Here is a 65,716-nt window from a genome sequence, read left to right on the forward strand (position 1 = left end):
GATGTTTGGAAACCTGGCTCCATTGAAACAATGGAATCTCCATCGATGATTTAAACGCCAATGTTATAGTCCTTGCAGCCTCAATGTTTGTGAACCTGAAATAAAATAATAGTAATATTAATTAGTTGTTCATAAATTATGTTATAAGTATATATATAAAAAAACTAAAACCTAAACAAACTTACATTGAGAGGTCATCCTTCCATTGTGCCTGGTACTTGCGGGTGAATTGACCCCGCTGTGAAGGCACAACGCTTCTGCGCTGTGAAACCGCGCTAGAAGAGGCAGCATCACAAGTTGGCGTAGATTCCTTGCCGTGATCAGCACCTAAGGATACGTCCTCCTCGCTGCTAGAAGAACTAGCTGCAACCGTCTTCTGACGACGTGCTGTAGATTTCATTCTACGCATCTACACAAATGTATACGAATAATTACATAATTAACTTCGATTATTTTAAAAAAAATTCGACAGAGTCTCCCCTGTACTGGGGGGTCCCAAGTTGTCGACAAAATCATATTACACTTCCAATTTTATTTCACATCCCGATCCAATCATCCTGGATCTCAACCCAACTCATCATCATCAACACAACATTTTATTCAATAACATCATATAGAATTACAACTATGAACATTCATTGTTAAATTGGTACTTAGAGTTACAAACATTAGATTAAAGTCATACATTCAAATTTACAGATTAATATTACATTTTTAACATAAATTCAACAATAACAATTATAGCAATACAAAAAATAATATCCTAAATTAAGATAAACTAATTAAATGCAATTCTATATATATAAATTAACATTTTTAAAATAAATCAACAATAACAATTATATATATAAATTAACATTTTTAACATAAATTCAACAATAACAATTATAGCAATACAAAAAATAATATCCTAAATTAAGATAAACTAATTAAATGCAATTCTATATATATAAATTAACATTTTTAAAATAAATCAACAATAACAATTATATATATAAATTAACATTTTTAACATAAATTCAACAATAACAATTATAGCAATACAAAAAATAATATCCTAAATTAAGATAAACTAATTAAATGCAATTCTATATATATAAATTAACATTTTTAAAATAAATCAACAATAACAATTATATATATAAATTAACATTTTTAACATAAATTCAACAATAACAATTATAGCAATACAAACAATAATATCCTAAATTCAGATAAACTAATTAAATGCAATTCTATATATATAAATTAACATTTTTAAAATAAATCAACAATAACAATTATATATATAAATTAACATTTTTAACATAAATTCAACAATAATAATTATAGCAATACAAAAAAACATTATACAACTAAAAAACAAACAATACACAAAACTAAAAAACATTATATCAATTCAAAATAAATTTGGGAATAAAAAATGCTTACCTTAATAATGTGTTGAATTTAAGATTTTATCTACAAACAATACACAAAACAAAGAACACCAAAAAAAATAATCATAATTAAAATAAAAAAAATACAAAGATAAAGAAAAAAAAATACATACCTTTTAAAACTACCACCAAAACAATAAAATCCTTCTAAAAGCTAAATATAAACGAGAGAAGAAGAGAAAGGGAGAAGAGAAAGGGAGAAGAGGAGAAGAGGAGAAGAGAAAGGGAGAAGAGGAGAAAATGAACAAAGTGGGGGGGATGGGCGGTATATAAAGCAATATTTCCGACGGAATTTCCGACGGAAATTAATTGCTGTCGGTGGAATTAAATTCCGTCGGTAATTCCGTCGGAAATTAATTGAAATGCGCACCAAAAAAGTTCGAAAATCCCGCCAAACTTTTCGATCCGTCGGAAAATGCAGTCGGTACGGGTGCAGACGGACACGTGTCAGACATGTGTTATCCATCGGTAATGCCGTCGGTAATAGACGTCGGTAACGGTGCAGACGGACACGTGTCAGACATGCGTGATCCGTCGGTAATGCCGTCGGTAATAGACGTCGGCAATACCGTCGGTATTCGCGCAGACGGACACGTGTCAGACATGCGTGCGACAATCCGTCGGTATTTGACGTCGGAAAAGTCGTCGGAAATCCGTCGGTGAATGTGGCAAAATCCCGTAAATTTTTTGCAACTCTCTGTGAAATACCGACGGGTTATAGGCCGTCGGTATATCCGTCGGTGAAATGGTAAATTTTTCATGTTTTTTGTATGTAACCCTGTGAAAAAATCTTGAATTGCAACCTTACAGCACACACAACACAATAACAAAGGCTGACCCTTAAAGAAGAATAAATATTTCATGTTTCAAATTATTACATTATAAAAATAAGGCTTTATAACATGTTTAGTTAGTCGGAATTTTCATCTTCGTCCTCTATTGAATTGTTATCATCAGCTTCATCGCACTCTTCAATTTTGTTATCATCTTCTTCAACAACATTCCTTTTTCCACTAGTAGAGCTCAGAACAACATTCAACTCCTCTGCGTCAACATCAACAAGACTATCGTTGAAAACACGAAAATTCAAATTTTCTTCTAAGTCAATCGACGGAGCAACTCGGTATGGTTCAACCAACTCACTAGCTTGAAAGACTTCATCTATCACACTTGTGTCTTCGTTCTCATCCTGAACAACCTCGACACGACCCTTGGGTTTTGTTTTTAAAACGGATAACCAATCAACTCTTGATCGGTCCTTTCTAAAGGAAGGGGTGTATGTGTAATAAACTTGTTGGCATTGCTTTGCGAAAACAAAGACGTCGTTTACGTTGCGGTGTCTAGCTTTTGAGTTGATTTCAACGAGACCATAATGAGGATCTACTCTGATTCCTCTGTCAGTTGTGTCATACCAATAGTATTTGAATAAAAACACTCTATTTTGCTTGCTATGATATTGCAGTTCGATGACCTCTTTCAATCTACCGTAGTCGTCAACTTCAAACTCACTAGAAGTCGATCCCTTAATACAAACACCGCTGTTGTATGTCTTTCTTCCATGCCCGTATTCTTCAGTATGAAAGACATATCCATTGACAAAATATCCATTATAGCACTTGACTTTTCTTTCAGGGCCCAGACATAGTAAAGACAGTGAAATAGCAGCACTACCTCCCATTTGATAAACCTAGCTTGTAAATTAAATACAACAATAATCAATAAACGGATATTATGTAACATTGACTACAATTAATTACATTGCAAGAGATAATGAGTTTGTGATAGGAATTACATGTGTTTTAAACCATATGGCAAATTGTTCATCTTGTAATTGAAAGATCTGGGATTCGGTCAGCTGTGAGTTATTGGACAGTAAGTATCGTCGATGTTGCCTGCAAGGTTGTTCCAAATTATATGAGTGTATGCTATCACAAAACATAAATAGTACACTCTTGACAAAGTTTAAGTCGAACATCTACTTACTTAATAAAAAGTCTCAGCTCATCACAGTTAAATAGGACATAATTGTGTGCTTGTCTGAACTCTATTTCAGACAAATATCTTCCCCTCACAGCATTTTTAGGTGTGGGTCGTCCAGGATTGGAGAATATTGACAAGTTCCCACTTAAATGCACTTCACCACCATCATCATGTCGTGGAACACGGTTTATCCTCGTTCTCAAATGAGGTTCGAAATAGTATGAGATAAATGTTAAGATCTCCTCAACAATATACGCCTCACATATTGACGCCTCAACATGCGCCTTGTTCTTAACCTTTTTTTTAAGATTGAACAAGTACCTACATATATATATATATATATTAATAACAAATTATCAATTAAAAACATTAAAATAAAAATAAAAACATTTAATTATAAATGTCATAGCAACTGTAATATCTAACCTCTCGAATGGATACATCCATTTGTACTGGACCGGTCCTCCAACTTTTACCTCAAACGGTAAATGTACGGGTAGATGCTCCATTGAGTCAAAAAATGATGGAGGGAATATCCTCTCAAGTTTGCATATTGTCTCGACGATATTCTTTTCAAGCCTTTCAATGTGATCAACATTCAACTTGCTGGAGCATATGTTTCTGAAGAAATGACTAATCTCCGTTAGTGCATCCCATATCCCCTTTGGCAACAAATCACGAAAAGCTAATGGGATGAGTGTTTGCATAAACACATGGCAGTCATGACTCTTCATTCCATATAATCTGCATTCCTCCGTATTAACCAGCCTTGATATGTTCGAGGCATGTCCATCGGGGAAACGCAGACTCTTAAGCCATTTGTAGACTAGTAGTTGTGCGTTTTTCTCTAACACGAAGCTTGCTCTTGGTTTTGCGACCCGTGACCCATCACAAACCAACTCCATATTTTTACGGTTACAGAACAGCGCTACATCCAATCTAGCCTTGATGTTGTCCTTTGTCTTCCCCTTCACATCCATGACGGTGTTGAAAATGTTCTCAAACACGTTCTTTTCAATGTGCATGACGTCAAGGTTATGGTGGAGAAGATTGGTCTTCCAATAAGGAAGCTCCCAAAATATACTTCGCTTCACCCAATTATGGGTCAAACCAAAACCAGGAAACTTCTGCGTACCTGATTGGAGACCAAACACAATTTCACCGTACTCTGACACAACAACAAACAATTCTTCACCGGAAAGACGCGGGGGTGCAACATCATTTTCAACTCTGCCAACAAAGAAATCCTTTTTGTTCTTTCTGTACCTGTGGTTATGTGGCAAGAAACGACGGTGACAGTCAAAAAAAGAAGCTTTACCCCCGTTTGTTAGCGTGAATGCCTTGTTGTTCTCCATACAGTATAGACATGCTAGCTTTCCATGCGTGCTCCAACCAGAAACCATTCCATAAGCTGGGAAATCATTGATAGTCCACATCAAAGCCGCTCTCATAACAAAAAAAATTTTCCTCGAGATGTCATAAGTCAAAGCTCTAGAGGACCATAACTGCGTTAACTCATCAATCAACGGACGAAGACAAACATCTATATTCCGCCCCGGACTGCTCGAACCTGGTATGACCATAGATAAAAACATGAACTCCGGCCTCATACACATCCCCGGTGGCAAGTTATAAATCGTCAGTATGACCGGCCAACAAGAATAAGGAGCAGCAAATGACCCGAATGGGTTGAATCCGTCTGTACACAACCCAAGACGCACGTTCCTTGATTCAGCTGAAAAGTGAGGATGCATACTGTTAAAGTGTTTCCAGGCTTCACCGTCAGAAGGATGAACCATCACTCCATCAACCGCATGGTGTGATTGGTGCCATGTCATGTGCTCAGCAGTCCTTGGTGACATGAATAACCTCTGCAGTCTAGGTGTGATTGGGAAGTATCTAAGTTTTTTATATGCCACGAGAGTCTTCCCTCTACCAGTTCTGGGTTTGTAACGGGAATGCCCGCATGTCATGCACTCGGTCATCTCAGCATTTTCAAGGTAGTATAACATGCAGAAGTTAGGGCATATATCAATTTTCTGGTATCCTAAACCGAGGGGTTTCATCATGGACTTCGTATCATAGAAGTTCTCTTTCAGTCGGTTCCCTTCAGGTAAAATGCTTCTTGCCCATTCAATAATCTTGTCATATCCGGCCCCACTCAACCCGTGATCTGACTTGATGGTGAACACCTATGCTACGACCGATAATTTACTGTGGTTCATGCAGCCATCCCATAATGGTTCGTTAGAATCTCTCAACAGATCAAAAAACCTTGCTGCATCTGCATTAGGTTCTTCTTCTACGATTGGACATTCCCTGACATTACCTTCACTCATTCTCATTGCATCCATAACCATATTCCTGTAAGGATTACTGTTCTCATTTCCAACTTCATGCATGTTGCTAGCACTAGAAGTTGACCCAACCACCTGTTCTTCCATGCTCTCATCAGGAACAAATAGTTCTCCGTGAGCATACCAACACAGGTAATCTTCCATGAACCCTTTGGTTAGAAGATGCATCGTTACAACATCTTGATGCAGAAACTTTAAATTGTTACACTTCCTGCATGAACACCTAATACCGCCATCAGTAAAATTCCTCGGAATAGATGTTGCGAAATTAATAAAACCCTGGACACCGTTACAATAATCCATCCTCCGCAATCCTTGGGGTGAGTCCCGATACATCCATGAACGATCATCCATGACTTCTATTGAACCTCTATAAAACATAACAAAAATATTGGTTTTCCCCGACATTATCCAACAAACTAAAACAACACTTATGTTAAATATTCATTATCAATTATCAACTATCAACGTTCATACATACAAATTTATACATATATAAATTTACAAAAATCACAACTTCAAAATATAATTGATAACAATTAAACAAGACACTTAAACAAGCTATTAATTATTTATTTCATCACAACGACACATTTAATTCGGTGTAATTCAAACAAAATTTCAACAATTTACAAACAAATATAATTTGACAAAATCTAAAACAAACTATAACAACTACAAAATTATACATTCATACTACAAGTTTCTTTGACAAATAACAATTAAACAAGTACAAACGCTAACAAAATACATATACTAAAACAATAAAATTCACAATTAAATATTAAAACTAAAAAGGATAGATTTACTTACAAAAAAATGATAAAATCTACAAGAAACGGATATTGTGACCACGTACAAAATATAAGAAACTTGAGTGCTCGTGTTGAGAATAGTGGAGAGTTTGGGATGGGTGTTTGGCTACAGTTTGGGAGGGGAGCTGCAGTTTGGGAGGGGAGAGGTGGGATGGGAAAGAAGAAGAAGGAGAAACAGAGGAAGAGAGTGTCGGCAGATGGGCGCATATAATGGTTTTTTCCGACGGAATCACCAACGGATGTATTCCGTCGGTGCTAGTGCCACGTCACTGTACGGCTATCTCAGTTTGAATCCCTCGGTAATTTCCGTCGGTAAAATCGCCTGACGTCACCACGTCGTTGCATATTTCCAGACGAGCTGTATAACCCGTCGGCGAAACTGTCAGTATACCGACGGTTTCGCCGACGGAGTTATTCCGTCAGTATATACCGACAGATTTTGAGATGGAATTATTTCCGTCGGTATATATTACCGACGGAAGAATTCCGTCGGTAATACCGTTGCTTTTATCCGGTTTTCTGGTAGTGATTATACATGTTGTGAAAATAATAAAAATTTTATATAGAAGTTTTTAAAATCCCGTTAGATAAATTTAAAGTTATTTAGGGATTTATTAACTGAAAATTTGATTTTTTTTAGTTTTAAATAATTTTTTAAAAACTTAGTTGCCACAAACCACAAGCCGTCCAATTATATAGTCAGATCCTAGGTAGTTTTAGCAAGTTTCCATAAGTCCATTGGAAGCATATCGATTGTACCTTCATCGCCATTTCTTTTTCCCTCTTGGATTATATAATAATTTCCTATCCAAATTTTTACATTTCTAAATTACATAACATTTATATAATTAATTAAAAAACCTCGAGTTATATTCGAGGGGAATTAGAGCATCTCCAACCGGAGAGCTAAATTCCAAAAAGCGTCATTTTAACTTTTGTTTCTTCTTTTAACAATTCCAACGGCGCAGGTAAAAGAATAGCTAAAATAGCCATTCAACTTGTGCAAAGTCATTTCTACATGTTTATGTAGAAATGGCCAAATAAAATTACCGTTGCCAACGACTATTTTTATAGCCGTTGGCCAACAGTTTTTTTTTCCTTTAAAAGCAAATGGAAAGAAACTTGTAAATTTTAAAATCTTGTATTGTGCCTCACCCTTCTCTCAAATTTAGAAAAACAAGAATCAATTATTCTTCGGTTAATTAATAACATTGGTTGTGTTAATTAGCTGGAATTAAAAGGTATGTTTATTTAAAAGTTTTTTTCTATTTTCTCTTTTATATTTGTTGATTTTTTAGATCTTTTGTTGTTAATTTGATATTTGTGATGATTTTTATTTCTTTGTTATTTTATGTTTTTGATATGGGTTAAGGAAGACAATTGTTTATTTATGTTGTTATCTTTGTCAAAATTGAGAGGAAGTAATAATGATAGCTGATATTGATAAAAATATAGAGTGACATATTTAAAATTTATTTTTTATTATCTGTTTTAATTTGAGGTTAATTATATTTTGTCTTGTTGAAAATGCAATTAAACCAGTATATTAATCCTCTTTTAGTTCCAAAAAATAGTCAAATTGTAATGTCAGAACAAGTTGGAGGCAATGCTTATTATTAATTCACATGTATGGAAACTATAAAATTGCTAGACATTGAATGTGAGCTTCTTTTACACTCTCTTATAAGGTTTTAACTTGAATTTTTTTTTTAATGTAGATGGATTCAAATTTTTCAAGCTCTTTTACCAACTTTCTTATGAGTGAGTCAGAAGATATTCTCTCTCAACCAAGTGATTCTAATCAATTAATTGACTTAACATACTCGAATTTAAATGTCCATATAATAAAAAAAATCACAAAGAAGTAAAAACTTCTCACTAGAGGAAGATTGTTTACTTGTCCTTGCATGGCTAAATACAAGCAAAGATCCAATTACAGGAGTTGAACAATAAACAAAACAGTTCTAGACTCGAGTACATACTTTGTAGAGAATGGAGGAAACTTGAATAATCATTTCAAAATAAGCATCTCAAGTAGATGGCAAGAAATAAATAGAGAAGTTGGTAAATTTGTTGGATTTGTTACTCAAATTGAAAATTGTCAGCAAAGTGGAATGACCGAAGAATCAAGGGTAATTTTAATATTCATTTTCATGTTAAATTGTTTAGCACATATTTTAACATTATTAAATTTCTCTAATTTTTTACCAGATTAATGATGCTCGACAAATATATGCTTCTTGCGTTAGCAAATGATTTCAACTAGAACATTATTGCGTTATCTTAAGAAAAGAACCCAAATGGCAATTTGAGCGTGCAAATCAACATCAAAGGTCAAACAAGAAATAAAAAAGTCATGTCAATGCAAGTTCGGCTTCATCAGCTCCATCTATCCCTGATTCTGTTAGTTTAGGAGAAGACAGTGAACCGTTGATTTATCAAGATAGACCAATTGGTCAGAAGGCTACAAAGGAACGACTTAAATGTAAACAAGGAAAAGCTAAAGTTGGGGAGGCAACTGTAACAAATCTCTTACAACAATTCAGGGATACTCTAGTTGAAATTGAAGATCAGAAGAAACAAGACAGAAAAATTATATTAGAGCAACAAGCTATGATGATTCAACAAAGTCAAGATACACAAGAATTGGACAGGATTGAGAAAGAAGAACAAATTATGAAAATGGATATTTCTAATTTGGATCCAAGTTTTGCAGCGTATTTTCAAAATATAAAGTTAGAAATTATGCAAAAGAGGGGTTTTAATTTTTAATTAATTAGATTTATTTATTGTTTAATGTAATGTATTTTTAATTAAATATATAGAAATTTCTTGGTTATTTTAAATATATTGTTATAAAAGTGGTATCAATTCATAATACTTTTTTGAAGTTCTTCTAACACTTAACAATAATAAGTAGGATTAATTAACTTAAAAGATAACAACTATAATGAAAAAAAAAAAACATAAAAAAATTGAAACTTATGATGACATAAGAAGTTCAAAGCTAATGATTCTACTCGTTACCATATTGTTCCCATAAATGTTCAACCAAATCTTCTTGTAGTTGAGAGCTAGTTGCTCTATCCCTTATTCGATTATGAGTTTGAAGAAAATCATGTAGTTCTGGTATTTCACCATGTGACACTAATATAAAGGAATTGACTTCACGTTCATGGTCAAATCCAAGGTTCATTGCTCCTTCATCCTTAATAATCATATTATGCATTATTATGCAAGCTTTCATAATATATGCAAGCGTTTCTTCATCCCAGTATCGAACAGGTCCACGTACAATTGCAAAACGAGATTGGAGCACCTCAAATGCCCGCTCTACATCCTTTCTTGCAGACTCTTGCTTACTTGCAAAATATTTTCTCTTTGCTCCTAATGGCCTTGGGATTGTCTTAACAAAGGTTGACCAATTAGGATAAATCATATCTGTTAAATAGTATCTCATTGTATATTCATGCCCATTAATTGTATAATTGACAGGAGCAGTACGACCTTCAGCAAGTACAACGAAGATAGATGACGGATCAAGAACATTAATATCATTTAATGATCTAGGCATTCCAAAAAAAGCATGCCATATCCAAAGATCTTGTGAAGCCACCACCTCTAGAATTATAGTTGGTTCACGACAATGACCAGTATACATCACATGCCATGCAATTGGGCATTTCTCCCATTTCCAATGCATACAGTCAATGCTCTCTAACATCCCTGGAAATCCACGCTGCTCTCCAATTGATAATAATCGACAAATATTGGCCTCGTTTGGTGCCCTTAGATACCAATCACCAAAAACTTTTACGATTGCTTTGACGAAAGCTCTAAGACTTTCTATTGCAGTGCTTTCTTCAATTTGAAGATATTCATCAGTAAGATCTGTATGAATACCATATGCAAGTATTCTGTGAGCTGTAGTTACCTTTTAAAGGCAAGATAAACCAAGAACACCAAGAGCATTTGTTCTTTGTTTGAAATATGGATTATGAGCTTCCACTGCATTTGCGATCCGTAGAAAAAGACGACGACTCATCCTAAATCTTCTTTGAAATTAACTTTCAGTGAATTTAGGATTTTCAGCAAAATAATCATTATATAACCTTAATTCACCTTTCTTTCTATTACGATTGACAATATTATGACCAAGAATAGAGTCATGATACCCTGTTCTCCGCCCTTGATTATTCGATTCTTCTTCAGCAACCACAGCGATAGCAACTTGAAAAGCGAACACAGGAATGTCATCATCAAAATCAAAAGCATCATAAAAATTAAAATTAGAATGATTCATGATGAATTTTAATGAAATATAATAAAGATTGGAGAGAGAAAAAAAGATGAGAAAAAATGTTAAGGTATATGAGAATATTTATAGATGGATTATTTTTTCAAACTTTGAAATCTTAGAATGCTGACAGTTATTTTTTTAAAATTTGAAATTTTAAAATTTAAAATGTTGGCAGTCATTTTTTCAAAGCTTGAATTTTTTTTAAAAAAAAATTGAAAATCAAAATTTAAAATATTGGCGGTTTTTTTCAAAGTTTGAATTTGAATTTACTTTTAAAAAATTAAATTTTTAACAGTAACATATAAAACTGAAAATTAAAAATATTCATATAAATAAATTTTAAATTTAATTTTAAAATATATCTTTTAACTTTCATATTACTTCATTAATTTTATATTACTTTTATAAATTACTCATATTAATTATATAATTAATAACATCATAATTATATTATATATAAAATATCTAAATTATTTATATAATTATATTAAAATTAATTTAACATGAAATATATTAAAATATAATTGGCTTTTCTAAATAGTTTTTTACCATTGGAATGCACATAATCAAAAAAGCTATATTTATACTATTTAAAAAGTCATTTTATCAATTTGGCTCTTTAATTTAGTATTTTGCATTGGAGATGCTCTTAGATAGAAAAAGAATTACAACTTATAAAAAACATAGAGATAAGACAAGACACGCAAGCCCGATTTAATATTACAATCATTCAACCATAAAAACACAATCGTATTGGTCTTTAATGTCCATAATTATCCATCATGCATAAGAACATATTAATATACATAATAAAATTATTGCATGCTTCAATTATAATTATTGGCTCTATGTGCAATTTAAAAAAAAATCTAACACTTAGAAATATTAAATTCAAATCCAATTTGATAATTTCCCAATTTAATATAGATTCTTTTATTGAAAAAATATTTTTTAAAATTTAATAAGAAAATTAATCATATTAAAATTCTTATTAATATCCTAAACTATTTTAGGATCAATTAAATAAAACAATTTGGGTTTAAAAACTCTCTAATCCTAATCCTATATGACAAAACTCAAAAAAATTGATTTAAACATTTCAATTCAATTATAATCTAATTAGGAAATTTAATTCTATAATTAATTTAATTTAGGATTTCAATTTTAATATAAAATCATTATTCCATATATGAAGGGTTAAATTATAAATTCAGCCCCTAAATATACCTAAAAGTAATTAGATATAAGTTGCAGGGGTAGAATCATAATTCTCACACTCAAACAACCATAAACAAAGCTGAAGGGCATAATTGTAATTTTTCCCATATCTCCTTTATGCTGCAGCAGCCTTGTTGTTGCCGACGTGGTCTGCCCACGTCGGTGGCAGCCATCGTGGGCGGTGGCAGCCATCAGCAACTGCAACAATACTGTCATTGCACTTGGTGGCAGCACAGGGCAACAGCCCTCGCGTTGCTCTAGTCTGGTGTTGTTGTGGCTTTTTTGCCATCGGCATCTGGTTGTGGATGTAGCACAGTCAGGTGCACCAGCAACGTTGGTGTAGCCGCTAGCTGTTGTTGCAACCACCTAAAACAATTTGAAAAAAAAACATATCAGTGGTGAATTTCTGTCAAATCTGGCCAGACTGGTAACCATAAAGAATAATCAGAGAAAAAAAAATACTTTTTTGGAAAATTAAATTTGCACACAAATTTAATTCATAATTAATGTCAATAATAATTAAAACATGCAATTAACAAACCTAATTGTCTAACGAAGGCTCTGATACCCCTATTGAGTTCCCGAATATTATACACGCAATGGAAACAATAAAACAAAATTATTTCTGAAGTCCCTAAGATCCCGTTAGAAAGATCAAACATTGTTTAAGGGTTTATTACCTGAAGATTTGATTTTCTTCCAATTATCCAGCCTCCAACGATAATCCACACGAACCACCAATTAGAAATCTCATAAATCTCTATTTAGAATAGAGGGATTTCTATGCGTAGAGTGTTAACTCTCTATTCTGTGACTTACGTAATTTTTTTGTCTAATAGAAAACCACACTAAAATAAAAGTCATGGTGTACTATTTATAAGGAAATCTGAAAAACCCTATAAATTGGAAAAATATCAATTTTTCCTTTAAATAATATTCATATATTAATTCAGGATAATCCATGTATTAATTATATTTTAATCCTTAATTTCTAAAATATATTTTAATCAAGTCATACTTAATTAAACCATTCCAATTTATTTTCTGATTAATGGCTCTTAATGTGTGTGACCCATTAGGTTTCTAATATGTTGATCCAAATATAAATTCTAATTCTAATTAAATATAATTTAATAAATTAAATAATTTAATTTATTATCAATTCAACAATTGATTAAGTTATATTTGAAGATCAGATGCATCGTCTAGCAACATGTCATGATCCTTCAAATATTAGAAAGGTCATTAGTGGTTTGACTTAACCTTTCAGTGACCGGTTTATCAGTGTAATTAATATCCTTTTATCGATAATGTTCTGATTTAACATTAAAGCATGAAGTATGTCTATCATGTTAAATCATGTTTGTTCTCTATATAATAGTCACTGATTGTTTGAATAAGATTTGAAACTCTTTTCAAATATCATTCCACCTTGAATAAGGATTTCTCAATCAATATTATTTTGAGAGCAGATGAAACATTTTTCTTAATTCACCTAGGGTGATGAATACTCTCTTGATCACTCAAGTACCTTCATATAATTCATGTTATACTCAATGTCCACTCCTTCGTTACCTCGATTAAGATAACATGTAACAAGATTAAAATATAACGTTCTTTATATAAAATAACTTAGTGATTTCAAGTCTATGAATCACTTACACAACCATCACGTAAGTCTTTCCATAGATATAGAGGATCTCTATATATGGAATTCTCATGCGGTTCAGTTCAACATACATTTCTTATGACAAGCACCTACATGTTAGTTCTAGATATTTCTTATATATTAGTTTATGAGAACAACTACTTCCTTTCATAAAGAAAAGAACATAATATATATTAGTCTATGACTCTAATAAATGTCCAGTATTCAAGAGAGCATCAACCAAGAATATTTATTATATTATATAAATATTAAAAATAAATAAAACCTTTATTAATAAAAATATATATTTAAATGAATATAATAATATCACATATAACAGACTGATTGGCAACATATTAAACTAATGTAAATTATTTATTAATGAAACCTTGGGATTATCAGGCTGGGGGGTGTAACTAAGCTCATCTTGAAAAATACTGACTACAGGAGTATGGACTGACCATGCAGGAGATAACCCACCAGGGTAAAAGAATAAATATGTAAGTTGCATATGTAAATAATGTCACAAGAAAAGGGAGTAAAATTTACAAATGAAACTCTGATAAAATCTTGTGTCTGTGATGGAAGAAATTTGAATCCAAAATTTGGTTCTCAAAATGCATACATCACCTCATACCATCGGTGCTTGCTTTGAAGCATTCATCACCTCCTTAACAACATTTAACCTTTTTTTTTTCAATTTCTTTTCTTTTCGATAATACGACGACGACGAAAACAGAGCCTTAATCCTTCAGCATAATTTTATTATCATTAATGAATCCATCTTATACTAGAAATTTAAAAATAAAAAACCATAGTTGATGGCATATTTAAGTTTAAATTTAAAGTGAATTCCATTCATTAATTTTTACTATTAATATTTTATTGGGAGTTATTCTCCAACAAAAGTTATCTAACATGTAACTTTAATATAATTAAAATAAATTAAAAATTAAAAATACTAAAAGATCTCAAACAAATAACTTTGATCATGGTGTTTGTGATTTTATATTACTTGTGAGTTATTACCTTTCATGTCAAGGGTAAGATTTATCCTTTGTACCAAGAGGCTCATGCTGAAAAAAAAAAGGTTGATATAGTCATTGACTTAATCAAAAATCTTAATTGTTACTTTTTTTTATTTTTTTTCAAAATAATATAATTTTAATTTTTTTTGTTTTAATCGATTATCTCGACCCGACCCATGATCTAATAAGTATAAAAAAAAATTCTAACTTTCCAATCTATTACAAAATTAAGTAATATGTTTTTTTTCAAGAAAAAAATAACAAATCTTAAGTCTTAATCCAAGATGCTTGTAGTAAGATTATTTTCTTCTTCTTCTTTATGTATCTGCCTACAAAGCAACATGAGCTTATTTCTTCAATCTTAAATTAGAACAGAAAAAACAAAAATATTTTATTTATTTATTTATTTAAGAATGTTTGTCAAAAGAAACCATTTAGAATTAAATCTTTTTCATTCATTGATATTAATGTGACTTGAGAATGCAATTTTTTTTATTAATAGAATAGAACAATTTTATAATGATCATATATTAACAATAAAGCATAAAAATCAAAGCATGATATAAAATAATTATTAGTTCATATAATATTTTAAATTTCATTTTCCACAATAATAAAAACATAACTACTAAGATTTAAATAATCGTAATCTCATTATAATAAAACAATATTAACTATTTTAAATTATAATTAGAGTTAGAGCTCCATGCAGCAGCAAAACGATAACCGTGCTTTATGGTGAAAGCTGGTTACTTTCGAATCTCTCCCATCCCCTGAGACCTGAAATAAATCCATGCAGCAGACTTGGTTTAAAGTATACACCAAACATGAATTGAAACTAACACACCAGCAGCCACAGAACAGGGACATTCGCTAGAGCTGCTCTAGGCAGACATGGCAACAAGTGCACTTTGTGCTCCTACTCGATAGTCCAGACATGGAAAATGGGAGTAAAGAGTGCAGAAAGGAAAGGAATTTCAAGTAATCAAGGCTGTTTCTCTCTATTTGAGAAACACAGAATTTGTTCGCATGTTAAAAGGGAAAGGGAAAATTTCACAAGCCATGTTCCATACATACTCAGAACATGAGTAAACAACACAGCTTATGGTTATCAACATGACAGCTTACAATACATACCCGCAATCTACCACCAGTTCAAACTGAAAAACATGGCAGGCCCTCCTATGTTACACAACGTTTTTTTGCTTTCTATTCTGCATTTTTTTCCGTCTTCACCCTCATTTACAAAGATCAGCTGGATGTCCAGATACTAGGTTCTTTGTCTGACTCTTCGGCCATTGGTGTCACAACCATCTGAAAGTTGGGCCCATACACTCCGTGACTTTCCACCTTCACTGCTGCAATCCTCCTCACAACCTGCCACCGTCTTCAGTAACTCTGATTGCAGTGATGGGCAGTTCTCCTTGAGGTAGGTAAAGCCATCTGACCGCATTACAGCTGCAGTAATGATGCCCAAAGGAGATGAGAAAACCGTATCAAGCACCAACAATTCATCATATATTGAACAATGAGGCATATCTATAAATCTCAAATTTCCAACTGTGCAGTTCATGAATAAAAGGAGATACAGACATATAATGTACACCTGTGGTTAATAGCAATAGTTTGCATTATGTGATGCTTTTAAGTTTCAAGTGAAAACCTTGACACATTACTCCAGTGGGAACATTTGGTTCCCTCATAAATACCACTTCATTTACTTCTGTCCTCATTCCTCATTATCTTCCCGTACAAGTTGGGCACACTATGAAGAGCTACATTTTAGATGTGCGAATTGAAGACAATTTTGCCTGGCTACACAGATGTATGACGTGGAACATGATTGCCAAGCAGTTAATCTATGCCCTCCAAAGCTACATCAAAACAAGGTTGATGTGATTGATGTGAGGCCCTTCTCCTACCACCACCAAGTGATAACTTGGCAACATATTTATGCAGAGGACTTATTTTTTTACAGTTCTTCACAGCTGGATTTCACAAAGGCCCTTAGCCTATCCCCTCAATTGACACTGTTTATTTTGACAGTCATACAATTCTCTAAATAATGAATGGTAAGGGAAATTCAAAAGGGGAGACTAGAAATTACCTGCAAGGTTTTCAGCAGCGAATTTTAGGCAAACAGCTTTTAACTCTGTTGCGTGATGACCATCAGCCAAGGCAAGGATGCTGGAAACAGAATTCACAGATATATCCTTGCAGAGATGAGACTCGCACATCAGTCTGAGTCTGTCCATACCATACCTGTCTGCTGCAGCTAGCAGCTTTGTTGTTAATGTTTCAGACACGGAGCAGACAGGAGAAGAGCTAGAAGTTGCCATGTCCACATCTTCAGTGAGAGTATCTCGGTATATGAAGTGCAGCATAGCCTGTAGGGAATCACATAAGGAAATAAATAAACACAGAAAACCAACAAGAACACAAATCCTGACCCAATATGCCTTTAAAAGATTCGATCTTATGGGAATAAAAATCACCTTGAAAACCACAGGTTCTAGATCAGAAATGACAATCTCTTGTTCATCTTCCTCTACGCCATCATCAAAAAATTTAGATCGAAAAAAAGGAGATCGGGCAGACAACACCAATTTGTGAGCATGGAATTTTTCCCCTGCCACGTTAAAAATAACATCTGAACCTTCCATATTGTCGAGCAGCATGCCAAAATGAGCTCCTATATCAGACTCTGGAACCTGAATTGAGTTTAACTGGGAACAATTTGTTGCGGAAACTACTACTCCAACAGTACAATTAATTTTCAAGCAATCATCCTTAAGGTAATCCGATGATTCAAGCATTGCTCGTCTGAAAAATCGCTTGTAACCCCTACATTAAAGAAAACAAGACAGTATAAACATCTAAGTCCAAAAGTTGCCATTGAATCATTTCAAAATAAGGACCTAGCCTGTCTCAAATATATATCTCAAAAGTCAGGAAAACTGGGAGGTTGAAATTCAAATATATTGAACATTTTACATATCCACACCAAGCAGAAGGAGGCAAACGTACAAAGGAAATAATAGAGATAAAGCAGGGAAGAGGGTAAAAAAAGGGGCCACTTAAATAAAATGAATCAAAATTCTAGTCTTAACTCACAAGTCAATGCAAGGAAGATGACATAAATGCAGAAGAAACAAATATAAAAGATTAGCCATGACTATTGCTGAAGCTATGCAAAATCATACTAGAAAGCTGGGATAGAGCCCTGGTACCATAAAGGTGCACGATCAGTGCTTTCTGTATCTGACAGTTAATTAAACTTCAACACCTGTTCACAGAAAGTATACATAGAGAAAGTGGAACACTCTGAAGAAAAATAAATTATCAAAGGAATGAAAGCCATTAAAGAGAAAGAAAACAAGAAAGTTAAATAGAGGAAAAGCAGGATGCAAAAGAAACCAGATCCAAAGACTTCAAAAGTGTTTTAGAGTAAAACATATAACAGGAGTGCTCAGATTATCTAGCAAACTCGAAGTAAGATGCTCAACCACAAACTCTACATCACACAGTGGAATAACATCCCAAGTTCAAGGTGCTCTTCTTTACCTAATCGTCAATGCCAAACGTCCATCAATCAGAGAGCTGATTTACATTTTCAATTGTATAAGTTCTCGAAAATCTTTTCAAGGTAAATATTAACATTGATGAGCCTAACCCTTATAAGCTAGAATGGAATGTAAAGAGAGAGAATATTCAGCACCCTAAAATGTTCCTAAATTTTCAGAAGAGTCAAGCAGCATTTAACGGTCTATGTTATCTGGTGTGTACTTTCTATACTTAAAGAGTGATTTCTACAGAAGGCATGCTAATCACAGAGTTGTTACAGAAGTAAAAGTTGTCATTTCCATCTTAATATGGGTCGACCATGACTACTATGACCTCTATGATTTGAGAATTGGAGACAGAATCACAGAGATTAGTTGTACCTTAAAAATTAATGGAGTGAAGAACAGGTTCTGAATTACAAACAATATCCCTTCAAATTCAGTAGAGGTGTAGAACCTGGACTACACTGATTAACGATCTCCTTACTGGTAACTTTTTTCAATTCAAAGAACACCATCAAGCTCTAGCATTAAACAGCAAACTTATAGGAACACCATCACTTTGATCTTGCTAATTCACATCAATTTAACTTTATTTCGAAATAATTACTGAGCTAGTGGCGTTTGATTTATATAAATCACTGAATTGATACAAGAATTCTAATTTGACTAAAGCCACCTTCACAACCTGGAAAATGATTGAATACATTTTAGTGTAACCTAACCCTATCCCCTTGTAGCTTTTCAAACCGAAGCCGGCAAGGTCATTTAATGTCAAGACAAGGATGTGGATAACCACATCTTGATTTCCCTGGATTTTTTTTTGCATCTTTTTACTTCTCTTTGTTCAGAACTCTACTTTTCAGAAAAATCTATCCAATTTGTTCATGGGTCTGTGCCTGGTCCTTGATTCATGATGATTTTGATCTCAAGTTTTTAACTTCAGATCATCCTGCCTCGTCCAAAACTTTGAAGATACTCTAACAATAATAAAAATATATAATATTTGAAAAATAATTATAGAATCAATTTTTTCTTATGATAAAAAAAAAAAAAAACAATTTCTTATTGTTAACCTAGGAACCAATTTATCCCAATCGTATGTAAATTCCATGGGAAACTCCAGCTGGGTAGAATTCACACAATCGACTTGGCTTGTTAATTCCAATCTTTTCCATTTTTATCTTGGTTTGTCCCTCGGATGCTGATGCTAAGAGGGTGTTTGAAATCATAGTAATGATTATGGTTTAAAACGTGTTTTGCTTGAAAATACATCAAAAAAAATTTTATTTTTAAAAAACATTTTTTATATTAACATATCAAAACGATTTGAAAATATAAAAAAATATATTTTTTTTGAAAAACCGTGTTTCCAATACTGCCTAAAGGAGTGTTTGGGAATACGGTGCAAACCGCATTCCCAAAAATTTTGAATTTTTTTTGCTTTTTTACTTAAAATGAATTTTTTTATATGTTTTCAGATATGTGCTAATGTCAAAATTAATTTTTAAAAATAAAAAAAAAATTATTTTGATATATTTCTAAACAAAAAACACTTTGAACCGTCACCGCTACCACAATCTCAAAAGGCTTTAATATAGGAATTCAAACCAGCTATCTCTCTGGGACTTGCATGTGGAGTTTTTATCTATGTTGCCATCAACCATATATCTCATAGCTAAAGGATTCCGTCCACAAGCTAAGTTGTACTTCGACACTCCATTCTTCAAGTTTGTTGCTGTGTTCCTTGGGGTGGGAGTTATTGCAGTTGTTATGATTTGGGATTAATTAAAATAATTCTGCTTAATGTCCATGCAGATATATGAAAAAAATGCGCGTGGCTGCAGACTGGGAGTTCGTTTTTCCTTTGTTTGCAGTCACAACGTTAATTAAACCCAACATTATAATTACTTCAGGCAATTCATGCATGCTTAAGCCATAAAGAATATATATATATAAGCACGAACTTAAAATAAAATCCTTCCTGTATATGATCATTCTTCCACTGCTGAACTTAAGGTTTACTAAGATCTTAAGCATGCATTAATGTTTTTGGTTGCTACATTATAACAGTCAGGGCTATACCATGTGATTCGCATAAAATGGACGCCTCAACGGTTAACTCCCACATGATATTTGTTACTTCTAATTAATTCGTTATAATTGTAGCTTCATGTTTAAGAATATCAAGAGATTAATTGCTTTGCTATTTACAGAAAGAAGTGACTATATATGTCAAACAAACTCAATATTCTCTATATATCGATGATCATTCTTTTGTTGCTTGGAAGTAAGGTGGATCAGATGTCCTTCTCTTCCCTGGCTTTGTGATTTTTCAAGTGTGGTTGGCACATGGATTATCACCAACCACTGTACATGTCCCACAGTCCCAGTGAGGACGTAAGTCTTGTATGAGAATGATCATTAGCATGGAACGTTAAACTTACTAAAAAACAACATGTTCAAGGGCAAATGGGATCTCTTTGATTGCCCTGGCCATCCACAACAACGGTTTGATCTTCGAATTCTGTAGCTGAATAAGATAGAGGTTTCCATTTTTATTTACAGAATATATATATCCTTGGAACATAGGTTTTGGTATGACTATGATAATCTTTCCCATCCCTCATATTCTCCTGCTTTTTGGGTGGAAGATACATTTCATCGCTTGATGTGGTAATAATAAGTCAAATTTCATTTACAAGCTAGCATGCGACTTTGTTTATAGGTTTCTGAGGAAAATTTTCTACGAGAAGAGTTTTCAATAAAAAGGTTACTTACGAAGAAGGAAAATAACTGCCATGCTGACATTTCTTTCGATTAACCAGTAATGGTAAATATTTATGTAATTAACAAGTTGAGGCAATCGTCCACCATATTATTCAAACTAAAGCTAAAGCACATGTAAAATTAACTAATTAATTGACTTTGATTACACTCCAACTCAAACATGAACCGACAGTAGGTAACTCTCTCTCTCTCTCTCTTTTGTCATATCTGAGACATCTGATTGCCTAATCAACCAGACACTGCTGCTCTAACTATAAGCTATTTGCCTATATAAACACCCTCCACTGGGTCTAATGATCATATAATTCCAGTAAGAGAAGCAAAGTTTTGAGTTTCACCAATATTACCTGGCTCCTATCTCCATCCATCTTTCTACCAAGTAGCAAATTTAACTTCACTTTTGGTACGTAAAGCATGGGTGCTTCAGTCCCTGCATCGCCAGAAATTCTTCTGACAATTCTACTATTTGCTATGAGCTGCCTCTGGGCCTTTCCTGAGGTTGCCGGTGCAAAGCATGCAGGCATTACGAGGCACTACAAGTTCAACGTACGTACGTGTGTGTGTGTGTGTGTGTGTGTACTTTGCGTATGCTAACACTCAGCTAAGCATTTAATTTTATGCTTTCGTCTGGCTAGCTAGCTCATCATCATGTTCATATGCAAGTAACATTTGTTAATTGTAATTTTCTTTCAGATAAAACTGAAAAATGTCACCCGCTTGTGCCACACTAAGAGCATGGTGACTGTTAATGGGAAGTTCCCGGGGCCTCGCGTAGTTGCCAGAGAAGGTGACCGTTTAGTGGTGAAGGTGGTCAATCATGTTCCAAATAATATCAGCATCCATTGGTATGAAAGTAGTGATCGAGTTTTCTGTTGTATGGCACTGTTATTCATGGATTGATTAACAGTGACATGTAGTTAAATTATATCTATATTTGGTGGTAATTAATATTAACGTCTACTTTTGGTGATGAATTGAATTGAATTGAACAGGCATGGAATTCGACAACTTCAAAGTGGATGGGCAGATGGACCAGCATACATCACGCAATGCCCTATTCAAACAAACCAGACTTATGTTTACAACTTCACTGTTACAGGACAAAGAGGAACTCTCTTCTGGCATGCTCACCTCTCATGGCTTAGAGCTTCTGTCTATGGACCCCTTATCATCTTACCTAAGCGCAACGTTTCTTACCCATTTGCCAAACCCCACAAGGAAGTGACTATCATGTTGGGTAATTATTTACCTTTTTTTTTTTAACCTTTTCTTCGTATCTTCTAAGGATTAAATATCCAGTCTAAAAAATCCAATCAAAACCGATTTTATTTTCAAATACTGAACCAAAGGACCAAATCTATCAGGTGCATTCTAGTTCTATTTTTTAAAAACAGAATAAATATCTAAATGGGTTTTCTTTATTTGATTTCTCGGTTCGATCTTTTTTATCTCTAAAATCTAAAACTAAAATCAAACTAAACCAATTTTTTTAAAAAAATTTCTAACCAAATCTTCTGATTTAATTTCTCAAGTTGACTTTTATAAATATTCTAAATAATTCAATTATTTTACTCACTGGTTGTTATCTTCTGCAAAGTCAAACAAGCTAATTAAAAAAGCATTTGATTGAATAAACCACAGGAGAGTGGTTCAATGCTGATACTGAGGCAGTGATTAGCCAGGCTTTACAGACAGGAGGGGGGCCAAATGTCTCTGAAGCCTACACCTTTAATGGACTTCCAGGTCCACTGTACAATTGCTCAGAAAATAGTAAGTGATCATAACTCTTTTGGTCACCCAATTGATACTTAAATGCTTATTTTACACACACTTAGACATTTATTTTTGTATCATATGTTTATAACTTGCAGATACATACAAGCTAAAGGTGAAACCAGGAAAGACATATCTTCTCCGATTGATCAATGCTGCACTCAATGATGACCTCTTTTTTAGCATTGCAAACCACACCTTCACCGTTGTTGAAGTGGATGCTACTTACGCGAAGCCTTTTGAGACCAACCTCTTGGTTATAACAGCAGGACAGACCACAAATGTTCTTCTGAAGACCAAATCCATTGCCCCCAATGCATCATTCTACATGTTAGCAAGACCATACTTTACTGGCCAAGGCACATTTGACAACACAACTGTTGCAGGGATACTCGAGTATGAAACTTCTTCAAATTCGACAGCTTTTAAATCAACCCTTCCTCCGATTAATGCTACAAATGTCGTCGCGAATTTCACAAGAAAACTTCGCAGTTTAGCTAATTCTCGATTCCCAGTTAATGTCCCTCAAACAGTAGACAAGAAATTTTTCTTCACAGTTGGTCTAGGAAACAGCCCGTGCCCAAAAAACCAGACATGTCAAGGACCTAATGGCACGAAATTTGCAGCTTCTGTTAACAACATCTCCATGGCTCTCCCTTCATCAGCACTCCTTCAATCCTATTTTTTCAAAAAATCAAATGGGGTTTACACCTCTGATTTCCCAAGCTTTCCTCTCCATCCATTCAACTACACAGGGACCCCACCAAATAATACTCTTGTGACCAATGGTAACAAGCTTGTAGTGGTACCATTTAACACAAGTGTGGAGGTAGTGATGCAGGGCACTCGAATTTTCGGTGCTGAGAGCCACCCTCTCCATCTTCATGGCTTCAATTTCTATGTTGTTGGAGAAGGGTTTGGAAATTTTGATCCAAATAATGACCCCAAGAACTTTAACCTTGTTGATCCTGTTGAAAGGAACACTGTTGGTGTGCCTACTGCTGGTTGGGTGGCAATTCGTTTTTATGCAGACAATCCAGGTTCGTAGCACTATTTCTTAACAGTAATGATAATAATAATAATAACAACAATAATAATTAATAAGTTAAAGCACACCCTTTTCTCTTTTTTTCTGTTATTTTTAGGATTTTCATTTATTCTACTAACATTTTCTTAATCATATCGACATAATTAATGTGTTGTGACGCAGGAGTATGGTTTATGCACTGCCACTTTGATGTCCATTTGAGCTGGGGGTTAAGGATGGCATGGATTGTCTTGGATGGAACACTTCCTAGTCAGAAGCTCCCTCCTCCACCATCTGATCTTCCCAAGTGTTGACCAATGCTAGCTATGATCATGATTTTTTTCTTCTGGGTTGCAAATTCTAACTTAAAATTTTGTGTTGTTGTTGCTTTCCTAATGTTTTCGTTGAAAAATTGTTAGTTGCCCACCAGCATTCTTATTGGATTTCTCTGTATTTCTGGCTTGCCATTCTCACAAGCTGACTATCGAGTTCACTAGAAAAGAAAACGTGGAGGAGGTTTTGTAATATATTACAGAGTTCATTGCGCTCTTTTTTGGAGCATAAATAAAAATTGTTCATTGATGAAATTACAACCCTCTCTCTCACTCATCTCATTTTTTCACGTATATATCATTTATTCACCAACAAGCGTTTGCTGGAGCATGAAAAACTGTACTTTTGACACGTCATATGTGCCCTTGTCTATGAATGACCAGCAAACTAAGACTCCTTTTTTTTTACGAGTTTGAATTAATTTTTTTTTATGAGATGTAGATCAGAAAGCTTTAAGTTTTTTATCCGTGAAAAAAAAAGATATGGATTTGATATTTAATAATCACTATGTTTTAAAAAAACTATACTAATAACTAGTACATTGCAACAAAATACTTATGTTCGTAATATTTACAATAAGTTTAATGAAATAAAAAAAACTAGTGTTATAATTTGCATATGTGTTTTTAGAATGTATTAACAATCAAATGCATATAAATATATTTGTAAATTAAAAAATTAATATTTTTTTTTATCGTTTTATTATCAACATCAATTTCAACTATAATTTAAAAAAACCACCCTGGATATATTTTTTTGTTAAACAACAACTTCAATTATAATTTTAACAAAATATATATTTTAATCAAATCAATCACAATTAAAAATGATTTTTTAAAATTATTTTCAGTGTTTTTGCCGTAGAAAATGCAAATGTAAAAGGAGTGTACCGCATTGTCGAAAAAGCCTAAGCCTCTCATGTGTCATTCTACCCTAACATTGTGAGTGTATACAGAAAAGGCCATTGAATCAAAGAATATAATGTAAACCTTGATGGATTCTGCAAAATAATATGTTGAACAATGTAATGCATCGATCAAGTTACTGTATAAATGCATACCCTTTATATGTTTTTGATCTTGTTATGGAAGAAGAGAAAGGCATAGCGTGAGAAAGAGGAGACTATAGGAAAGCCAAGGTTGACTTCCTGCAAAACTAATAAAAAGCTTTCATATAGAAACCTTCCTAAAATTCTCAGGCAAGTCATCCTTGGCTTCCACGCAAGGCTCTGATCCTCATGTTAGACCTCTCTTCTCTCAATTCATATATATATATATATATATATATATATATATATATATATATATATATATATATATGCTACAAATTCAATGCCAATTAATTCTACATGTCGAAGTCTTTATTTATAGGCCATGAAAGAATAGAAAATATCACTTTCATAATGCTCTATGTTCTTGAGGATTTCTCCGATCGATTTCATTGCATTTTACGCAACTCAACATTACATTATTTGAATGCCCATGATGGGAAATATTCCTCCAGATTATATCCCTCTTAAGGGTTCTGCAAGAATTTATGCAGATAAGGGGATTATCAACTTGAATGAATTGATTTCGTTGACCCCTCACATCCTTCAAGGGGTATTGATAAAATATATACATATTCATGCATATAGTTTATCTGAACAAATTAATTGTCTTGCTTAGTCTTTATAGGGCCATAACTGATCATCATAACACCATGATGGTTAGGTTTTGATCATTTTGGAGATATATATATTGAACTGATGAGGTGAAGTTTATGTTGCATTATCAGCATTATCAGCTCAAATGTTATATACGTACAATGTTGAGCAAGATGAGGTGAAGTTTATGTTGCAATTGGAACATGAATGATTAAGAAGAATTAAAAGTAATTTTTTAATTCAGTCAGCTCAAAAGTAATTTTTTAAAATTTTTTTATTGTATTAGCATATTAAAATTATTAAAAAACAAAACAAAATTAATATTTTTTTCAAATAAAAATCAATTAAATTTTTTTTTTGAAAAGTAGTTTGAACTACAAAAACAACAAAATATACGTTTAATATTGTTGCATAACTCTATACCTAACAAAGGATTTAGAATTATATAGCTAGATTGGCATTGTGACTAGCTTTAGCTGATAAATGACAACCCTTTTTAGATATCGTAACTTTTTGGGCATATATGGAAAGATGAACCAATCTTAAATTAAGGTCAATGCATGCATGTGCCACTATACAAGAATGTTCTGTTCTAGTTGACTGTCTTTAATTACAAGCCCACATCCATCGTATTCGATTATTCCATCTGTTTTTCTTCTTTTTTTTTCTTCAATTTTGTTTTTTTTATGGGAAAATACTTTCAAGTTTTTGGGATGCAGTTCATAAGCTTTTCATTAAGAAGCAACGGGAATTGGTCCATCTTCTCCCTTGTTAAAAAGGGCTGAAAAAGCATCGAGGCTTGTGGCCCCGCGGCTTTGCCTTTGTCACATGGGTTTGAGTCTCAGCGTGCACGTCTGTCATCCCCGCGGTGTTTTACCTGCCTACTGGGTTTGCAGGGTGTTCAGTGGATCCGGGAATTAGTTGTGATGCGCGTAAGCTGGCCCGGACACCCTGGGTTACCCAAAAACAAAGGGCTGAAAAATGAGAAGGTAATTCATAATTTTATTTTTTTTGTGTTTAAAAGTATAATGGTTCATCTCGATCTAACTTGACAGAAAGGTTAATTCCAAAAATTTATTATTTAAAATTTAATTTATGATGAATTTCACTAGAAAAAAAATTGGTTCAGTAAAATTCAACTAATCTACTATATTAACTTATAAATCTATTGATATAGTCAAATTAATAATAAATTCTAAAAAATTAAAAATAAAAACAATATTATTTTAATAAAAATATTATCCTGAGTTGATAATTAGCTGCTCATAATAAAAACTAAGAAGCAACAAACAAACAAATTAATGATAACCCACAATTTAATTGATCAAGCCGGCCGTACTCTTTAAACAAATCAAAATTCTTCTGAAAACCAGTAAAAGAATCAAGAATTAGGTCCCAAATTATGCTCATAATTAACATCTCCTCCTTTCCCACCTCTAATCTGCTCCACCATCCTTCACCTTAACGACTGGCTTTTCAGCAGTACTCGATAAAGCTTCATGATCAATATTTACAGAGGCTTCTTGATTAGTAACTCATGATTCATCATCGTTTATTTGTATCTTCTTTCTTCTACCTCTGCAGGTTCTCTTAAATCTTGGATTTCTTGTATCGAGTCTTCTATGCCAACTCAACATGCTAAGAACCTTACCACACATGGAACATGACCTGTGCAGTCCATTAAATAAAATCATAGAAATAATTAGAAATTAATTTCCTTTAGCCTTGTCAATAAGAGTAGAACAATAATTATAAGAACCTGTGTAATTACACTTACACGGAATCTTCTTGGCAAAAAGTTGGGCAACGCCTAGTGCACGAACCGCACCAAAGCAGCATAAATTTGATATATCAAAAAACTGTGGATGTGGATGTACGGGGAGACAAATTTAAAGAAAACTCGGTCTAATTAAAGATTAATTTTGGTATGTTATATGATTAGTTGGGGGTATTAGGATATATATATATATATATATAGACACACACACACAAACACTACAAGATTTCACAGTTTTACCGACGGAAATATTCTATCGGTATATGATTAAGAGTTCGTCAGTAATTTATTTACCGACATCTTAACCGACGGAATACGTTCGTCGATAATACCACCGTTTGTCGCTAAACATTTGCCGATGGTTTTACAAACAGAAATTGTGCGACAAAAAAAAAGTTTCCCGCTTGAAATATACCGACGTCGGTGATAGTGTGACATACCAACGGATACATACCGTCGGTAAAGTTGTCGGTGAGTGTTTGAAATGCCGACTAAAGATATCCGTCTGTACATTCGTCGGTCATTGTGGCAAGTACTGTCAAAAACCGACAGATTAAGTCCGTCAGTAAAGTTGTCGGTGAGTGTGAAATACCGACCAAATATATCCGTCTGTAAATTCGTTGGTGACTGTGGCAGCTACTGTCAAATGCCGACGGATATATTCCGCCAGTAAAACCTTCTATGATTATTTTTAAATATGTTTTTAAAAAATTATTTAGAATACATAATATAAAATTATATAAATTAATGGTAATAAAAACCAATTATGCAAGTAAAATTTTTATTAAACATCAAAAACAAAAAAAATAAAGTTAAATAATATTCATTACAAATTGAACGTGTTTTAAAAAAAATATTAAATGAACTATTAAAGGTAAATAATATTTATTACAAATTAATATAAAGGTGGAGCTGGAGGAGAAAGAGGCTGGTGGTTATACAGCCAAAAAGGATGAGACGCACATGTATCACCACTCTATGATGCCATGTTCATGATCATTTCGCGAAGCTATTCATGATCCGCTTTTTGTTGTGCATGCTTCGCTTTTTGTTGTGCATGCTCTGCTTTGAGTTGTGCATACTCCGCTGATAGGTGGTCGTATTTTTCAATGAGCTGAGCTATGTGTTGCTGCAAGGCCACGAACTCCTTAGATTGGGTGCTCGATACTGATTGGGAGCTCCCAACGGTTGAAACACTACGGGCCGCCCGCAAGTTCTCGGTCGTAGTGTTGGAGAGCCCGTAAACTCGATTTTTATCGGGTTCACCAAACGATCCAACCTCCATCCACAAATCCGGATCGAATTCCAGATGGGTCAAAGGATCGTCCCCATATCTCTCCCTCAACTGGCTATTATAGGTCTCCTGAAAATAAAAAAAGTAATCATCATATTTGTAAACCCTCAGTTATAATTTTTCTAGGTATTTAAAAGATGAGAAATTTAACCAATAGTAAAATGGGTTAAATTAAATTAAAGAAACCTAATCAAGATAAAAATAGTGAAATTAATGAAATGAATAGTGAATATAGTACTAAATCATTGAAAAGAAAAACATTTGTGAGGACAAAATGAATACGCAAGATCAAGAGAGGTCAATATTCAAATAACCGAAGGTTGGGAGTTTATGTATAAATGATAAAAAGGGGTGGGGATAAATGTGCAATTAACAAGATGTTAGAACTATAAATATCATTATATTATCTCTCTTGGAGTGACTGGCAAGAGTAAGAGAGAGTTTAGAGAGAGGCTGGAGAGAAGATATATTGATGGTAAATCAACCGACAGCTATAACTCCACCTTCCACCGTTGGATCAGCATGATATTCGGGTATGTTGTTCTCATCCATGTCATGTACATTGTCACCGTAGGGATTTTCTATATCAGTCCTTGTTTGAGAGATATCGAGGGAGGAAAATATTTGGGAAAATACACTTCTGGACAGTCTTCTTTGCTGTCTGTTTTCTCCTTCGGCCACCGTTGGATTAGGCTATAACTTAGATATGTTGTTCTTCCTGATTTTGTCTAGATTCTGAACGGTGGAGATTTGAAACAATCATTTTCTATAGAAGTTGTATATCTCGCACAGTAGGTCTGCAAGTTTGAGGTCAGTTCGGTTAAACCCATATTTCTGGAAATTTCACCATTTGATGAAGTTAATATTTGGATATGTTATACTCATAATAATTCATTATAACTTGACAGTATAGATTATTTGGAAAATTATTCGTTTGTTATTTATGATTTATAGGAACTGTGTCAAGGATTGTGTTTAGAAGAATATTGTTCGGAAAGTTTGTAAAATCGACAAGAATGTTTTATTTTAACGTTAAGAGGGAAGATTGAAATAAAAAAGATAAATTGGCTCTTATAAAGATATTCTTTTTTTTTTACAGTCTTAAATGATATGTGATATGACTAGGGGTTGAGATGATAGAGAAAGAGTTAAATTGTGGATGTTGTGTGTAAATGGAAAGGTTGATGAATCTGGACAGATTCATCTCCTAACTTTTGGAGAGAATTCGAGTAGAAGGATGAGAGAATTAAGATCAAGTTTCTCATAGTAATTGTAGTTTTGGATGTTAGATAACTAAGAAATTGGTCTTGCTTAATATGGAGCTGTAGAACCCCAACTATGGGTCATCAACCGAGATTGGGTCTTGACAGACCCTGTAAGGTAGTGTTTGTTGATGAGCAATTTTGACTATCTCAAAGGCAGAACTGGGTTCTCCTTCCTTCAAAGAACTTGTAGCCTCGTGTATTAGCTTTCCAACGAGACTAATCTCGCTTGAAACAGAGTTCTATAAGTTTAGATATAGTTAAAAATCTGATGAGTGTTCAGACAGTAACAGTTCAATGTCTAGATAGTAACAGTTGGACAGTAACAGTTCAATGTGTAGACAGTAACAATTCAAATGTCTAGACAGTAACAGTTCAAAGAGTAGACAGTGACAGTTCAAATGTCTAGACAGTAACAGTTCAAAGTCAAACAGTAATAGTTGAAAAAGTCAAACAATAACAATTCAAAGTCAAACAGTAACGGTTGGAAAAGTCAAACAGTAACAGTTCAAAGTCAAACAGTAACGGTTGGAAAAGTCAAACAGTAACAGTTCAAAGTCAAACAGTAACAGTTGGAAAAGTCAAACAGTAACAGCTCAAAGTTAGACAGTAACAATTGGAAATTGGACAGTAATAGTTCAAAGTTAGACAGTAACAGTAGACTTTCACGTGAATACTATATAAAGAAATTGAGTCATACGAACACTTGCACATTGAGATACTAACTCTGAAAATATACATGATATATGTATGTATGTTATTATGAGGAAATGAACATGCATAAGAAAGTAACATATGAGTAATGGATGAATATGGATTCTCTATAATATTGGCCTGAAGGAATGATAACTATGGTTGGATAAAGGATGACAACATTAATGGGTGTAATGAGAAAAACGTAAGATATAAAGAAAAAAATGATTGAAAGAAAGATTTATTAGCTATTGATATGATTATTATAAAACATATCCATGAATAAGGAAAATTTATGAGATGAGTCTGTGACTGCAGGAGGGACCACCGGTGTGGTGCAACAGCAGCAACAGGGGAGCACGAGTAGAGCTTCTACTGCAGGTAGGTGACTCTCACCTTCCTTTTAAATAATGTTGAATAATGAAAATACTTTATCATGAATGTTACTGTATTGTGTTAATTCAGATACCAGACTGTCAAATGCTTAAATGTTAACAAATGAACGATTAGCTTCGGTTAAAGGCATCTGAAGAGATGACTTTGAACATTGAAATACCATATCATGAACGTTGCCGTATTGTGTTAATTCAGATATCAGATTGTCAGATGCTTAAATGTTGACAAATGATTGATTAGCTTCAGCTAATGGCATCCGAAGGGATGACCGGGACAAACGGTTGATTAGCTTCGGCTAATGGCATCCGAATGGATGACCGGGACAAATGAATGATTAGCTTCGGCTAATGGCATCCGAAGGGATTACCGGGACAAACGATTGATTAGCTTCGGCTAATGGCATCTGAATGGATGACCGGGACAAACGATTGATTAGCTTCGGCTAATGGGGGACAAATGAATGATTAGCTTCGGCTAATGGCATCCGAAGGGATGACCGGGACAAACGATTGATTAGCTTCGGCTAATGGCATCTGAAGGGATGACAGGGACAAACGATTGATTAGCTTTGGCTAATAGCATCCGAATGGATGACCGGAATAAATGAACGATTAGCTTCGGCTAATGGCATCCAAAGGGATGACCGGGACAAACGGTTGATTAGTTTTGGCTGATGGAATTCGAAGGGGATGGCCAGGGTGAGTGAATAGTTAACCTCGACAAATGATGTCTTAAAAGAATGGCCGGATTTAAGATTATAGTTGATTGCAAGAATTGATGTATATATATATACTGCAAGTTGTGTATACCAAGAACATGAAGGAACTACAAATGTCACGCTTTAAACATGAGATAATGTTAATGCTTCGTTAAACTGCCAGACCATTTTCTTATTGTTATTATTATTATTATTATTATTATTATTAAGTAATTGCATTCTTGTAAATGTTTTGTAGTGCAGTAAGGATGTCATACCAACAAGGTGCCTAGGAAACCCGATACAAGGGAACCTACCTTTGCAAGGAATCATGTAGTTGCATTCTAAATTATGATGTATTTTATATGAATCAATGTACTGAATGTATAACTATTATTAGATCCTTTTAGATTAAATTCGTGATGACTATTTGTAGGATAGAATACAAACTCATGACTATGCATGTATATTTTAAATGCGAACTTCTAATCATGCAAACTTAATATTATAAGTTTATGTAAGATTCACTTTTAAATGAAACGTTGATTGTTGTTGATGTATGGATTATATATTGATGATGTGAAGAGAACATGTTCGTCGATTACCGACACGATGTGTGTCAAGTACAAAAAAAAAATTACTATTGTTTTGGGCTTGTAAAAGCCGGGCTGTTACAATATTCAGTTCAATAAAAATAATAACTTACAAAATAAAATGGTTGAACAAACATACCATGAAGTGTTAAGTACGGTTGTCAACGAACTGTTGCGCCCCCTTTTGGCAGTCTTGACTCCGTATGTGCGTCTCCACAAACAGCTCCATCGGGCTCGACTCACGTCCAAGAGACGTAGCCTATAATGAAAAAAGATTAATTAACAACAAATTAATTTAAAGATATATTTCATTTAAATTAATCTTACCATCCGTTTCGCATGTGCAGCAAACAGAACGGAGCCGCTAGTGTGCGTTGTCACCGAGCCATGAATTGGCCGATTTCGGTTGCCAGCACCGGATTGTGAGCGTCGTGTGAATCGCTCAAACGTCACGTGCTCAAGTTAGCGTGAATGCCTTGTTGTTTTCCATACAGTATAGACATGCTAGTTCCCCATGCTTGCTCCAACCAGAAAGCATTCCATAAGCTGGAAAATCATTGATAGTCCACATCAAAGTCGCCCTCATAAGAAAAAAAATTTTCCTCGATATATCATAAGTCAAAGCTCCAGAGGACCACAACTGCGCCAACTCATCAATCAACGGTCGAAGACGAACATCTATATTCCGGACCGGGCTGCTCGGACCTGGTATGATCATAGATAAAAACATGAACTCCGGCCTCATACACATCCCCGGTGGCAAGTTATAAACCGTCAGTATGACCGGCCAACAAGAATAAGGAGCAGCAAATGACCCGAATAGGTTGAATCCATTTGTACACAACCCAAGACGCACATTCCTTGATTCAGCTGAAAAGTGAGGATGCACACTGTTAAAGTGTTTCCACGCTTTGCCGTCAGAAGGATGCACCATCACTCCATCAACCGCATCATGTGATTGTTGCCATGTCATGTGTTCAGCAGTCCTTGGTGACATAAATAACCTCTGCAGTCTAGATGTGATTGGGAAGTATCTAAGTTTTTTATATGCCACTAGAGTCTTTCCCCTACCAGTTCTGGGTTTGTAACGAGAATGCCTGCATGTCATGCATTCGGTCATCTCAGCATTTTCAAGGTAGTATAACATGCAGAAGTTAGGGCACACATCAATTTTCTGGTATCCTAAACCGAGGGGTTTCATCATGGATTTCGCAGCATAGAAGTTCTCTTTCAATCTGTTCCCTCCAAGTAAAATGCTTCTCGCCCATTCAATAATCTTTTCATACCCGGCCTCACTCAACCCGTGATCTGACTTGATGGTGAACACCTGTGCTACAGCTGATAATTTACTGTGGTTCGTGCAGCCATCCCATAATGGTTCGTCAGAATATTTCAACAAATCAAAAAACCTAGCTGCATCTGCATTATATTCTTCTTCTACAATTGGACATTGACTGACATTACCTTGATTCATTCTCATTGCATCCATAACCATATTTCTGTAAGGAATAGTGTTGTCATTTGTCGCTTTATGCACGTTGCTAGCACTAGAAGTTGACCTAACCACCATTTCTCTCATTCTCCTCTTACTAACAAATACTTCTCCATGTGCATACCAACACTGGTAATTCTCCATAAACCCTTTATGTAGAAGATGTATCATTACAACATCTGGATGCAGATACTTTTTATTTTGACACTTCCTGCATGGACACCTAATACCGCCTCCAGTAAAATTTCTGGGAATAAATGTTGTGAAATTAATAAAACCCTGAACCCCGTTACAATAATTCATCCTCCGCAATCCTTAGGGTGAATCTCGATACATCCATGAACGATCATCCATGACTTCTATTAAACCTTTATAAAATTATGATGACAACATGTATTAATTAACTATGTTAGGTAAATAAATTTGCAAAAATATTGGTTTACCTCGAGATTATCCAACAAACCAATTACAACTTCTCATAAATATTAAATATTCATTATCAATTATCAACGTCCATACAAATTAATACATATATATCAATTTACGGAAATTACAACTCCGCAATACCATTGATGATAAAAATTAAAACGAACCCGTTAAACAAGCTATTAATTTTTTCAAAACAACACATATAATTCGGTAATTCAATAAATTTTCAACAATTTACAAACAAATACAATTTTACAAAATCTAAAACAAACCATAACAAGTATAAAATTATACATTCATATACTACAAGTTTGTTTGAGAAATAACAATAAAACATGTACATCTACTAACAAAATACATATACTAAAAAAAATTCACATTTAAATGTTAAAATTTAAAAAGATAGAATTACTTACAAAAACTGATAAAAATCCGTTGGTAAATCAGAACACGGATGCTGTGACGAGAAGACTTCAAGAAATATGACTTGTTGTGCTGAGAAGAGGGAGATTTTTTTTGGGGGGGCTGGTTGTTTGCGGTTAGGGAGAGTTGAGATATGGAAGAAGAAGGAGAAATAGAGGAGGAGAGGGTTGCTAGAGAGAGGATATATTAACTTTTGCCGACGGCTTCACCGATGGAACTATTCCGTCTGTGATTTTGTCGGATAGTCTGATGGTAAACAGGGCACGTCACCGTACGGAGCTGCCGTTTTGAATCCCTCGGTGATTTCGTCGATAAAAATTATCCGCAATAACCTCCACGTCAGCGAACCACCCTTTTTTTATATTCTCAACATTCCGTCCGTAATTTCGTTGGTAGATACCGATGGAATTTAGTCGTCAGTATCTACCGATGAAATTACCAACGGAGTAAATTCAATCGGTAATGGCAACCTCAAATTACCTACAGAATTATTCCATCAACAATTTCGTTGGTATTAAGCGAATTTCTGGTAGTGACAGGAGTCTTAGTTCCTTGGGGAGGAAGTATTTCCAGCCAGGGTTGTTTGGCTAGGCTAGGGTTTACTTGGTCACCGACCTTGAATATTTATTAAAAGAGCATGGAATTGATTAATTATGGATTTGTTTATGACATTAGAAATGGGCCATGGATCCTCGAGAAAGAGTTCTTTGCATGTAGCAGGAAGCCTAGAGGAGCTTCGAGGAGGTATATTTTACGGACTAAGGCTCTACAGACTACATGCTGGACAAATATTTATTATGACTATTTTCAAAGGGTTTTTGATTTTCTACTCTTTTCTCTAATAAAACAACAAAGAAGAAGAAAAACTATATTTAAGAAATTGTTTTAAGGAAAATGGAAAATTATAATACTACTACTAGACGTGTGAATAATTAGATTTGTTTTAAACTTGCTTTATATATAATTCAAGGTTGTCAATTTTGTTTCGGTAGGTGTTTCGTTTTTTCAATTGAAATGAAATGTTTCAGTTTCGGAGTGTTTCGGCGTGCCGTTTCGGTGTTCATATATATATATATATATATTCAACAAACATAATTCAAATTCAAGATAAATAATTATAAATTATGCAATACAAACACAATGTCAAACAAATATAATTTTAAATTTTAAAATATTTATAAATAGTCAAGATTAAATAGATCTTTAACTTAAAATAATTCAACTTAAATAAAATATCAAAATATTATGAAAGTAAAAATTTTTAACATAAATATTTAAAATATAAAGTCAGGTCAATGTTATCAAAGCTAATGGGATCTAAAGCATCCCTTGTTTGCTCAAATTCCTACAAAATATAAACATGAAAAAAAATAACATGAATATAAACCATATATATTAGTGATAAATCTAATTTTAAAAAATTAATATCATTGTTAATGAAAATAGTAATAATAATTTTCAATATTATTATTAATATCATTGTTATTGAAAATAGTAATGAAAAAGAATTTTTTATACTTGGATGGTTTAATTAATTAAATTGAACCAGGTTCGATTTGATTCAATGGCTTTTCAAGACTGGAACGGAACATGTGAAATGAAACCGGAACATTCCGGCCGAAATTTAGCCGAAAAATCCGGAACGGACCGAGATTTAAAATGAGATGAAAATTGTTCCGTTTTGTTCTGTATTTTGAATTGATATGAAATGTTTCGATTATTCTGGACGAAACAGAACGGAATTGACAAACTTGATTTTAATATTAATCACAACTTTTTCTCTCTATACTACAATAATAAAAACATAGCTACTATTTCAAATAATTGAGTGCTTAAAAGACTCAATTGCGCAGAGAAAAAGTGGGACCAAAATGAGAACTTATTAAAAGAAACTATTACACTCCACAGTTAATTGTGAGAGGATAAATAGTAAAAGGATCTACAATAAAAGAGCCACGTCGTTTATTATATTTTAGGCAATTATAAATAAAGTGTTTGATGAAATACTATCAAAAAAAAGTTTTAGCTCTTCTATCATTTTTTGTAAAGTTATAATATTAATTTGATGACAAAATTATAATTATATGTTTGATGGTAAAGTTATAATATTAATATTGTAATGATTTTTTAATAATTAAATAAAATATAATGGTAATCCTGTAAACTTTAGGAAGCCAAGTGTTATGAATTTATAAATTTTAGGATGCAAATTTTGAAAGAATGAAAACAAAGGTTTGTGAAGGAAAGTCAGCAAAACATTGCAAATAATATCTTCAAAAAAGAAAAAGAACATGTAGGATAGAAAATATCTTATAAGCATAGGTTTGTGAAGGACCATTTGAATCAAGAAAATGTGAATTGTTATTAGCTGTAGAGTGCAGGAGAGGGAGTTATGCATGCAGAAAAAATTCTCAAATAGAATGATCAATACCACACCCATTCATCTCAAATGGGAAACAAAGCATAATAAATCATATTCAGCAGGAATTTACCTTTCTGAGGCAATTGTTATTTAGAAAGGTTTGTCTTAACTTACCTGATCACCTGAGAAATTCTCCAGAAATTTTTGAGTAACTTGCACTTCACCAAGAGCTTGCTGGTAACTCTTAGGAGCAGCCCTTTGAATTAACCTGGTGAAGAAATCAGAAACCTGAAATAATCACAAAAGGGATTACATCAACATTGACAAACAAAATTAAACAAAAAAAGAATCAGTAATAGAATTTCCAATTGAAAAGCATTAAAAAGAAGAATGAAGACATCATTCTTTGACACAGAACAATTAACCTTTGGAACCGAAAGCATGTGGGCTGCCTTGGCAGTTATGTCTCCATATAAAAGATACCTGCCAAAAATGGTCATCAAGTTCCATTTCCAAGGAACAATCATGATATAGTCTATCAACAATGCATAGAAAAAACCTCTCTGGTGATTTAAAGGGATTGCGCAGTCCATGCTTGGGACACTGCGACAAACTCTCTACAAATGGCTGCATAATAATTATCCCAACAGTTCAGTAGAAATGAAGGCCGAACATATTAAAAGGATGTTTGTGACACGCACACATACCTGAGTTCCAGTTTCATCTACCTCAGCAATTTTAATGAATGGTTCTCCATTTAAAGGATCCACAATTGTATTCCAGGTTGAAGATCCTATCCATTTACCCTGCACTATTACACCCAAAAAAAAAGAACATTTTCATTCATTCTTCAATCATCATTTCCTCCAAAACTTGAGAATCTATTTTAGCTAGTACGTACCCAAGTTGTGTACTTTAGCAGGTTGAGAGCCAGAAATACCTTCAGCATCTACCGTTGCAAAAGGTAAGGAATGAACAGATCTGCAACGACAGATTCCCCCCTCATTTAAACAATTGTTACAAAATCCTCAATTCAAAAACAAAAAGATTGAATGAGCTAAGCCAATTTCTTGTAGCCTTTTGGGATGCTCTGCATACTAGGAATCCATACATCATCCTGCTCTTTTGGTAAGAATGGTCCGTCTTCTCTCAACGCCTTGTTACGGCTTTTGCTTTTATAAGTTTTTTTTTTTTTTTTTGTGGTAATCTGGAACTTTTTTAGCCGCTCTGCCTGTCACTTTCTAATGCCACTTTCTTTGTTTTTTTTTGGAAAGATTAGATTAGTCCCAATTATTCATAGTTATTCTACTGAGTCCTCTAACTTGTTTACTTTATCAATTAGATCCCCATATGTATAGCTTTTCTCCAATTACATCCTTCTGTTAAAATAATTGGAATTAACGTTAAACATTGCACATGCTTGTTTTCCTTACTCAAACTAATTTCCTTTTTTTTCAAAAGAAATGGTATTTTACTCTTTCATATCTAATATCAAATCAATGACCCAATTAATTATTTGTTTGGTCAGAAAATCCTCAGAATATTTTGGTTTTTAATAAGTGATTAATCTCAATATTTCAATTCTTCTTAAATGCCAAAATTCACATTCACAGTTTTTTCTTATATTTAGGGCATGGGTAATCATAGCATAGTATAAAAATTGTTGTTATAATTGGGTATTTTCATACCTAAGAGTTTATAGAAATTAAGGTAAGTTAAAAAATGACTACCAAGTGCACTACATAATGTTGTCTCCGATTATTTTTAAGAAATTGCAGAAGGATCCGAACGAGGAAAGATGTAAAGATGGGGGATCCAATTGAAAGAGTGGTAGTGTGAGGACTGATAAGGAAAGCAAATATAATTGGAGTAGTTGAATTGAGGCTTGCCCTTTTTAACCATGGTGGATCCTACTTCAACTCAATCTTTATCCTACTTCAACTCAAACATCTTAAAGATTCTTGTATTGGTGGGAATGGAACTACACGGAAGCAAGGAGAGAGGCGCAAACAAGAACGAGGATAACAATAGAAACAATAACAATGATTGTTCGAAGAGGTGGTGTTGATTTTCTCAGATTCTTTCCTCTTTCCTGTTTCTCAGCAGTATACAGCAGCCATATCCTTTCCGACTCCATTGCGATGATTGTTCGAAGAGGTGGTGTTGATTTTGTCAGATTCTTTCTTCTTTCCTGTTTCTCAGCAGTATACAGCAGCCATATCCTTTCCGACTCCATTCATAATATGGTGCTCTTAGGAGAGAATTCAATTGTGGATATGGATATGGGTATGTCAGCGTGCTTGCTATTAAGCTGCTTGAAGAGGGTTTTGATTTGCAAGGACATTTACAGGCTTTGCGGCGCGGCACTACTCCATGGAATCAGCAGGCTGGGTTCCTCATGTCCCTTTCTGCTAATCACTTTTGGTGTGTTGCCATTGTGATAATTTGGTTCAAAAACCAGAGCTTCTGATCTGTTCCTCCCTTTTCACTGCTGCTAGATTCTTCGTTAAACCCGCGATTCCCAATCGCGTATCTGTTAAACCCGTGATTCCCAAGATTTTTTGCAAAATGTGTTAGAAATAAAAAGAAAAAAAAATACCCGGATATATTCTCCTTCCGATGAATAAATCCAGATCTTGTTTTGACCGGAACACATATTTGCCTCCTGTATAGCCGTAGGCCGCACTAGATCAGTCGTTGGTGTGACGCCGTACTAGATCAGTGGTCAAATTTTTTAAATACCAAATAAAATCTAAGCATGAAACCGAAATCTAAAACATGAGTCATAATAAAATAATTTAAGTTTATATATGCAAATAAATATTGTCGCACTCAAAATAAAAATATAATATCCAAAATGAAAGGGGAAGATGGATAATGATGTCAACACCTACTTCTTTAACGAGATTGAGATTAGTAATAATAAAATACGAAGTGGTTCGAGAGATATAATTAAGGGATTAGTTATATTAAAAAAAAAGATAAAAATTATTTTATTATATTTTTTTAATAAAAAGTTATATTTGTTATGTATTTTTTAAAATTTATTTTACGCATGTTATTAACTGTCCAAAGTATTTTTTAAACTTATTTGCATGTCATTTATTATTTATGGAAATTCATTGAGTTAATGTCAGATCCTGAATCAAGAGTCTCGCAACTCAATTATTTTTTAGTTTATTTATTTATTTATTTAAAAATATTTGACCTTTTTTAATATTATTATATTTTTTTAACAAAAATACTATGATCGTCCAACGTTAGTTCCTATTTTGAGAATACTCATGAATTTATTATTAATCTCGTATTTGGTTTACAAATATCACACTAGATTTATGTCAGTATCTAAAACAATGAGACATATCGACCTAACCGTTAAAACACAAATTTAAACCTAATAAAAACTTGATGAAAATTTGTTGGCTCATTATTAAACTTATTTTAAGGTTGAGACTATCATGCTAGGCCTATGCCGGTCCCTAAAACTACAAGGCACATTGACCTAGCGGTTAAGATCCAAGATTAATATATATAAAAAAACATGACTTTAACTTGACAAAAACTCGTCAATGTTGTTTTTCGTTTCTTTTTAAAAATAAATATTTACATGCACGTACGATTAAAAATAAAAGACATAGTTTTACAAAATATAAATAACATCAATACAAAACAAATAAGAATACATGGATGTGTAATGGCCATGCATGAATAGTAATATGTAAACTATTTGTATTTGTGAGTAGTAAATCATGCATAACTTTCAAGAGAAAAAAAAAATGATGGAAAAATAATTTGGCTTACCTTAAGTTGGTTCTAGATGAAGGAGGAGTTGTTGTGACAGTAAAGATAGTGGCATGTAGATGGTGGTGTGGTTTTTTCTTTGAATTTTCCTTTTTTTTATATAAAAAAATTTCTTTCTTTCTTTATTTCTTCTTTCTCCTCTACTACTAGTTGGTTCAGAACACCTCATTTCTCAACCCAAATCTTTTCTCTCTCTCTCTCTCTCTTTTTTAGATTCTCTCATATTTTCTTTTTTTTTCTCCCTCTCATATTTTCTTTCACTTCTCTTATCTTAAACTCTCATTTTTTTCTCGCTCTATTTCGATATTTTCTCTATCTAGTTTGACTCCTCTTATTTCTTACTTTGCTCCTTCATTTATAGGTAATAATAAAGCTCTTGGAACCTTTATTGGTGGACTAATCATGGTCATTAGGGGTGTTCAAAAAAACCAACCAACCGATTAAACCGAAAAAACCGAAAAAAAATTAACCGAAAAAACCGAACCGATAGAAAAAACCGAATAAACCGATTAAAAAATAAAAAAAACTAGTCGGTCCGGTTCCGGTTTAAAAAAGCTTAAACCGATTGAACCGGACCAAACCGGACCGGTTTAAAAAAAAGTATAAAAAGAACAATTCCTAACCCTAAATCACTTTCCCCCTTAACAGCCGTCAACCCCCCTCCCTCTCCCCCTCCCCCTCCAGCCTTCCCCTTTTCCCCTTCCCCTTCCCCGTCCAAGAACCCTAAATTACTTTCTCCCTTACTTTCTCCTTTTCCAGCCGCCAACCTCCCCTCCCCCTCCAGCCTTCCCCTTTTCCCCTTCCCCTTCCCTTTCCCAGAACCCTAAATCACTTTTCCCCTTTCCAGCCGCCACCCTCCCTCAAGCCTTCCCTTCCATTTTGCCCTTCCTAGCCTTCCCCTTCCAGTTTCACAATCCAGATGCGAGGGAACCATTATTCAAGAAATCCATACAATATAACTTATACTAGTTCCATCCTTGTGCTGGGCGAAGGCAAGATTTGAGATTCTCTACATACCCCAAAAGAAAAAGCTTTGCTAAAGCCAACACGGCATTCACAGCTGGTGAAAGAGCCAAAGACCCAAGAAAATTTATGGTCAATCAGCTCTCTCGGGACCTCCCTTCCCCTTCCCCTTCTCAGCCCCTATGTGGAAAACTTTGATGCTGGTTGCTTTTCTTGAATTTCTAAGTGGTTGCTGTGATTAATAGCTTAGATTGATATTTGATGTCAGATTTTTCCTTTGATTTAGCTTAGTGATGAAGATGAGTCCGGTTTTTCTGGTTTTTATGCTAAAAAACCGACCCGAACCGAACAAAACCGGTTCGGTTTGAACCGGTTCTCGATTCGGTTCGGGTTATATTAATAAGAAATATTATTTTCCGGTTCGGTTGAATTTTTGGGTTAAAACCGGACCGAACTGGACCGTGAACACCCCTAATGGTCATTAGTTCTCTTGTGATAATATCAACCTTCAATCATAGTGTAGAAACACAAATTTTCTACCAATCAAACTTCGCCATGTGTTATTTTATTCTTTAAAAGAAAGGATAAAATAAAATTGAAATAAATGACATGGAAAATAAATGAGCCTTCATATATTTCTTGGCCAATGAAAAGTTGACACTTGGGATGAGATATTCAAGTATCTGGTCATAAATACAAGATCCCATAAGATATCTCTTCATAAATGCAAGATCCCGTCAATAAATATCAACCAATAAAATTATGCCATGTGGCATTAGAAAAGGACCTGAGAGCCCCTACAGATCTCTATAAATAGAGGGTCTCAACCTAAAGGCAAAGGATTCTGGGAGATACAAATTTCCTTCAAGACAAGCTCTGCAAGCAAGGAAGCTCTCGCTCTCTCTCTCTTCAAGCAAGGAAGCTCTCTCAAAGAGTTCTCAAGCCTCCTTCATCTACGCTTGAAGTTTAACAAGAACGAAGCTCTGTTGGATCAAGCCAAAACGCCCCATAAGAGTTCTTCAACAACACTTTGAAGACAAATCAAGGTACTCTTCAAAGCATCAAATCACAACATCTCGCTTCGCAATACACGCCCAAATTCGCGTTCTTGCAAAGCACAAATCTCGGCTTGATTACTCAAATAAATCAAGTCGTCATACATCAAATCCAAGGGAAGAATCAGAGGATTGTCATATTCTTTTGAAAGAATATATTACATAGAGATTGTACCCATTCATATATTTAATAAAATCATATATTTGTACACGCGTGCTTGTTTAATTTCAGGTGCACAAAATTGTGTCTACAAATTTCTGGCGACTCCGCTAGGGATATCTCTACCTCTCATCTTTTCCCTTCAAGAAAGAATTTTCAACAAACTCTCAATGGCAACTAGGAGGAACATGATCACCATTGTCGCTTCGAAAAGCAACAAGGCCACTGATTCAAGTCACCAACATACTATTGAAGATTCTTCAACCCCGTCATTGAAAACAAAATCCATCGTCGAGTTGTATGAACAAACTAAGCCGACTCTCAAATTGACATCAACTTCAAATGCAAAAGGGGCACAGGATCTCGCCTCAAAGATGAAGCCACAAGTAACTCCACTACAAGAGTCAAGTGGGGAGCGCGAAATTCTCTTCAGCACTCAAGGCGACTTTGACAATTCACCTATGAAAACTTCTCCGTGTCAATCACCAAGTAAGGCTTCGGGTTTTGGCACCATGTCAGTGATGATGACCGAGACAACATCTTTAGAGGATCAAGTGGCTAACTTGACAAAACTCGTCGAGGGGTTTTCGACTTCACTCAAGGCAAAAGACCACGAGATAGCAAAGTTGATGAACAAACTTGAGAGCTTGAACGAAGGAGGCCAAACCTCGACTACCAAGGCTTTTCAAGCAGATCAACTAGATGTCATTGAAGAGTCTGCAATTGGAGCTGTGAAGAATGTACGCGGTATTACTGATGGCATCTTCACCACAAATCAACTGAAAGAACTCATCAAGGAAGCCATCACAGACCAGGTGGAAAGCTCAATTCAACCCTCGTATTCGTATGCAAAGCCGTACACCCAAAGAATCGACCTGTTAAAGATGCCTCTAAGTTACCAACCACCAAAGTTTCAACAATTCGATGGCAAGGGAAATCCTCAGCAACACGTAGCTCACTTTGTGGAGACTTGCAACAATGCCGGGACTAATGGCGATCTCATGGTAAAACAGTTTGTTCGTTCCTTGAAAGGTAATGCCTTTGACTGGTACACTGACTTGGAGTCTGGCTTGATTGATACTTGGGAGCAGTTGGAGCGCGAGTTTCTTAACCGCTTTTACAGCACTCGTCGTGTGGTTAGCATGATTGAACTCACTAATGCACGTCAATGGAAGGAAGAGCCTGTCATCGACTACATTCATCGGTGGAGAAACCTTAGCCTCAACTGTAGAGATCGGCTCACCAAAACTTCTGCGCTAGACATGTGTATTCAAGGGATGCATTGGGGACTACGCTACATTCTACAAGGCATCAAACCAAAGTCTTTTGAAGAATTGGCTACTCGTGCACATGATATGGAACTTAGCATTGCGGCGGCTGAAAGTTCATTATTACCTATGCAAGAGCCTAAAAGAAATAAGCCTAATGGTCGTAGATTCGAAAAGAGCACTCTAAAGGTCGAGGGAAAGCAATCTTTAGTAGTTAACTCGGCTGCTGTAAGGGTACCAACTGGAGTTAAGAGGAATGATCATGCAACGCCGACTACTTTTCAAAAGGGAGAAAGAAAGAAACCATCCTTGAAAGAGCGACAAGAAAAAGTGTATCCATTCCCCGACTCAGACATATCTAGGATGCTGGATGATCTGCTTGAGGCAAATATCATTGAGTTGCCAGAGGTGAAACGCCCTGAAGAAGCAAACCAAGTAGATAATCCGAATTATTGCAAATATCATCGCTTAATCAGTCATCCTGTAGAGAAATGTTTTGTGTTGAAAGACAAGATTATGAGGCTACACGAGAATGAAGATATCATTTTTGATGATGAAATAGCAGCCTCTAATATCACAACCACGGTCAATTTAGGACCACGTCAATCACTCCCTACAATAAGTTTCGGCTCCTTTGAACCTATAAGACTTAATGCCATTTTCCCGATGAGCTTCGCTGCATCCTCAAGTCTAACTCCATGCATGACCCTCGCACCTCAAATTGACAACTTGAAGCCTGATTCGTCTGAAAATTATGATGATGAAGGATGGACTCTAGTCACGCGTAAAAGAGAAAGGAGGAAGCACATGCAGATGACAAAGCCAACTAGAATGAGAATCTCAACGGTGAGGAAGCTAATTGATGAGCCGATACGCCGAAAGACTAAACGAAAGTCCATGCCAGCCAGAAAGGAGGGTTTTTCAGCTCAAAGTCTAAGAAAGCCCATTACACTGAATGAGTACATGCCAATAGAGATGAGAAGGATTGAAAATGTACTTGTTACTTGCTATCATGTTGATGAAGAGAAAACTCCTATTGAACCTGTCATGAAGGAAGGTTATGATGACTCTTCAAATTTATATCACGGTGTATGCACAACAGAGATATCCTTCAACGATGAAGACTTGTTGCTTGGATCAAAACTCTATAACCGACCGTTTTTCATTAAAGGATATGTTGATCAAAAGATGGTGAATCGTATCTTGGTGGATGATGGCTCAGCGGTCAATATACTACCTCTTAAGACTATGAAAGAACTAGGGATTCCTATGGATGAACTTTTCCCAAGTCATTTGATGATTCAAGGTTTTAATCAAGGAGGGCAAAACGCCATTGGAAAGATAAGACTTGCAATGCACATGGAAGATATGGAATCCAATGCACTTTTCCATGTCATAGATGCCAAAACTACCTACAATATGTTGCTTGGGCGACCATGGATGCATGAAAATGGTATCATCTCCTCAACACTCCACCAATGTTTTAAGTATTGCCGAGATGGACAAATAAGAAAGATAGTGGCGGACACCGACCCCTTCACCATAACTGAAGCTCACTTTGCAGACGCAAAATTCTATTTTAAGTCAAATGTGATGGAAGAGCTACGATCCCCACCTGACCATCTAGGAGAGGGAAGAATTGACTCTAAAAGCTCAAAAGGACATAAGTCATCTGCAAATGAAAGGGTGTCTCAGCCAACGAGGAATAAAGGAAAAGAAAAGGTGGTAGAAAACTTTGTTGTCAATAAGCTACCACGTAAAGCCACAGTACTCCGATATATCCCAGTATCAGCAAGAAAAGAGGGTCAATCTTCTTTTGCCAAGGATGAAGAGAAGATCAATAAGGGGCTTGAAAACTTGACCTTGCCAGCTACTAATCTCGCCTTGAACAAGGTCTCAAAACCTTTATTAAAAGGGTTTGTTCATCAAACCGAGTCGATGGTGATAAATCCTAGAAGACTCCCAGATAAACGGGCGAATGGCTTTGATCCCAATGCTTATAAGCTTTTAGCCAGGGCTGGTTATAATCATGAGGACATCAATGAGTTAGCGAAGGATGGTGATACTCCTCAACTTGAAGGTAAACAAGTTTCTGCAAGGACTAGAAAGGCATGGAGAGAGAAGAAAACTTCTGGCAAAACTGTAAGGGCTGGTCTTGGATACGAGTCTTCCACACCGCTGCATTTTCAGATTAATAAATAAGCCTTGCAATACATAAGTGCAGAAGAAGTGAAGGACAAACAACAAAGTCAGTCAGCACCTCTCAGAGCTTCAGTCTGGGATCGTCTTGGTGGAACTACAAGTCGTGCTCCTGTTTTTGCCAGGATTGGAACCCAAAATAATGGAAAGGCGCTAAAACGCACATCAGTCTTTGCAAGACTTGGACAATCCATATCAAAAGATGGCAAGCATACATTCGATCATCAATCAAGTTTGATGAGTGATTCAAAGGTTCTTCGTAGCAAAATACCTTCACGCATGAAGAGACAATGTGAATGGGTGGTGAGTGCTAAGGAGACATTGAAAGGAAAAACACGCACAATAGTGATAACAAACCCCTCTAATAAAGAAAAGGAAGATGAAATAATGTGTCTCACTTCAAATCACATCACTATTGAAGAAGATGATAATGATAAGTTTGTCGTCGAAGAAGATGTTGAGGAAGCTCCGCCTTCCCTTGAATCAGAAAATAAGCCTACAATGGATGAACTTAAAGAGGTTAACTTGGGAACTGTTGAAAACCCACGACCAACCTTCATCAATGCAAACTTATCACCTGAAGAGGAAGCAAATTACATGGAACTTTTGATGGAGTATTGAGATGTCTTTGCTTGGTCCTATGATGAAATGCCAGGTTTAGACCCAAGGGTTGCTGTCCACCAATTAGCAGTAAAACATGGGGCTAGACCTGTAAAACAAACTCAGCGTCGCTTTCGTCCTGAACTCATATCACAGATTGAGGTTGAAGTCAATAAACTTATCCAAGCAGGTTTCATTCGTGAGGTCAAGTATCCTACATGGATTTCAAATATTGTGCCAGTAAAAAAGAAGAATGGCCAAATGCGTGTTTGCGTGGATTTTCGAGACCTTAACAATGCTTGTCCCAAAGATGATTTTCCACTTCCAATTACCGAGATCATGGTCGACGCTACCACAGGTCATGGGAGATTAACCTTCATGGACGGTTCATCTGGCTATAATCAAATTCGAATGGCACCCACAGATGAGGAGAAGACGGCTTTCCGAACTCCGAAAGGGATATATTGCTATAAAGTTATGCCTTTTGGCTTAAAGAATGCAGGTGCCACTTATCAAAGGGCGATGCAGAAGATTTTTGATGATATGCTTCACCAACATGTTGAATGCTATGTTGACGACCTCGTGGTGAAATCAAAAGAAAAAGAAAATCATTTGCAAGATCTTCGTCCGGTATTTGAACGATTACGTCGATTCCAGCTAAAAATGAACCCACTAAAATGCGCATTTGGTGTGTCATCAGGCAAATTCCTAGGGTTTATAGTTCGACATCGAGGGATTGAGATTGACCAGTCTAAGATTGAAGCCATTCTAAAAATGCCGGAGCCAAGAAACATCCATGAGTTGAAGAGTCTCCAAGGAAAGTTGGCCTATATACGGAGATTTATTTCTAATTTAGCGGGTCGATGTCAACCATTCACCCACTTAATGAAGAAGGATACGTCATTCTATTGGGATGAAGCTTGTACTAATGTCTTCAACAAGATAAAAAAAATACTTGTTGAATCCGCCTGTCCTTCAAGCACCGGTACCGGGACGCCCACTTATCCTCTATATTGCAGCACAAATACGTTCCTTGGGGGTGTTGTTAGCGCAAAAAAATGATGAAGGCAAGGAAAGCGCTCTCTACTACCTTAGTAGGACATTAAATGGGGCTGAACTAAATTATTCTCCAATAGAGAAGACATGTCTAGCATTAATGTTTGCAATAAAGAAGCTGAGGCATTACCTCCAAGCGCATTCAGTTAGACTAATCTCCCGAGCTGACCCTCTCAAGTACATCATCTCAAGACCAGTACTATCAGGAAGATTGGCAAAATGGGCTTTATTGCTTCAAGAATTTGAAATTGTCTACGTCTCACAAAAGGCTATCAAAGGGCAAGCACTAGCTGATTTTCTCGCTGATCATCCTATTCCCGATGAATGGAAGTTCTCTGAAGACCTGCCTGATGAGGACGTTTTGTTTATTGAAATGTCAGAACCATGGAAAATGTTCTTTGATGGCGCAGCACGACAAGATGGAGCCGGGGCTGGGGTTATATTCATCACACCAGAAGGAGAGGTCTTGCCTTTCTCCTTTTCACTTACCGAATGTTGTTCTAATAACATGGCCGAATATCAAGCCTTGATTCTTGGGTTAGAAATGGCAGTGAATATAAAGATGTCTCGCCTTAAAGTTTTTGGGGATTCTCAATTAGTCATCAGACAACTCCTCTCACTATATGAAGTCAAGAAGCCGGAATTCATCCCATATCACAAGTATGCACTTAAATTGATAACATCACTTGATTGCGTTACTTTAGAACATGTGCCACGAAAAGAGAATAAGCAAGCCGATGCCTTAGCAAATCTTGCGTCAACATTAGCATCATGTAGTGAGGAGATAAAAGTCCATGTATGTCAAAGATGGGTCGTTCCACCACTAAATCATGACATAGAAGAGAAAGAACAAGTGGGTGTAGTTTTTGTCTACGAGATTGAAAGAGAAGACTGGCGTCAGCCACTTATCGATTATTTGAGACATGGAAAGCTACCTAAAGACCTACGCCATAAGACAGAGGTGAGGCGAAGAGCTTCTCGCTTCATATACTTTCAAGGCACTCTTTACCGACGCTCTTTTGACGGAGTTTTTTTGCGCTGTCTCGGAGAAGAAGAAGCAACGAAAGCACTAGAGGAAACTCACTCAGGGATCTGTGGAGCACACCAATCAGGCCCTAAACTTCACTTCCGAATCAAAAGAATGGGATATTACTGGCCAACAATGGTGAAGGATTGCATGGACTATGCTAGAAAATGTCAAAATTGTCAATTGCATGCTAATTTGATCCATCAGCCACCCGAGCCTTTACACCCGACAGTTGCCTCTTAGCCCTTTGATGCTTGGGGACTTGATGTGGTAGGACCATTGCCGAAAAGCTCTGGGGGGCATCTTTACATATTGGCTGCAACAGATTACTTCTCAAAGTGGGCAGAAGCTGCAGCATTAAAAGAGGTCAAGAAAGAGACAGTTGTAAACTTCATTCGAACAAACATTATTTACCGTTATGGGGTACCAAGATACATCATAACCAATAATGGAAAGGAGTTCTACAATACAGCCATGAACAAGTTGTGTGCACAATTCAGCTTCAAACAACATAACTCTTCTATGTACAATGCTCCGGCTAATGGTTTGGCAGAAGCCTTTAACAAGACTTTATGCAATATTCTTAAGAAGGTGGTGAATCGCTCGAAGAAGGACTGGCATGAGAGAATTGGGGAGGCGTTATGGGCTTATCGTACTACATTCCGAACACCAACTCAAGCTACTCCATATTCCTTGGTATACGGGGTCGAAGCTGTTCTTCCACTAGAATGTCAAATTCCATCTTTGAGAATCGCAATCCAAGAAGGACTTTCCAATGAAGACAATGTTCATCTACGCCTTGAAGAGCTTGAAGCTTTAGATGAAAAACGTCTTGAGGCACAACAACGATTAGAATGTTATCAAGCACGACTTTGTAGGGCTTTCAACAAGAAGGTGCGACCACGCTCATTCCAAGAAGGAGATCTTGTCTTGGCAGTACGACGCCCAATAATCATGTCAAAACGCATGGGCAGCAAATTCCTCTCCAAATGGGATGGCCCTTATGTGGTTCAAGAAGTCTACACCAATGGAGCTTACAAAATTGTCGATGAGAATGGATTGAGGATTGGGCCTATCAACGGCAAATTCTTGAAAAGATACTATGCTTGAAATCTGATGTAGCTCCTGGCCCGCACGAGCTAAAACTGTGAAAGGCACAAAAAAAAAAACAAAAACAAAATTGAACTACGTTATGACTTGATCCTTTATCCACAAAGGTACGTAGGCAACTTGGAATTCATTCCGAGTACAGTCACGCAAAAAAAAAAGTCTTTGACAAAAAAAAAACAAATGTTTTGAACTACGTTGTGACTTGATCCTTTATCCATAAAGGTACGTAGGCAACTTAGAATTTATTCTAAGTACAGTCGCACATCATCCTTTAAAGCTATTCGAGCCGATATGATTGTTCGCATGGAAAAAGAGGGATAAGTAAACCTCACAACACAATCATAACATAGAAAATCAGGTGATAAGACACAAGCGAAGACAAAATATAAACTTTATTAATAGAAAGAAGATTTCTATTACATAAAGAATGTATTCTTAACATAGAGTCAATAAGCCAGTGTCACCAAAACAAAAAAAATCAAAAGCATGAGAAATCATCAGCATACTCCGTCTATGACCTTCTAAGCTCCTTTTGTTTGGTCTCCAATAGTCCTTTTAATTTTTGAAAAATGATTGCGTTGGCTTCATTTACCACAGGAGAAATAAATATTGTATTGATCTCTGCTCGAATACTGGAGGTGGTGACTTTTCTCTTAGAAAACTCGACTGTCAACAGTTGAATAGCCACATAGGAGTGAATTGGATTTTGATGACCCGGTTGGCTTTGTTGTGTCTGGGTGGATGGCCGTTGCTGTCACCAAAGCTGTGAAGGATGAGGCATTCAAGGAGAATAAAATTGATCCATTAAACAAAGGCATAGCCTGAGGATGAGTTCCTCTGTAAGTTATTCTGCCCCCAACATGTGCAGGGATTGGAATCCGGTACGCGCCATTCTGCAAAATTGCCAAGTATTTGAGTTTTATTTCCTGGGAAGTTTGGGTAGTTGAAGTTCATTGTTGTAGCGCCAGTTATTGCTAATGTCGTGGTGTTCATTGAAGCAGAACTTTAGCTATTTGAAGAAGCAACATTGTCGGCAACATGGGAAGGACTCATGCTGGCTGGTCGTAGCAGCTGCTACTTCTACAGCAGCTTGTTATTGATTCGTTGGGAAAAAGAAAGCGGGTTCTAGTCTTTGAGCAGTTGCTGTAGAAGGATTGGTTGGGCAAAGGCAATCAGAGGATGTTGTACTGAGAAGTGCTTTCACTGCTTCACCGTGTAACTCAACCATGGCAGATTTTGTCAAAATTTGAACAGCATCTGCTAGTTCGGCAATAAATAGATGATAGTGGGTTGGAGCAATGGCTACCAGCTTCTTCATTACATCCACCATAAGCTAAGCATCGTCCATCTCTGTTGCTCCACAACTGACGCAGCTGGAGTCTTCGACATACCAGCAGCTGGAGTCTTCATCAACAGCAGCTCTAACTCGATCCACCACGAAATACAGCACCAGCATCAGCTTTAACATGAAGCAACTCTTCATTCCTCCAACAGCACCGAGATCACAGCCGTCCTCCACAGCATAGCTCCATCTCAGCTCTGTTCCAGCCGTACACCAGCAACAGTACGTAGTGATTGATGTTCACGTTACAAGCGTCCCAAGTTCTCCGGCAGCAAATTTTCAATAGTGCAGCTGTTAAGAGCAACGTCATTACAAAGAATAATTGTATGCTAGGCATGGGAAACGAGCAGTCAAATCGCTTAGAAAGCTTGAGAATATCCATGAGGAAAGCAGGAGATGAGGTCAAGGGAGCTTCTTTGGCTAGCGATGCATTCTTTCTTATTGCTTGGAACGATACAGTGGAGAAGGTATGTGAAGTTAGCATTGGTGTTGTTGCAGAGCATGGTGGTAGCATCAGGAAAAGGACACCATAAAATGCTGCAACAATATACGAAAAAAAAAAGAAAAAAAAAGAGAGGGAGAGAGAGACCCCCATGCATACCTGCTAAGACTGGTGGAGGCTGTGCTGATAGTAAAAGGAGAGGGAGGAGTCGTGCCATTTATAACAGAAAGAAAGGAAATGCAGTGTTCTTTTAGTCGGAAAAACTGCAAAAGGTGATGAATAGATACTAGTCTCGTGGTGAACTGCAGAAACCGCGATGTTGATTATAAAGTTCTCAATATTCTTGAAGTCACGCAACAAATCATCTCGATACTTCAATATATAGGAGTGGTTAATACAACTAAATGTGGCGTGATATCAGCTGCTTTGAACCAGATTTTGAGGAAATGCAGAAAATACATTAGGGAACTTGGTGGCCATAGATGATGATGATGAAATGTGGTCTAAATAAACACTTCCTTTACTAGTTGCTGGTGTTTTACTACGAGTGGAAGCTGCAGCTATAACTGCAAATTATCACTGCTTTTAAAGCTGAAGGATTTGTTGACTCTGCGGCTACTGTTACAACAACTCCGTGGTAATTCAATGAGAAGATGAAAGTGAGCCCATACAAAATATTACGATATCATCAGGGGGGCAGGTCTTGCTGAAGCAAAATCTGCAAAGACACAAATAAAAAAAAAATTATTAGCATCGTTTGATCCTTGGAGGTTTGTGCCGGATGGGACCAAGGAGAAGTTTGATGGCAATGGATCTGATGCAATTGGAATTAAGGGTCACAACTCTGCTCCAGTCGACATTGATGGTCAATAAATCTGATGCTATTGACATTGATAAAGACTTGGTTGGTGATGAAAAGGACATTGAAATAGCTGCAGTGATGGTTTGGTTTCCAATAAAGAAGATCCCTTGATGGAACAGTCCACCATGGGAGTAGACTTGGCCAATCACTTCAGACCTTCAATGAGCTTTGGGAGGTTGGATACCACCTAGCAGTGAACAGCCACACGCATAATCGAAGATATATAGAGATAGCAGCAAGAATAGGGTGGGCACCTTCCTTCTCGTTTTTGCAGTTGTAATAATAAAAAAAAAAAAAAGGGAGACATGCATACCTGGACTGCTGGTGGAGGCTGCGTTGAAGGAACCAGGATTATTAAAACAACACAGAACGACCGCAACTTATTGAATGGAAATAATATGGCTGATTCCTTTGAGAAGTAGCAACCTGTTGGTGCTAAAGAAGAAGAGAATGACGAACGCCTCCTAAGATTGATTGCCTGGCTTATTGGAAGCCGAACTGTCTGTAAAAAAATAGAAGGGACAGTATGGTTTTTATAGCCGCTTACTCTGATGAGAGTACTCTTGCTTAATTAACATAATCAAAAGCTAGCGAACTTTTCCTAGTTGAAGAAAATTTTCCTAGTTCAATTAAGCGAAGTCGGCTACCAGTACTGGAAATTCTTTTGCTGTCTTAATAATTCATTCACGTTGGACAATTCATTCAGGAAACAAAGGATGCACATGGTAAAGCCAAAAGAAAAGGAAACAACAAATTTCCTATACTGTTGAGAAGGAATTATATAGGAAAGAGCATTTGAACGGGAATGAAGCAAATAATTCATCAAACAATGAGTGCACGACATATCAAGAGAAGAAAGAGAATATGAATCAAAATCTTTAATATGTGATAATTCATTAACCGCTACTCGGAATCATAAACGGATTGCATCATTGGATTCAGAACAACGAGATCTTTAAAACAAGATGTTACAGTGACCACGTCCAGTGAAAAACAAAAAAAAAATTCTGCAGCCCGGTCAAAGTGTTGGTTGCTATTTGGATATAAAGATAAATTTTGTTTAGTCCTGAATATGCAGCAGTTTCAAATGAGGTATTCGACCTGAATATTCTATCATTTGATTTGATAAATCTCAATTAAAATTTATCTATAAATTTTCAATTTTGATTATTATATTTTATTTTCACAATAAAAATTATCTGCTTGTTGTGAAAATCTAATATGATCAAATCAAATTTTAGTCGAAAATATAAAACCCTCTCAGCCATTTTCTTTTTTCGAGACATGCCCACTTGTTTCTAAAGTAAGTGAACTTGTCTCGAGGGGGCATCTGTAGAAACACAAATTTTCTACCAATCAAACTTCGCCATGTGTTATTTTATTCTTTAAAAGAAAGGATAAAATAAAATTGAAATAAATGACATGGAAAATAAATGAGCCTTCATATATTTCTTGGCCAATGAAAAGTTGACACTTGGGATGAGATATTCAAGTATCTGGTCATAAATACAAGATCCCATCAGATATCTCTTCATAAATGCAAGATCCCGTCAATAAATATCAACCAATAAAATTATGCCATGTGGCATTGGAAAAGGACCTGAGAGCCCCTACAGATCTCTATAAATAGAGGGTCTCAACCTAAAGGCAAAGGATTCTGGGAGATACAAATTTCCTTCAAGACAAGCTCTGCAAGCAAGGAAGCTCTCGCTCTCTCTCTCTTCAAGCAAGGAAGCTCTCTCAAAGAGTTCTCAAGCCTCCTTCATCTACGCTTGAAGTTTAACAAGAACGAAGCTCTGTTGGATCAAGACAAAACGCCCCATAAGAGTTCTTCAACAACACTTTGAAGACAAATCAAGGTACTCTTCAAAGCATCAAATCACAACATCTCGCTTCGCAATACACGCCCAAATTCGCGTTCTTGCAAAGCACAAATCTCGGCTTGATTACTCAAATAAATCAAGTCGCCATACATCAAATCCAAGGGAAGAATCAGAGGATTGTCATATTCTTTTGAAAGAATATATTACATAGAGATTGTACCCATTCATATATTTAATAAAATCATATATTTGTGCACGCGTGCTTATTTAATTTCAGGTGCACAAAATTGTGTCTACACATAGTTGTACACTTTAACTAAGTATGCTTGTGTTTATCTTTCTGCACTAGTTTTTTAGTGGTTTCAAAGGGTCAAAACATGTATTTTTTGGTTGAGCATTAAATACAAATTCAGGGAAGGAGAATGGTGTGGTGTTTAGATTTTTCTAGAGGCATGAGAAAGATAAAATGAGGCCAAACTCTGCCAAAACTCATACAACACAAGAATTGCAAGGCTATATGTGTTCTGCACAGGGAATAAGACATTTTTCGGCCATGCATACCCAAAACAATGTCTTTTTAGGTTTTTTTTTTTAAATAAATAAATTTAAAGCACGAAACAATAAAAACAACTATAAAAGGCAAAGTATAATTAACTCTATTTTTTTTAATAATACTAGAAAACATATTTATAAAATTGGTATTTTTTTTATTTTTGTGTTCGAAATTAACTCATATTCTTTGAAATGATACATAGTTATATTTATTAATTATTTTGTATTTAGTAATGCAGTTAAACTTGTTTTTTAAAGTACCTTTTATATTATTATTTATTTTTTAAAAAATATTAAATTTATATTTTTACAAATATTTTTAATGATTTTACTATGTTGATGTTATAAAAAAATATAAGTATAATGTATTTTTAAAAACACAATGCAAAAGCATTAAAAAAAATACACTAAATTGGTCGATAATGAGGGCAAAAAGCTCCTAGCCACAAACAAAACCTAGACATTTCTGTGTGGCGCTTCGACCTCTCTCTCGCTCTCGCAATCAAAGAAGTACAAATTCTGAAACCCATTTTTCTTTTTTAAACTATGGAGTATAATCTCAGCTTTATCTCATAAACCTCTCAAAATTTTATAGTTTCTTTCTGTTGTTTTATTTTAGGAAGAAGACATGGCTTCCATTTATGCAAACTTGCCTTCTCCACCGTTGTTGGTCCATAGTAAAAGGATCCCTTTCAGGACTCTTCAAAAGCTCCCACTTTCTACCATTAAAGGTAAGAATTATGGATTCTAAAGGATCTACTTTGCATTTTACGTTCATAAGCTTTATGGTTTAGTTCAACTGTTCAAGTCATCTTGCTTATTTCAGTAAAACATATTAGTAGCTTGTAGAACTGGGTTATGCTCATTAGCAGAATTTAATGTTACTAGCAGAGTGTGATGAGCTTGTGTGTCTTGAGATTATGACTAAGATGCTACTTCTGGGACTTGTGTCATTGAAAACTAAAGCGTTATCATGGGCAGGGAGTGTATGCTGTTGCTTACTGATGTTGAAAAAAATTGAGATATAAGGTCTCACGATCAATGTAAATAGAGTGAGAAGGAGAGCAAGAGTTGGGCTAATTTGCTAGTGTTTTTCATTTACTTAGTCATGTGAACCTTAGTCTCTGTGAGGTCTCAGATATTGGGCCAAATTATTGAAAACAACAGGCTGAACGGGGAAATTCTTTACCTTTATTCTCAGCGATGGGCTCTTTTCTCAAATGATTCATGGCGAGCTGGGAGCAAAGTTTTCAATTGTCTGGATCTAGATTTTCTGTGGTTTTAAGATTCGACATTCTATCCACGAGACTTTACACTTTAATGATTGTAGCAACTGGGTAAACTTGCAAAGTCTGTTGTATGCACAAGGAACTGCCTATCCTTGTTTTGTCGCTGTAATATTGTTGCAAGTTGCTGTAGTTCACCCAGTTAAATTTCTTATCGTGTTGATGCTTGTGCTTTTGTTGCCATTCTTGCTTGAGTCTCGATGATTTTGCACTGTAGAGAGACAGAACTGTGTTGCTGTTGTCGTGAAGGCTACCGGGGAAAGCTCTGAGTCATCAACCTCCCTCAGCATTGTTAAGTCTGTTCAAAACATTGTGAGTGTTAACCTCTCCCTTCTCTTGTTCTTTGATTTTGTTCTCTTCGTATTCAAAATGTGGTCTGCTATGTCATTTATCTGTACGCAGCTTCTTGTCGTGGTTTCTTATGTTCTGTAAAGTTGAAATCTTCTCAAGTTCGTTGGTGATAGAAAAGTATGCTTGAAATCTTCAAAATGTGGTCTGATATATTCTTGATTGGTCCGAAACAGTGGGACGATTCTGAAGATAGGCTGCCCCTTGTCGGTTTGGGTTTTGCAGCACTGGTAGCTGTTTGGGCATCAGCAAATGTCATCACGGTGATTTACATGACTCATTCTTTTGAATATTAGATGAGCAATGGTGATTAAAGTTTATAATTAAAGAAGTACCATAGAGATCGATGATGATTAAGCCCCTATTAATTTGGTTTTGCGGTCTAAATGGAGGTTGGGCAAAATTTGAATTTTTTTTTTAAATTAATATCATTTTGATGTGTTGATATCAAAAATAATTTTTAAAAAATAAAAAAAAATATTATTTTAATGCATTTCCGAGTGAAAAAAACTTTAAAAACCAACCACTAAACACCCCTGAAGCTTTTGTGTGGTCATCACTAGAAACATCCACTGCGTTTCTTTTTCTCTCATTTTTCTTTTTCATGTATCAAGAGATAGATCAGCGCTAACCTTTTTTCTGGTTCAGGCAACGTGAAGCTTTTTTCTTTATGACCCCCCTGGTTTCAGAATTGCCTTGTTTCAGATGGCTTCCTTATTTTCGTGCTTTTTGTAGCCAAGTCCTTTGAAATTAAATATTCATGTCAGCACACAGCTTAGTCATCTTGCTGGCTTCCGCCATGAAAAGAAAGCAAATTATTTATCTGTGGTTTCCCTTCTATGCATAGGCCGTTGACAAGTTGCCTGTTGTCCCAAGTGCACTAGAATTCGTTGGCATCCTTTATTCTTCGGTAAGTAATATAACCCAACTTGTGGTTTCTGAGAACGCGAGAACAAATGAAAGAGAAGTTTCAAGTTCTTGCAACAATTGTTCGTGGACCAAATGATTTCATAAAAAAAAAATTAATGAGCGTTCGTTTGTCTTCTGTTATATAATACTAACCTGAATATTTTCCATCCATTTCAGTGGTTTGTATATCGATATCTTTTGCTCAAACCCAATCGGTAAGTAAAACCACTGACCATTTGGTTTTGTTGCTGTTGATGTTACAAAAATATACCTCGGCTTGCAGGAATTTCACATGGTTTGTTTTGTTTGGGTGTTCCTTTTGGCTTATAGGGAAGAGCTTTTCCAGATCATTAAGAAGTCGGTTGGAGATATCTTAGGCCAGTGAATCATGCTTTGAAATGTAGTCAGGTGTGTTCCTTTTGAGCTTTACCTTGTTGGCATACCAGCATTTTCATTTGGTGGCCCAAGCTTTTTATGCATCGAGTTTAATCACTGTCTTCTCCCATCCTGCATGTCATCATCACTTTGCGTTCAGCCCTTCAGGCCACCAGCTCTTACGCTTCAATGCAAGTCCAGAACGCTTAACATCGTACCAGACCTCGTACTAGACAATGACCAGTAAGAAAAACTCTGGGAAATTCACACAAGAATAGAAGGATTGATTAAAACGAATCAAAGTTTTTCTACAAAAAGGGCATGGAAAATAGATGGATTGTAATGTGATTTACTCCTGACAAAAACGACTCTTGCAATGAGATTGACTATTCCCTACTTTTATTACATCAGAAGGCTATTGAATTGAACCAGTGTTGAAAAGATGTTGACGTATATCACCTTTTTCAGTCGATGCAACCATCTACAGTACCTTTTATCCCAACTGAAGTTCATGGATATTTTGTCCAATTTTGATTGTATGTGACGTGCATGAGATGATGGAAAAACACAGCTTTCTATGGTCGACTGTGACCACTAGGTGGCGATAACATTGCTTCAGGACGAAATGCTTCAGGGTCATCTCCGCCATGAGATTCTACCATGTCATTGCAGTAGCTTTCTCAATCAGGTTTCAGGTCTTGCTTTGATGTTGCAAGTGCTAAGATGTTCGAACCGACTCCCTAATGAAATACAATTCCCCAGCAATGCAAAAAACATGATCATGAAGTCACATTGATTTATAGGTCAATTGACAGAAGGCAAAAAAAAATAAAGAAAAATAACCTGACTTTACATATATATATTGATGAGCACCGAGGAAAAAAACAAGACGCTTGTGTTGAATAGGAAACTGGACTCGCTTGTAAAGCCTCATTTATATAACATGTAATATTAGAGAGAATGAGGAAGAATCTTGGTGCATGTTTCCTCTATTGATCTAAATCCAGTTGATTACGCAAATTTGAAACAGATCACTAATCGATATGAAGCTGGTACTTCAGAATAAAAGGTCACCAATCCTTGAATTCTTACATTAATGTACTCTTTGTTCAATATTAATTCTTCTCGGAGATAATATGTGCTTAATATTTTTTTATCAACTTTCAAATAAGTTCTCACATTTTTTTCCCAACTCAAACATCAAATTGTTGGATTCTACTTGTAGCTAGTCGTAGATGGACTTCCTGGAGGTTCTATTTATTGTAGTATGCGTTTTTAATGTTGAATTGTTGACAAGCTTTCAAACTGGTAGTTTTTGTATCTATTTAGAAAGAGGAAGGGCAGACCTATACCTTTCATTGTTCCAAAAGCGATGAGCTTTCCAAGACAATCCCGTAAACATGTCAAAACAAGTCTTTCATGCTCCTTCGTGAAATTTTCATTGCATCCATGATTCAGATTTTGGTCTAGGGAAGCAGATCTTGTGAACAATTTGTCTTTCTTGTCGCACATCAAGTAATCTTCTTCAGATGAAAACGGCCCTCCATCCTGCATGTCAATGTCACAAGATCTGGAATTATCCATGACTGTTATATCAGTTCGGCTCCCAGGAAATTGGTTATGAGGCACAACTTGATGAACATCAGGTTCTTTCTTGCAATCTTTCTCAAGATCACAGGCCATCTGGTATTCTTTTACTTCTTTTATCTGTGCCTTGCAATGTTCGTCTGGAAAGAGAAAATGCATTATTAAACTGTGTTAAATTCCATTACTCGCATTACTCTTACAAGTAGATGCAATAGAATTTACGTCAAAGACCTGGGCATGTAAACAAACATAGAAAAGGAAATAAGCTTGTACAAACGAATAGAGCTTGGGTTGGCAACTAGATATTTGTCAACAAAATTAGATTGGTGGGAATGAGAATTCCAGCAGAAATCAGAATAACAGGTTTTTGCAACTTTTGCAGTACCCTTCATTTACGTAGACAGCTTGTTGAACATGATGAGAAATTCTTGAAAAGGTTTTTCTATGAATTTGCTTAGTAATTTTTATTTGTTACTATGTGACAAGCAACATGTCGAACTCATCAGAATGTTCGTTGTTTATAAAGTTGATTGGCAATGTATGATTCTGAGACAACACCCCATGCAAAAACCAATTCCACGACAAGCCAACAACCCATTGGTAAATTATGAAAGTGAATAACTGGTTTCAGTAGAGAGAGAGATGGAAATAATCTGGATCATATTTTGGTATGCATATGTTCGAGGGTTCAATGTGCGCATGTCTGTTTCAGTTCTTCACCTCTCATAAGAATAAGTGGGTCTATCTATACAAGTCCATACCAGCAAGAAACTTTGCAGCTTCTGATACAACCACCAAAAGTGAGCAGAGCTCTCTAGTGTCCAATGGATGAATAGCATCTGCTAAGAGAGATCTGGTATAGAGATCATCAACACTAGTTAGCAAATTGAGATTAAGAAACATAAAACTTTGTCAACAGTCAGGGAAAAAAAAAAAAGAATCAGTGGCAAATATATTAACCTGTATGTAAGCTTTGAAGAGCCCAATGCTGCAGAACTAGCAATTTGACAAACACAATCAGCACGTAAGGTTGGGATTGAAACATGAACTCCAACTGGATTAACCTGATTAGAGTAACAAAAAACAAAATTTAAAAGAGGTGGGAGATAGGTAAGTGGAAGCCATAGTCAACACAGACAACGATAATATACAGGAAATAAAGGGAATCCAAAATGTCTAAGCCTATTCAAGAAACATGGCAATAAAGATGGAGATTCAAGCTGCTGAGATCAAGATAATATCCCAAGAAATAAATTGAATGAAAAAAAAATTGTAGTCTATCAAGACGTAGATGCAATACAAGCACACAGCCATTGTCATTAAATCAAGGCTAGCTGCTAAAGGATCATTTTCATCATATCAACATTTAAAATAAGCTCTTGTAATCAATCTGATATGGAAATAACAACCTTGATGTTCATGTCAAATATCTAGTAACAACAGTACTTGAGTCAGCATGTGAAACATTACTCACCGCATAATGTTTTGTAAACTCATGAATTTCTGTATCTCTCATGTTTGAATCAAATAGTTCTCGAAATGTTCTTTTCCTGGATTCTTGAGAGAAGATATGGCTTGAGGATACAACAGCACTAGATGAATTAGCATTTTCCTGCTGAATGTAGGCTTTGGTCTTACAATGATTTTCCGAGGTAACAACCATTCCTAGCTCACGTCCTTCCAAATTTTTGCAGCTGACACATTTGCAATTTTCAGAGCAGAGAATGTTTGCTTGAAAGCACTCACAATACTTTTTGAGGCAACCAGTTCTTTTACAGTGGCATCCCTTGATGTGTTTAGCCATTACCAAAACATCTTTTGCCGCATCCTACACTTATAGCAAAGCATTCTCAGTGCAGTTAACAATCAAGGCACAAACAAAATAATCTTTTTCAACAGCTAGAAAGATGCCTAATTGCACAATGATGGCTACAGTGAAAAGAAAGAAACAAGAGATATTGCACTGAATAACACCATACAACATTCACAATAAAACAAGAAAATCCTAATTGTTGTCCAAAATCAAGATACAAGTTATCTAAATAATTTAATATATACGCAATTCGCAATGGCCCATGGGCGGGTGATAAATTTAGGAACCAGAATAAACAGATCTTTCTCTGCAAGAAAATTGAAATTTACATACCCCATCGTCTGGAGGAGTACACGGACTGCCAGTTATTTTTGGTTTGAAAGCATTTGGATTACGTTCTAGGATGCATTCAGCAGCTTCTCTCCTCACATCCTCATTCTCCACATTATTATGACAATTAGCACAACTGCATTCATCACAATATGATCCAGAAGCAAAGCACTCGCAGTACCTGCCAATTTGTGGACGAGAATTTTTAGTCGGATATAGAAAATGCACTTCAATACTACGTACTATAAAACACATGCTAGTTATCCAGCATTCAGTAAAGGAAATCCATTTGGAGGTATCCGATTGGATGAGAATAGTACCATTTGCAAGGCAAAAGGTTTTGATTACAAGAACCCTACTACAGGTGCAGAAGACAACGAAGAAGATAACTAAGTAAATTCATCAACAAATACACAATGAAGCCGCAAATGGAGTACTCACAACTTTAAGCATTTTGATTGCTTGCAATGACACTGCCTATGACTCTTTGGAGTGCCATTAATTATTTTGGTTCTAGCCTGTGGCAGAGATATTCTAGGAGACTCTGACTTCCTGCAAGAAGTAGATAAAAGGAAAAAAAAAATTAGATAACATATCAACCAAATGCTGTAAAGCTTTCCGATTTCAACAATTCCTTATTGTGATCAAGATTCTATAATTTTAAGCAAACAATTACGGCAAGCCTGACTAAGAAATTGAACACTTCTAAACACTTCAAATGGAGCTAAAACAATCAATTTATCAATCTCAAAGAGAGTAAAATCAAGATTAATCACATCCACCTCGAATCAACTAGTAATAAAAGTAACTAATGTGAATCGAAACAGAAAAAAGATAATTAAAGAGAGCTCACTTAAAGGATAATGGAGAACGCGGAAGCACATGTAGCTTGGTTTGCAAGAGGAGCCTCTCGTGAGGCGACTTATGCAGCGGAGAGGCACTGACGACCGGAGACAAGCCGAACTCCGTGAAAACCAGTTTTCTCGGCGTGAAATCCGATTTGCCTAGTTCTCGTTTAACTGATTCAACCGTTTCTGGCGGGAAAAATGATGTCATTGTAATTGCATTTATCGATTTCTCAACTGATTCAATCGTCTTTGACGGTAATCTCCTTTATCGTTTCAATCCATCGACACTTCAAATTCAGAGAGAGAGAGGGAGAGATTTGAAATGTGGAAGAGGAAACTAATGGCTTACACTGTGGGGTATTTCCATTATATTTCTGCATGTTGACCTCTTTTACTGTAAGAAGCGACGGCGAAGATTAAGTTTAGGATTAATCAACGGTTTATACCATGTTTGCAGAACGATGAGTGCAGGTGAAAATAACACTCAAAAGTTAAATGTTCTAACCTGTTAAAGTTTAAAATTTAACTTTTAATTAAATAAACTTTCACTTAAATTTATAACACATTTTTTATTTAAATTAAAATGATTACAAACAAAATAGATTTATGATTTTTTATAAAAAAATAATTTACATCAATTTACAAAATTCATACAAAACAAAAAAAAATTAAAAATATCATATTATTAAACTCAACTTTGATTTAAAAAATTATAAACTTTTCTAGTTGAATTAATAAATACTCTCATTTAGCCAAACCATCAATTCAATCCAGGTTTTATTAACTTGAGTGATCAGTTTAAAAGAATATTTAAAAATATAATAATGATTATTTTTTAAAGTGTATTTAATTTCAAAACACATTAAAATAATATTTTTTTTATTTTTAAAAATTATTTTTGATATTAGCACATCAAAATTATTTGAAAATATCAAAAACATATTAATTTAAAATAAAAAAAAATTAATTTCATATTTCATATTTTTTTAAAAGTGTAATCACTTTCTAATAAAAGTCTCTCAAAGTTTGATTTTGATTTTGATTTTGATTTTTTTGGGATTCCTGATATTGAAACAGCTGGCTGCCTTAAAAAAAAAAAAAAAGTTGAAATTCACTCTATTTCAGTAGTATACTAGCCTACTTATACGTATTACGGTATGGATAAGAATTCAAGTTAACCTTTTAACGTATAAAGAGAAGGCACTAGTGTTATGAATGTTTTTTTATAGGATCAATAAATTTATTAATTGATAAATAATAAAATAATATATGTGTTTAACTCAATGAATTAAAAAATATATTAACGGGTAAATTATAAAAAAAAAAATATGAGTGATAATTAAAAACTAAATTAGAAAATTGATAAAAATAAATAAATATGTAAATATTTTATTTTGTTTATAATTTTCATTTTATATATTTTGAAATTTTATACTAGTTGGTAATTACATATAATTTTTATTTTTATAAATATATCATGGAAATACAACTTATCTATCTCAAAATTAATAAAAAAATAAAGATAAATTATAAATATTTTTTTTCTTTAAAAAAAGACAGACAACACATAGTCTGTTTGTTCAATTTCCAACCACTAGAGATGTGGTTGAAAAATCAAGTTGAGGTTTTTTGAATTTAAAAATTTATTTTTCAATATATTTTCATCTAAAACCTCATAATAAACATCTTTATAATGTCAATAAATCAATCCCTCTACTCAAAATATATTTAAATTGATCCAAAAGCACAAAATCAAAAAAGATAAAAATTATCTAGCAACCCTAATCTACTTTTTTTCATCAAGATAATGGAAAAAAAATCTTAATAGAACTTATTTTCTGAAATAAAAATTGTTAGATAGCAAAAACAACTTTTTTGTCATCAAAATGCGGTAAACAAAAGATTTTTTTCTACCTCACCATTTTTCTGCGAGCTTCTATTTCTATCTCAAGTCAAAAAAACTTAAAAAATAAATAAAATGAGATTTTATATCAAAATTAAGATTCTAAAAGGTATAGGAATTTAAAACAAAGTCAGCGTAAAATATAGAGACTAGATGTATTTTTTTTCGCACGAATTTGAGATAGGCCACCTAGGTTGTTTTTATTTCTCATTTTTTGTTTTTTTAATTGTGTTTTAATATTACAAATTAAAAACATATCTCCTTAAATTCACCCAAAATCTTATAAAAACTTTCATATCTCATATAAATGAAAAGAACTTGAACATTAACTAAAAAAATTAAAAAATACAAAATATAAAAAGATTAAATAAAAAAAAGTTTGATAAATAAAATAAAATAAACAATCAAATGAATTGTGGGAGTATGTATAACCTTGTTATGAAAAAACTAAAGGAGCTCGGTCATTTATTGTAGATTGTGAGACAATTTACAATGGACTTACACTATATAATTACTTTTTTGTCTTTCCCTGTACAAAGTTTTTACTAGGGGTGTGTAAAAAAACCGGAAAACCGAATAAACTGAGAAAAAATTAACCGAAAAAACAGAACAAAAAAAAAACCGATTAAACCGATTAGAATAGTTAGAAAAAATCCCGGTTCGGTTCGGTTTCGGTTTCCAAAGTCTGCAACCGATTGAACCGAACCGAACCAAACCGGTTCA

At 35.0% G+C, this 65,716-nt stretch overlaps 6 protein-coding genes across 7 annotated transcripts; 3 read left to right on the plus strand and 3 right to left on the minus strand.

Moving 5' to 3' along the window:
- Window positions 1-15,836: 15,836 nt before the first annotated feature.
- Window positions 15,837-17,979, minus strand: LOC18094764 (BTB/POZ and MATH domain-containing protein 4). The gene is made up of 3 exons (XM_024610895.2): window positions 17,281-17,979; window positions 16,893-17,172; window positions 15,837-16,243 (listed from the first exon to the last, which is right to left on the minus strand). Exons 1-3 carry the CDS (start codon window positions 17,599-17,601, stop codon window positions 16,056-16,058), a joined length of 789 nt encoding a protein of 262 aa, XP_024466663.2. The 5' UTR covers window positions 17,602-17,979; the 3' UTR covers window positions 15,837-16,055.
- Window positions 17,980-21,438: 3,459 nt separating this feature from the next.
- Window positions 21,439-24,525, plus strand: LOC7475075 (laccase-2). Its single transcript, XM_002298187.4, has 6 exons — window positions 21,439-21,684; window positions 21,832-21,983; window positions 22,131-22,375; window positions 22,780-22,908; window positions 23,010-23,951; window positions 24,122-24,525. Exons 1-6 carry the CDS (start codon window positions 21,553-21,555, stop codon window positions 24,250-24,252), a joined length of 1,731 nt encoding a protein of 576 aa, XP_002298223.3. The 5' UTR covers window positions 21,439-21,552; the 3' UTR covers window positions 24,253-24,525.
- Window positions 24,526-37,487: 12,962 nt separating this feature from the next.
- LOC7470560 (delta-1-pyrroline-5-carboxylate dehydrogenase 12A1, mitochondrial) lies at window positions 37,488-39,570 on the minus strand. The gene is made up of 6 exons (XM_024604719.2): window positions 39,320-39,570; window positions 38,236-38,315; window positions 38,042-38,145; window positions 37,894-37,961; window positions 37,760-37,817; window positions 37,488-37,622 (listed from the first exon to the last, which is right to left on the minus strand). Exons 1-6 carry the CDS (start codon window positions 39,568-39,570, stop codon window positions 37,500-37,502), a joined length of 684 nt encoding a protein of 227 aa, XP_024460487.1. The 3' UTR covers window positions 37,488-37,499.
- A 7,858-nt stretch (window positions 39,571-47,428) lies between these two features.
- Window positions 47,429-50,573, plus strand: LOC112328055 (uncharacterized). Its single transcript, XM_024604783.1, has 3 exons — window positions 47,429-48,302; window positions 48,400-49,601; window positions 49,707-50,573. Exons 1-3 carry the CDS (start codon window positions 47,429-47,431, stop codon window positions 50,571-50,573), a joined length of 2,943 nt encoding a protein of 980 aa, XP_024460551.1.
- A 5,404-nt stretch (window positions 50,574-55,977) lies between these two features.
- On the plus strand, window positions 55,978-58,940 carry LOC7470562 (protein CURVATURE THYLAKOID 1C, chloroplastic). 2 transcript variants are annotated; one of them, XM_002298189.4, is made up of 8 exons: window positions 55,978-56,104; window positions 56,214-56,325; window positions 57,098-57,192; window positions 57,405-57,491; window positions 58,076-58,138; window positions 58,315-58,352; window positions 58,468-58,545; window positions 58,673-58,940. In XM_002298189.4, the coding sequence occupies exons 2-7, from the start codon at window positions 56,223-56,225 to the stop codon at window positions 58,520-58,522; spliced, it is 441 nt and encodes a 146-aa protein (XP_002298225.3). In that variant the 5' UTR covers window positions 55,978-56,104; window positions 56,214-56,222; the 3' UTR covers window positions 58,523-58,545; window positions 58,673-58,940. The 2 variants fall into 2 exon arrangements, with proteins under 2 accessions (XP_002298225.3, XP_024454673.2); XM_024598905.2 differs by having other exon boundaries at window positions 55,998-56,104; window positions 56,190-56,325.
- Window positions 58,776-63,431, minus strand: LOC7470563 (protein tesmin/TSO1-like CXC 6). Its single transcript, XM_002299681.4, has 8 exons — window positions 63,096-63,431; window positions 62,684-62,794; window positions 62,246-62,423; window positions 61,574-61,927; window positions 61,060-61,163; window positions 60,861-60,952; window positions 59,865-60,239; window positions 58,776-59,252 (listed from the first exon to the last, which is right to left on the minus strand). Exons 1-8 carry the CDS (start codon window positions 63,296-63,298, stop codon window positions 59,197-59,199), a joined length of 1,473 nt encoding a protein of 490 aa, XP_002299717.3. The 5' UTR covers window positions 63,299-63,431; the 3' UTR covers window positions 58,776-59,196.
- Between the last annotated feature and the right edge of the window lie 2,285 nt (window positions 63,432-65,716).

Source organism: Populus trichocarpa, chromosome 1 (genome assembly GCF_000002775.5).
Source record: "Populus trichocarpa isolate Nisqually-1 chromosome 1, P.trichocarpa_v4.1, whole genome shotgun sequence".
In the NCBI taxonomy this organism is placed as follows: Eukaryota; Viridiplantae; Streptophyta; class Magnoliopsida; order Malpighiales; family Salicaceae; genus Populus; species Populus trichocarpa.

Excerpts from the sequence above, each read along its gene's own strand:
- LOC18094764 (XM_024610895.2), bottom strand. The coding sequence starts at position 17,601 with ATGCTTGAATCATCGGATTACCTTAAGGATGATTGCTTGAAAATTAAT. Across the intron at positions 17,173-17,280 it reads TAGAACCTGTGGTTTTCAAG|GCTATGCTGCACTTCATATA; the intron begins GTGATTTTTATT and ends GATTCCCTACAG. Across the intron at positions 16,244-16,892 it reads CGCTGCTGAAAACCTTGCAG|CTGTAATGCGGTCAGATGGC; the intron begins GTAATTTCTAGT and ends TCATTACTGCAG.
- LOC7475075 (XM_002298187.4), top strand. The coding sequence starts at position 21,553 with ATGGGTGCTTCAGTCCCTGCATCGCCAGAAATTCTTCTGACAATTCTA. Across the intron at positions 21,685-21,831 it reads CGAGGCACTACAAGTTCAAC|ATAAAACTGAAAAATGTCAC; the intron begins GTACGTACGTGT and ends ATTTTCTTTCAG. Across the intron at positions 22,376-22,779 it reads GGAAGTGACTATCATGTTGG|GAGAGTGGTTCAATGCTGAT; the intron begins GTAATTATTTAC and ends AATAAACCACAG.
- LOC7470560 (XM_024604719.2), bottom strand. The coding sequence starts at position 39,570 with ATGGAGTCGGAAAGGATATGGCTGCTGTATACTGCTGAGAAACAGGAA. Across the intron at positions 38,146-38,235 it reads TGCTAAAGTACACAACTTGG|TGCAGGGTAAATGGATAGGA; the intron begins GTACGTACTAGC and ends TGGGTGTAATAG. Across the intron at positions 37,962-38,041 it reads TAGATGAAACTGGAACTCAG|CCATTTGTAGAGAGTTTGTC; the intron begins GTATGTGTGCGT and ends ATTATTATGCAG.
- LOC112328055 (XM_024604783.1), top strand. The coding sequence starts at position 47,429 with ATGCCAGGTTTAGACCCAAGGGTTGCTGTCCACCAATTAGCAGTAAAA. Across the intron at positions 48,303-48,399 it reads ATTCTATTGGGATGAAGCTT|CACAAATACGTTCCTTGGGG; the intron begins GTACTAATGTCT and ends TCTATATTGCAG. Across the intron at positions 49,602-49,706 it reads GATATTACTGGCCAACAATG|CCCTTTGATGCTTGGGGACT; the intron begins GTGAAGGATTGC and ends GTTGCCTCTTAG.
- LOC7470562 (XM_002298189.4), top strand. The coding sequence starts at position 56,223 with ATGGCTTCCATTTATGCAAACTTGCCTTCTCCACCGTTGTTGGTCCAT. Across the intron at positions 56,326-57,097 it reads CCCACTTTCTACCATTAAAG|AGAGACAGAACTGTGTTGCT; the intron begins GTAAGAATTATG and ends TTTGCACTGTAG. Across the intron at positions 57,492-58,075 it reads CATCAGCAAATGTCATCACG|GCCGTTGACAAGTTGCCTGT; the intron begins GTGATTTACATG and ends TTCTATGCATAG.
- LOC7470563 (XM_002299681.4), bottom strand. The coding sequence starts at position 63,298 with ATGACATCATTTTTCCCGCCAGAAACGGTTGAATCAGTTAAACGAGAA. Across the intron at positions 62,424-62,683 it reads CAATCAAAATGCTTAAAGTT|GTACTGCGAGTGCTTTGCTT; the intron begins GTGAGTACTCCA and ends ACAAATTGGCAG. Across the intron at positions 61,928-62,245 it reads GTACTCCTCCAGACGATGGG|GATGCGGCAAAAGATGTTTT; the intron begins GTATGTAAATTT and ends CTATAAGTGTAG.